Raw genomic sequence first — 72,089 nt, 5'->3', positions numbered from 1 at the left:
TCCAATCGACAGTCAGCTGAGTGGACTGCACGCGATGAACCGAACCCAAAGCGTGGAAAGTCTCATCAATCGGCCGGTAAGATTATGGCGTCTGTATTTTGGGATTCGCATGGTATAATTTTCATCGACTACCTTGAAAAGGGAAAAACCATCAACAGTGACTATTATATAGCGTTATTAGAGCGTTTGAAGGATGAAATTTAAAAAAAAACGGCCTCATTTGAAGAAGCAAAAAGTTTTGTTTCATCAAGACAATGCACCGTGTCACAAGTCGATGAAAACCATGCTGAAATTTAACGAATTGGGCTTCGAATTGCTCACTTATCCACCGTATTCTCCAGATTTGGCCCCCAGTGACATTTTCCTGTTCTCAGACCTCAAGAGAATGCTCGCTGGTAAAAAGTTTAGAAGAAATGAAGAGGTAATCGCTGAAACTGAGGACAAATCGTACTACAAAAATGGCATCCAAAAGTTGGAAGATCGCTATATTCGCTGTATCGCTTCTGATGGCAATTATGTTGAATAATAAAAACGAATTTTGGCAAAAAAAATGTGTGTTTCTATTAAACGATACGAACTTTTCAGCCGAACTGTTATTTATAGAACGATGTTTTAAATCTTCCTAACAAAAGGGTTCAAATATAAAACTGACCCAATTTGTCGAGAATACCATGAAAATTATGATTATTGTGAGATCTGAGATGGGACACTGATCATTCGCAATCTGAACATTAACGGAGTATTGCTCGATCGGGTTTCCGTCTAATTTATGTTTCACTACAAGAGTATTTCACTAAACAGGACAACTTCAAGAATTTTTTTCGGCCTTCCCTTCATTTCCAAGCAACGCAGGGTAATTCAGCTAATATATATATATATATATATATATATATATATATATATATATATATATATATATATATATATATATATATATATATATATATATATATATATATATATATATATATATATATATATATATATATATATATATATATATATATATATATGTATATATATATATATATATATATATATATATATATATATATATATATATATATATATATATATATATATATATATATATATATATATATATATATATATATATATATATATATATATATATATATACATACATACGTTACGGAAAATCCATCCAGTACCCTAACTCGATATCGCGACCACACCACAAAAACAGCTGACCAGCCAATATTCATAACCGACACGCGGACAGAAGATACCACGTACACCACGGACAAATCGATGACCCAACAAACCAATCAAGCTACCAGTAACCAACCGGATGAGGAATGCTGACACAACAGGATCGACAAACAAAACCATTTGGAATGAGCCAGTTTAGTCAGTTCTAGTGAAGAAGTCGTCTTGTGCATTTGTAAATCTTTTTATTGTGTTAAATAAAGTTTATATTTTTTTCAAACTCGGACCACCCGAATTATAACTTATATATATATATATATATATATATATATATATATATATATATATATATATATATATATATATATATATATATATATATATATATATATATATATATATATATATATATATATATATATATATTATATATACTACAGTAACTTAATCGATAATACTTCAAATTTTTATTTCGCAGGTTATATTCCCTCCTCTTTTTATGGGCTTGGGACCATCAGACGTAACTGAAACATTGATAGATTAAAGCACATTCATTATCGCCAAAAACGTTTAAGGAATAATTGAAACCACCAACCTCAATTCATCTCCAATAATTAATCCAATAATCCAATAATGAATTGCTTTATTCTACATAATTTCTGTTAGTTCTGGCAGAGTTAAATTTAACCACTTTTTTCTACAAGCTTATTTCCGTACATAGCATTGTGTCCGAAGACATTTACTCTTCAAGAGTTATCCAACAAATCTTTGTTGTTGATTGTTTATTTATATGATTGGATTGGTATCATGGAGTCAGATTTTACACAAAAGCAAAAAAAAAATGCATACAAAACTAACGTTACTTTGAACATGAACTCTTTAAAATATTCTTTAAACTAATAAATAAACATATGCATATACACTATATGAATCAAACGTTGAAAAACTATTTTAAGTATTTTTATAGAGAATGATGTGAAAAGAACTTGGCGAAAAAAATACACACAACGTAAACCTCTTATTTTGAGTAATAGTTTTTTCACCAGTTACGTTGAACCTTGAACACGAAGGAAAGGAAAAAAGAAAATACGCTTTTCGAGAATAGAATTTATTTTTCTACGTCTGATAATCTTCCACAGCCATGATAACCACTTCCTCTTTTTACTATGTACAGTATGCAGAACGTTTTATTTTCGTTGGAAAAGTTCAGTGAACGTAGTTATTTTTTTTTCATTTTTTGTAATTTAACTGTTTAGATTTTTGTATGTGGTTAATACTATGAGATTTTCAATTAATATTCCAACATTTTTCTACGATACACTTTGCAGAATGATTTGTTTTCTCAAAAAGGTTCAGTGAACATTTCTATTTTGTGCTATGTTAATTTATACACATTTCGCAAACAAATTTTTTGATTCTCCAATCTATTCTAGAATCTCTATTCACACATACTGTGTGATACCATCTGGTGCACGCGTCACAAGCGACCCAGTCTTGAGGGTTTGTGGTTTCAACCCTATTATCGCCACAATTGGGGCACAAGTTGGCAACGTTATCAGATCGCTCGATGAGAGTATTGAATATATACTTCCTGTATATAACTGGATCAAAGTTATTATCGTAAAGGGCTTCGCCTAAAAGATAACGTTCAATGTTGTTTATCACATTTGGACCACAATTATTTCCATCACGTTGAAGGTTTATTTTCATCTCTCCAATTTTCAAAGTTTTAAAATTATTAAAAATATTTATCAGTTGTTGATCTTTAAATCCAGTTTTTACTTTTTTTATTGTATCAAGTAACTTATGGTACATAAATTGAGGTGAATGGTTGAACTGTGAATCAAAGTAATGGAAATATTTGCTTTTTGAATCAACTATTGCAACAGTGAAATGATTATGATATAGGAGAGGTAATAAAACCAACGAATGGTTTAAATTCTTAATAATTATATCTTTCATATCTATTAGAGACATATTTTTACATTGATTTTGTATATTGACATCAACCATGGTGAATAATAAACTGGTTTGTACGTGTGATACAACTTTAGTTGCAGTACCATGGTGGATGCTTAAAAATTTGAGAACAAACTCAATTAGATAATTTGAAACCCAACTGGTCCAGTTGGATTCCCAAATTGTTTTGAAATCTCCGTGTTGGAGTTTGTATTTTCCTTTAAGCAAGATCCACAGATCATCACAGTTACTAGACCGCTCTCTAGTATAATATAATGGATCGGATATAAGATTATTTTCTAAAATGCTCTCAAATCCTTTGAATCCAGTGGAATGGAAACCTTTCAATTCATTATCGAAAGAAATTGTGCTTTTGTCGTAAATGGATTCTGTATGAGTATTTTCTGTATGGACATTGTTTTGCTCATATTTATCTATTGATTTGATAGATTCATTCTTTGAGATTTGTTGACTGCTCTCCTCAACTATTGTAGACAGTCTAGATCTTGTCGTTTCGTCGGACAACCTCTTTAATTGACAAGGAGATAGCTCGTTCCGTTTGTGAATAAGAGTGATTGGCGTTGACACGGCAATCGGACTTATTCCAGTTATGCCATAGTCAGATTTATTTGTAAAATTTTCTGATGTTACTTTTGCTTCTAGATATTTTTCCATATCTTTCGCTGCAAACAGATCACACCTATATTTAGTGCTTTTGTTTTTTGGACCATCTAATTCACTTTTCAGTGAACGTTTTCTAAAAGTTTCCCGTGTTTTTTTTATTTGCGAAACACGCATATTCGTTATTTTGTCATTACTCCAAGAGGATAATGAACAAGCGGAAGAAGACGAACGGGTAGAGCAATTTTCTGTGATATTACTCTGTTGGGAGTTCGGAGTTTCAATTTTCAGCATGGATTCGTTGGCATTGTTTTGGGACTCGCCTTTTTTGTTATTGTGTCTAATACGTTTAAATTTTGACTGCCGAACATTACGGGATGATCTATTCTTAGGAATTTGAAGTTTTATTGACATGATCTTTGGTTCGATCTCCTTTTTATATATAAACTCTATATAATCATCAATACGTATCGGCACTTTCCCAACTGCTTTCGACATTTTAATGTCTTCCTTCAGGTTTTTGTGGTGTGCTTCAATCACACCGTTATTTGCCCTATTCGCTGTTTTGTTATCTACATCACTCAACTCACTATATTTTTCATGCCAGAGAGTTGGAATAAGCATGGGTAAATATGTTACAATACGGCGAAGAAACGTAATTATAAAACTATACGTTTTCTGTTGTTTGAGACTGAATTCCAACACGCTCTCATATTTTTCTTCAATGATATTTTGGAATTCTTTGTAACCTCTCTTGTAGAATGGACTTTGAGAATATATTGTGCTGGAATTATTATCAGTTTCAGCTGCTGTGTTCTCTACAGCTTGAACTAAACCACTAAGGTTTTCGGAAGCTTCAGTCTCGCAACAGGTTTTAAAATAGCTCTCAAGTCTAGAATACATTTTTTTCTTTTCATCAACAGTATCTGCAATCAAATATCGCCACACATGTGAAAGGAGAACGAAAACTTCATTATGATCTTTGATGTCATGAATAGCAGATAAGAGACTTCTTAGATTAGTTCTATCTGGGTTAGTTTTATCGGTTATATAATTATCAATAAGTGTATATATAATTTTAGCTACATGTGATGTGCAAAGGCGAATTATAACTAGTTTTATTTCACCTTTATCAGAATTATTCTTTTCAATGTATTGAGAACAAGCATTTAAATATTGAACAATGTTCATAGAGTTAAACGACAAGCAAAGTGCGTTTATTCCAGCCATTGCGAAGTCAGACGTTACTGTACGTACTATTGTATATATATTTCTGCTTGTTTTCATTTTAATGCGATTTACAATTTTTTGCAAAAATATATTAATATTCCCAGTGGTATGTTCTGTTGTAAATACTTCCGCTATTGGAAACGTCATCGAATTATTGTCATTATCATGACACTTTATTCTGGTAATTAAACTGTACAAAAACACTGATTTGTTCTTGAAATCCTTCAAAGGATTTTTCCACGCTCCGCCTGTGGCATCGAAATAACAATCTAAAGCCTTCTTATTTCGATCTGTGGTATCCAAAATAACTTGAACTTGAGTTTCACTTATAAGGCCTGCATTGAACGGGCCGTAATCTAAGAACCCCAACCATTTGTTATCTGCATAAATTTTAGTTAGAGCAGTCCATTGGTCAGTGTCTCTCCTAAGTTCGTTCCGAATTTCTGAACCAACTTTTCTGACAACATCTTCAGATGTGCAGGTTTTAAGATCTTTATATTTTAAGAATTCGTGTGATCGTTTTCCAGCATTGTTTATTTCAGCACGAACTATATCTTTTGGGCGATCTACGAGTGTTCGTTGTTTAATACGGGCACGATCTTTCCCTCGTAGTTCATTACACATACGATGTGGATGATTAATATTCTCCATATCATGAAAGATTTCAAAAGTAATATCGCTATATCCTTTAGTCAGAAAGGTAGCTTTAAGTATGAATCTTTTGCACTGCATAAATTTACACACAGTGTAGATAAAAATGGTAGGTTCGAGTTTTGTTGCAGGTACTCGATCTTTTTTACACACAACATACATATGACATGGTGGAGAAACATGTCGTATAATGTCATGGTAACTGGTTATGACTGATTTCTCTTCCAATTTTGCTTTTTTTCTGGAAGTGTTAATTGAATTGTAATCAATTAATTTCTTTGAAATTGGATCAATCATTGCATTGAATTGATCTCTTCTGAGAGTAAATTTTTTACCAGAATTGTAAAAATCCTTTAAATAGAACTTTTGCCGACGATTATCACGTAAAGCTGTATCTTTCGGTTTGGCTAAATCACCCAGGGGAACAGAAGCAAGTGCGATGTCATAATCATCATTCAAAAGAGTATAAAAATTCGATATGTCAATCTGTTCTTTCTGGTCATTATCTAAATGATGTTTTAATTGATCTGTGGTATTTTTGTTGCAATTGCGTTCTTGTGTGAACTCATCATCGAAATCCTGTTCCAACAGAATTACAGAATGATGATCATGATTCCTATCATTAAGCAGACCACTACAGTTCATATCAGAAATATGAATATTTGGTACGATTGAAGTGGAGTTTTGTAATTTTAAAGTATTTTCAAATTTGTCGCTTGTTTCACTTTCATTACTTTCGTCGACATTATCAGTCGAGATATTTTCGAAAGTTTTATTATCTGAGGTGATATCATCACAATTCTGAATATAATTGTTTTTTGATAAAAGCGAAGCATTTTTTCTTAGTTTATTCGTCAAATTGAACACTTTGGTACGATTTTGACGATTAAATTTAATGCCAAGAATGTTGTATGCTTCAATATTATTTCTAAAATCAATATTCAACCATTGTTTTCCAAATTTCTTGGAAAAATGGTTTATAAAGTTTTGATTTTGGTCCTCTTTCAATTTACGTGACCTAGTCATCTTGATAAGTGCACGTAGATTCTAGAAACCTGAAAAAGAAAAGAAAAATTAAGAAAATATAACAATCGGGGAAAAACAACAGAATGTAGAGGTAAGAAGAATTTTCGGATGAACGGATAAACATTTTATATTATATTTACTTAGTATTTACAATTTGTCTAGAAATTCTTCTATCGTCCCCCATTTCCGAATCCGCAGCTCAGATACAGATTATAAACAATAATCGACGAAGAAAATATGGGAATTTTCATGAATACCCTTAACTTCTTAAATTCAGTATCAACACCTATTTTAATTTCTAGCGACAATTTGTAGAGGCAAAATGTTTCGAAGTTTGCGAAATCGGCATTTTTCGACAGGCACAGGTATTTAATAAAACTAAGAGATGATTGTAAAGATGTTTATACGCGTGAAAAGATAGCAAGTGTCTCTATTAAAGAAGCTCTCAGTCTAATTGTTCGTATATATCGGACTAATTCCATAACAACTCAATAAATTTAAGTAAAGTATTTTTTGCAATTCAGAGGTGATATTGGGAGTGATACTTTTTATTTTTCATGGCGAGATCAGATCGGCACTCTCTGACGAGCACAGATAATTTCTACACTACTTAGAGGGCAGAGAGCTGTAGTAAGTTCACCAACAAAAGGATTTCAATATAAAATTTATTCGACGAGAAATGATACTTCTGGACGAATGCAGATACTACTTCCACATCAAAATAGATTTAAAGATTATTCTGAGGAAGAGGGAGTATGACAAGTGCCCCAAACATGGAAAGTAAAGGGTGATTTTTTAAGAGCTTGAGAACTTTTTTAAACAATAAAACGCATAAAATTTGCAAAATCTCATCGGTTCTTTATTTTAAACGTTAGATTGGTACATGACATTTACTTTTTGAAGATAATTTCATTTAAATGTTGACCGCGGCTGCGTCTTAGGTGGTCCATTCGGAAAGTCCAATTTTGGGCAACTTTTTCGAGCATTTCGGCCGGAATAGCCCGAATTTCTTCGGAAATGTTGTCTTCCAAAGCTGGAATAGTTACTGGCTTATTTCTGTAGACTTTAGACTTGACGTAGCCCCACAAAAAATAGTCTAAAGGCGTCAAATCGCATGATCTTGGTGGCCAACTTACCGGTCCATTTCTTGAGATGAATTGTTCTCCGAAGTTTTCCCTCAAAATGGCCATGGAATCGCGAGCTGTGTGGCATGTAGCGCCATCTTGTTGAAACCAAGTTCAGTTCTTCCATTTTTGGCAACAAAAAGTTTGTTAGCATCGAACGATAGCGATCGCCATTCACTGTAACGTTGCGTCCAACAGCATCTTTGAAAAAATACGGTCCAATGATTCCACCAGCGTACAAACCACACCAAACAGTGCATTTTTCGGGATGCATGGGCAGTTCTTGAACGGCTTCTGGTTGCTCTTCACTCCAAATGCGGCAATTTTGCTTATTTACGTAGCCATTCAACCAGAAATGAGCCTCATCGCTGAACAAAATTTGTCGATAAAAAAGTGGACTTTCCGAATGGACCACCTAAGACGCAGCCGCGGTCAACATTTAAATGAAATTATCTTCAAAAAGTAAATGTCATGTACCAATCTAACGTTTAAAATAAAGAACCGATGAGATTTTGCAAATTTTATGCGTTTTATTGTTTAAAAAAGTTCTCAAGCTCTTAAAAAATCACCCACTAAAGGAATCCCCACCAAGTTTGGCACATGTACCAAAGGTGGGAATCGATTTTTTTTAAAACAGATCCTTTCTACACTACTCACGGTAATCATGGTGGATATCTGTAGTAGTTCACTGACATAAAGGAAATTAAATCAAAATAGATTATAAAGTTATTTTGAGGGAGAGGGAGTGTAGCAAGTGCCCCGAACATGGAAAGTGTAAGGGAGAATTGATCGGGTTTCCGTCTAAGTTATGTTTCACTACAAGATTATTTCACTAAGCAGGACAACTTCGAGAATTTTTTCGGCTTTCCCTTCACGAAACATTTCCGAGCAACGCCGGGTAATTCAGCTAGTTATTTTATAAAAAGATAAAAAAATCATGAGACTTTTTGCCTTTCTCTATAGAAAGGTATTAGAATTGCTGGAAAAACCGACTTTCGAACGGAGCCTCGGAGACCCATAGTGTTATATACCATTCGACTCAGCTCGACGAGATCGGAAAATGTCTGTGTGTGTGTGTGTGTATGTGTGTACATGTGTGTGTGTATGTGTGTGTGTATGTGTGTGCACTTTTCGAAGATATTTGAACGCGCTCAATTTTCTCAGAGATGGCTCAACCGATTTTAACAAACTTGGGCTCGTTTGAAAGCTACTATCGGGGCATTGATCAAGTTCGAAGATAAAATGGCTGTGACTTTTGGTTCCGGAGATATGATTGTATAAGTGACGTAACCGACAAAAAGCGTTGTATTTGAACGCGCTCAATTTTCTCAGAGATGGCTGATCCGATTTTAACAAACTTGGGCTCGTTTGAAAGCTACTGTCGGGCCGTTGATCAAGTTCGAAGATCAAATGGTTGTGACTTTTGGTTCCAGATATATGATGGTATAAGTGACGTAACCGACAAAACACGTTGATTTTTACCGCTCTTGTATATATAAGGGTGCCAAAATTTTGGGATCAACTCTATTTTCGTAAAGTTCTAGTGCTCAAAAGTTTAAGCACCTCGAAAAAAGCCTTCATGCAAAATTTGACCTAAATCGGACATGCTTAAGGGGTGCTGCCCGGTGGTAAAGGTTTGACAATTATCGATCTTGAAAAAGCACCATAGGGGGGAGTACATGAAATTTCCAAAATCGAAAATTTTTTTTGATGCCAAAACTCTTAAAACTGCATAAAACATCGAAATTTAGTGTCATCTCAAAAAATTTTTTTTTTGAAAAAATCAACTTTCTGGGACTTAGAAAAATTTTCATATTTTTTCTAAGTCCCAAAAAGTCGATTTTTTCAAAAAAAATTTTTTTCGAGATGACACTAAATCTCGACGTTTCATGCAATTCTAAGCCTTTTGGCATTAAAAATTTTTTTTCGATTTCGAAAATTTCATGTACTCCCCCCTATGGTGATTTTTAAGATATATGAAAACATCTTTAAGTGGACTAAGAAGGCTTTTTTTATTTTAGATTAGCATCACTGTTCTCATACAAATATTTTAGATTAGCATCACTGTTCTCATACAAATAGGCAACGCAAATGTCAAGCACTAGTTTGGAAAAATGATGCTGACTGTGTGACATAAACACTGAAGCATGCTTTTGTGAACTACTCGAATCAATCTGAATCAATTGGCGTCTAAAATTATTTAATAAATGTATGAAACATATTTTCATGAGACTGTTATGAAAGAAGAGAAAGGCATTATCACACCACTAGGTGGATTAAGAAGGGTTTTTTTTATGATTATTAAGAAGGGTTTTTTATTATTTTTTTTATTATTATTATTATTATTATCATTGACATCACTACACAACTGAAACGGTATTACTACACTATCGGCTGTGCAAATTGCATATTTTTTTAAATAAATTTGAATTCAATGACATTCGTTTATTCTTTCGGTCGTATTTATGATAGAATAGCTAGAATTTTTATCAACCGCAGCACCTTTTCTTCATAGAGTATACGAAATAGAACAAAGCACGCATCGTTCGTTTTGTGTTTTCTTATTCTTCCGGTGTGGTACATATTGTCATTCTATATGGCAATCTGAAAACTTTGATATTCATCGCTTTATGTCAGTGAACTACTACAGATATCCACCATGATTACCGTGAGTAGTGTAGAAAGTATCTGTTTAAAAAAAAATCGATTCCCACCTTTGGTACATGTGCCAAACTTGGTGGGGATTACTTTAGTTGTTTCGTAATTATGCTGAGACTTAAATACACTCGCGTTCATAGGCAGATAAAGTTTATTTTCCCTTAGTTCTTTGAATTCTCCGGCAAAGTGGAAAATTATTTAAAGAAAATTGCGTTGCATTCAAATTAACAACATCAATACTATCCACTACGACCTTGAAATTCTTGTTACTCTCTTGTTTTACAATAATTGGAGATGAGCATTTATTTTCAATAATCCTTCTTCTAGTCTAAATGTCGATTCTCTTCAAATTATATAAATTTCGTCATTGACTCTCTCCCCCCATGTTAAGGACACTTGCTACACTCTCTCCCCCCTGAAAATTCTCTAATGATCATCTCTGAAGAGCAAGAATTATCTGTGCCAAATTTGATAGCAATCCGTTCAGTAGTTTCGGAGTTATGCCGTTACATTGTCTTCAAAAATTATCGATTTTTATCAAATTTTATGAATTTTTTAATTACCCCCCTTTCAATGACACTTGCTACGCTTCCTCCCCTATAAAAATACCTTTGTGTCTATTTGTGAAGAGCAAGAAATGCCAAATTTTATAGCAATTCGTGCAGTACTTCCGGAGTTATGCCGTTACAAACATTACACTCCCTTCTTTGGAGGCACTTACTACACCCTCCCCCCACGAATATCCTAAGTTGTGCAAAAACTAGCTATGGGCTCCAAAAAGTATCGATTCTCGTCAAATTAGACAAATTTGTTCATGACACCCCCCTCCTCCCCTTTTAAGGACACTTACCACTCACTCTCTCCCCCATTAAAATACCCTTATGACCATCTCAGAAGAGCAAGAAGTCTCTGTGCAGTTTGGTTTTACATCTCATCCAAGTCAGTCGATAAAACAAAACCGCTTAGGTTCGGGACAGAAGAAACGAAGCACAGTATTGTGTAGTGAACAATAGAACGACCTCGACATGAGTGAACCAAACGAACAAAAGTTACCGCCGACACGAAAGAATACAATTGTTGTTGACTTCAGGCAGTGCAAAATTCGACCTTCGATACGAGAACTTGAAGGTTTGCTCAAGGAGCAAATGCATCTTGACATTAAACGTGTGCATTTACTTCAATGTAATAAGACGAATAATGTTGCAGTTTTATAGAGTTGGATGCAATTCAATTCGCAAAAGACAATAACAATGTGCACTATGTGGAGCACGAAAACATTAAGTACAACATTCCAGTATATATGGATGATAGTGCTATAGAAGTGCGTGTGCATGATCTTCACTCAAGCGTCACCGATTCTTATATTCGCAAAACTATGTCCCAATACGGAGAGATTCTCCCTATCGAAAAAGAAAAGTGGAAGAATTTTTTCCCCGGTATTCTAAATGGCTTACGTTTATTGCGCATACACTTGAGGAGGCCTATACCTTCTTATGTGATTTTCAGTCAAGATACAAGAATTCCGTGTACCTATGACAATCAGATGGCCACATGTCAATATTGCCAAAAAGCTGTTCACTACGATAAGCCATGTGCTAAACTGGACAAGGAGACAGCTACACCAAAGGACAACGGTACTTCCTTCACACTAACCCCAAGCAACCCCAGTACACCTGTGACAGCCACCAACAACTATGAAGCATCCCCTTCAACGAAACCATCAGTATCCTCTATAGAACAAAGTACACCGGCTGCAGTTAACAACTTACCCCCCAACCAACCAGCAATTGCACCCAATATACAACAAGGTGCATCTACAGCAACTAGCAACGAAAAGAAAACGGAAATCGACAACAATACCATCGATGCGACAATGGATGACGAGACGAACCACGAACGAAGTGCCCTTCAATCCTCGCAGGAGGAAAATGAAAGCTCCTCTCCCCCTAGAAAAAGGGTGACAACGAGATCCAACTCAAAAAAAAACTTTTTTAAAAAATCGGCTCAATCGGCCACGTAAAGCTTGTACGCAAATAGGCCTGAATAAAAAATATATCTTTAAATAAAAGAAGTCCCCGTGCCAAGTTTGGTGGCAATCCATTCAGTAGTTTCGGAATTATGCCACTTTAAACATTACACCCCCCTTTCTAAAGGCACTTGCTACATACACCCCCGTATAGTTATATCTAAGGTATGTGAAATGTTTCTATGATCTTTAAAACGTATCGATTTTCGTCAAGTTATATTAACTTTTTCATTACCCCCTTTTTAATGACACTTGCTACGCTCCCTCCCCTATAGAAATACACCTTAAGCCATCTCTGAAATGGTAGAAGTACCTGTGCCGAGTTTGGTGGCAAACCGTTCAGTAGTTCCGAAGTTGGCATTACAAACATACAAATCTACATCCATTTATATACATATATATATATATATATATATATATATATATATATATATATATATATATATATATATATATATATATATATATATATATATATATATATATATATATATATATATGTGTATATATATATATATATATATATATATATATATATATATATATATATATATATATATATATATATATTTATATATAGATTACATCAACTCAACACATGCAAAAAATAGATAATTCAGAAGTAAAATGAACTGAAACTAACATTTTTTTCGTGTGGCTAGACCAACATTTTGATTCTCATCAAACAGAGATTATTGATGTTGAAAAAAAAATTAATTTGAAACAATCTTATTGTAGCTTGAAATTATCATAAATCAAATTTAATAATCTTCTGCATAATTTTTCTGCATGTACTGTAATAATGGCTGTACTTATCAAAAAGGAATGACATTAGTTTAATATTAATCAAACGGCACTTACTACATCTTCCTCCCAATATTACTCTTATCTAAATGCAAGAAATATCAAATAACTAAGATAAAGAAAATTGATACACACCGCCCATTAAATTTTCACAACCTCTGAGGAACCTTGGTGGTATTCTTTTGAATTGATCCGTAGTTCGACGTGAACATTTCAAAAGGGCCTTAAAACAATTGACAGATTCTCTTTGTTTACTTTCTCTTTCGATTATATCTGCGTTATTACGCAATTGTTCGTTACATGTATGATATTATTACAAAGCTGGAGATATTTTCTTTCATTCTATATGCAAATTTGGTAAGTGAACGTGAAAATTTAGGTGCTATTAACAGAAGAGAAAGTAAACAAAGAGAATCTCTCATTGGTTTATGTGCCCTTATAAAATGTTCACGTCGAGTTATGTTGCAGCATATAAACAATTCAATCGTAAACCCTTATCGTGAATGCCAGTGATTAGCTCTCTCCTTATGATTATCATATATATTTTATCCAATTCCGCTTCTAGGTTACAGATTACAAGTTAATAATTAGATGACTACTGACCCTACATAATGGAAGGTTTAGAAAAATAATACTTCAAACATTTACGATAAATTCGAAAATACAGCATTGCCGCAAAAGCGAACTAAAATTTTGAACTCAAAATTTGTGGTTACTTCAAGACAGTAACAAGATTTTTAATGAATCTTAGAAAACCGTCAAATCAACATCTCAATCTGAAGATTTTCCGGAAAACCATCATGCATCAAGTTATCTAGTTTTGATAACGTTGGCATATCTTAAAATTTGATGACGTCACTATTGTCAATTAGTTTTAAAATCTAATGCTTAAATAGATGCAAAAAATCAACTTTACATTCTCTTCAATTGTAGTTCGTTTTTGAATACTTACCTATAATCAATATGCTGTTTGCCAGCCCTTTTAGCCAAAAATCTTCCAATAATTCGCGTTGAAGCACTTGAAATATTTAAAAATTTCTTTACAAAATATTTTCAATATGTTTGCACTTATAGATTTTTAAGCCAAGGGCAGTGATGCCAGGTCAGGAGCAGAAATTACAGAAAATTTCTTGTCATATTAAACACGGTAAAACATAGTCAAGTAATTGCTAACTCAATGAGCACGATTTAGTATAAAATACAGATTTGAGACGAGATATAATTCTTTGTACCATTGATTGTAATATCAATTAATGTAATATTATTGATTTGTGGTATTAAAAAGAATGATACAACATCTTTGCTCTGGCATCACTAACACGCCTTAATATTCGATATTGATTTTCCAAAACCGGACACTAGAGCGCGGATACGAAAACGTGAAAAAATCTCTGACAAAAAGCTCTGTGCGTGCCGCTATTCGTACACTCTTACCAGCCGCTACCTAATTTTAGGTCAAAACCTACCAAAATCAACTAAAGTGCATTTCCCCAATTTAAGGTAACAAGTGATGACCTCAAAATTTAGGTAAATGTAATGTCGTTATTGTTTTTAAATTGCACTACACCGGTGCAGTGAGGGCTACACTGAAACCGTTCGTTTTTACCAATTGCTCTACATCAGTGCTACACCTTTTCTGCATCGATATCACTAGTGTAGCACTTTTCAAAAGTTCAGTGTAGCTCTGTGCAGTGGAGTCGTTTATTGTAGTCAAGGGTTACTATGGACTTCCGGTGGAGCTCTCAACGTGTGAGGATGTTGTTTCGCACTAGTGCGATGAAATTTTGTGTATTTTCCGCGATTTTTTGCGTTCTAGAGTGGATCAGTGTTGCGACGCCGCGAAACTATCATCGGGAGTCACTGTAAAAGTCATTACAATCGAAATAAATAAAAGAATCGAAATTAAAACCACAATAGAAATATAACCTATAAAAATGAAAATTGACAAAAGACGGGTGGGTAATGTCAGAGACATAACTGGATGTCGTGAATACGAAAACAACTGACGTGTTCCTTAAAACTTCCGAATATCAATTAGGTCATCAATTGTATGAATTATACAAGCATTCCCCTTTTTCACATTTTTCGCAAAAACAAAGAAGGCTCCACTTGATCTCGATTACTGTGAATTTCACACAGCGAAAAGTGCACAAATCTATTATTTCATTTCGGATTTGCATAATTTATTGAAAGCAACTATCAATATGCTGTAGAGATTCGTGTCCAGTATTCAGAAGGGTCAAATTGCATAATTCTATACGACATTAAACTCTGGAACATTTTTCGAAGGCTTCACTTGATCTAGATTACTGTGAATTTCACACAGTTTTTTAGAAAACTTTCCTAATAGTTCTTTAGAAAACTTTTAGAGCCTGCTGATTTTGTGTAATGCTCTCCACCGTTGTTTTTTCACCAATGCTAGTGACTGGCAGTTGTGACGTAATCGCTCTTGTCGAAAGCGGAACTAGCTGTGGAGACGACACAAAACACATCTGCTCACAGTGGCGATAGAATCTAAACTGATTCAATTTTTGTTGGGAGGTTCTTTTTTATGTGGTTTCGTTTGTAGCTTTCTAGCTGAATGTATCAGAAACCTTTTCAGCAGTATGCCAGCTTGGGTATTTTTGGTGTCTCATATGTCGTTTCATCGAAATAATTTAGTATGTTTATACTTACCCATACTCTCCAGCATACTGCTCGACTCTGACCCTTTTCCCAGAGCAACCACTACACCTGAAGTTAGCTGAATGTATCAGAAACCTTTTCAGCAGTATGCCAGCTTGGGTATTTTTGGTGTCTCATATGTCGTTTCATCGAAATAATTTAGTATGTTTATACTTACCCATACTCTCCAGCATACTGCACGACTCTGACCCTTTTCCCAGAGCAACCACTACACCTGAAGATAGCTGAATGTATCAGAAACCTTTTCAGCAGTATGCCAGCTTGGGTATTTTTGGTGTCTCATATGTCGTTTCATCGAAATAATTTAGTATGTTTATACTTACCCATACTCTTTAGCATACTGCATGACTCTGACCCTTTTCCCAGAGCAACCACTACACCTGAAGATAGCTGAATGTATCAGAAACCTTTTCAGCAGTATGCCAGCTTGGGTATTTTTGGTGTCTCATATGTCGTTTCATCGAAATAATTTAGTATGTTTATACTTACCCATACTCTCCAGCATACTGCTCGACTCTGACCCTTTTCCCAGAGCAACCACTACACCTGAAGTTAGCTGAATGTATCAGAAACCTTTTCAGCAGTATGCCAGCTTGGGTATTTTTGGTGTCTCATATGTCGTTTCATCGAAATAATTTAGTATGTTTATACTTACCCATACTCTTTAGCATACTGCATGACTCTGACCCTTTTCCCAGAGCAACCACTACACCTGAAGATAGCTGAATGTATCAGAAACCTTTTCAGCAGTATGCCAGCTTGGGTATTTTTGGTGTCTCATATGTCGTTTCATCGAAATAATTTAGTATGTTTATACTTACCCATACTCTCCAGCATACTGCTCGACTCTGACCCTTTTCCCAGAGCAACCACTACACCTGAAGTTAGCTGAATGTATCAGAAACCTTTTCAGCAGTATGCCAGCTTGGGTATTTTTGGTGTCTCATATGTCGTTTCATCGAAATAATTTAGTATGTTTATACTTACCCATACTCTTTAGCATACTGCATGACTCTGACCCTTTTCCCAGAGCAACCACTACACCTGAAGATAGCTGAATGTATCAGAAACCTTTTCAGCAGTATGCCAGCTTGGGTATTTTTGGTGTCTCATATGTCGTTTCATCGAAATAATTTAGTATGTTTATACTTACCCATACTCTCCAGCATACTGCTCGACTCTGACCCTTTTCCCAGAGCAACCACTACACCTGAAGTTAGCTGAATGTATCAGAAACCTTTTCAGCAGTATGCCAGCTTGGGTATTTTTGGTGTCTCATATGTCGTTTCATCGAAATAATTTAGTATGTTTATACTTACCCATACTCTTTAGCATACTGCATGACTCTGACCCTTTTCCCAGAGCAACCACTACACCTGAAGATAGCTGAATGTATCAGAAACCTTTTCAGCAGTATGCCAGCTTGGGTATTTTTGGTGTCTCATATGTCGTTTCATCGAAATAATTTAGTATGTTTATACTTACCCATACTCTCCAGCATACTGCTCGACTCTGACCCTTTTCCCAGAGCAACCACTACACCTGAAGTTAGCTGAATGTATCAGAAACCTTTTCAGCAGTATGCCAGCTTGGGTATTTTTGGTGTCTCATATGTCGTTTCATCGAAATAATTTAGTATGTTTATACTTACCCATACTCTTTAGCATACTGCATGACTCTGACCCTTTTTCCAGAGCAACCACTACACCTGAAGATAGCTGAATGTATCAGAAACCTTTTCAGCAGTATGCCAGCTTGGGTATTTTTGGTGTCTCATATGTCGTTTCATCGAAATAATTTAGTATGTCTATACTTACCCATACTCTCCAGCATACTGCTCGACTCTGACCCTTTTCCCAGAGCAACCACTACACCTGAAGATAGCTGAATGTATCAGAAACCTTTTCAGCAGTATGCCAGCTTGGGTATTTTTGGTGTCTCATATGTCGTTTCATCGAAATAATTTAGTATGTCTATACTTACCCATACTCTTTAGCATACTGCTCGACTCTGACCCTTTTCCCAGAGCAACCACTACACCTGAAGAAAGCTGAATGTATCAGAAACCTTTTCAGCAGTATGCCAGCTTGGGTATTTTTGGTGTCTCATATGTCGTTTCATCGAAATAATTTAGTATGTTTATACTTACCCATACTCTCCAGCATACTGCACGACTCTGACCCTTTTCCCAGAGCAACCACTACACCTGAAGATAGCTGAATGTATCAGAAACCTTTTCAGCAGTATGCCAGCTTGGGTATTTTTGGTGTCTCATATGTCGTTTCATCGAAATAATTTAGTATGTTTATACTTACCCATACTCTCCAGCATACTGCACGACTCTGACCCTTTTCCCAGAGCAACCACTACACCTGAAGATAGCTGAATGTATCAGAAACCTTTTCAGCAGTATGCCAGCTTGGGTATTTTTGGTGTCTCATATGTCGTTTCATCGAAATAATTTAGTATGTCTATACTTACCCATACTCTCCAGCATACTGCTCGACTCTGACCCTTTTCCCAGAGCAACCACTACACCTGAAGATAGCTGAATGTATCAGAAACCTTTTCAGCAGTATGCCAGCTTGGGTATTTTTGGTGTCTCATATGTCGTTTCATCGAAATAATTTAGTATGTCTATACTTACCCATACTCTTTAGCATACTGCTCGACTCTGACCCTTTTCCCAGAGCAACCACTACACCTGAAGAAAGCTGAATGTATCAGAAACCTTTTCAGCAGTATGCCAGCTTGGGTATTTTTGGTGTCTCATATGTCGTTTCATCGAAATAATTTAGTATGTTTATACTTACCCATACTCTCCAGCATACTGCTCGACTCTGACCCTTTTCCCAGAGCAACCACTACACCTGAAGTTAGCTGAATGTATCAGAAACCTTTTCAGCAGTATGCCAGCTTGGGTATTTTTGGTGTCTCATATGTCGTTTCATCGAAATAATTTAGTATGTTTATACTTACCCATACTCTCCAGCATACTGCACGACTCTGACCCTTTTCCCAGAGCAACCACTACACCTGAAGATAGCTGAATGTATCAGAAACCTTTTCAGCAGTATGCCAGCTTGGGAATTTTTGGTGTCTCATATGTCGTTTCATCGAAATAATTTAGTATGTCTATACTTACCCATACTCTCCAGCATACTGCTCGACTCTGACCCTTTTCCCAGAGCAACCACTACACCTGAAGATAGCTGAATGTATCAGAAACCTTTTCAGCAGTATGCCAGCTTGGGTATTTTTGGTGTCTCATACGTCGTTTCATCGAAATAATTTAGTATGTCTATACTTACCCATACTCTTTAGCATACTGCTCGACTCTGACCCTTTTCCCAGAGCAACCACTACACCTGAAGAAAGCTGAATGTATCAGAAACCTTTTCAGCAGTATGCCAGCTTGGGTATTTTTGGTGTCTCATATGTCGTTTCATCGAAATAATTTAGTATGTTTATACTTACCCATACTCTCCAGCATACTGCTCGACTCTGACTCTTTTCCCAGAGCAACCACTACACCTGAAGTTAGCTGAATGTATCAGAAACCTTTTCAGCAGTATGCCAGCTTGGGTATTTTTGGTGTCTCATATGTCGTTTCATCGAAATAATTTAGTATGTTTATACTTACCCATACTCTCCAGCATACTGCACGACTCTGACCCTTTTCCCAGAGCAACCACTACACCTGAAGATATCTGAATGTATCAGAAACCTTTTCAGCAGTATGCCAGCTTGGGAATTTTTGGTGTCTCATATGTCGTTTCATCGAAATAATTTAGTATGTCTATACTTACCCATACTCTCCAGCATACTGCTCGACTCTGACCCTTTTCCCAGAGCAACCACTACACCTGAAGATAGCTGAATGTATCAGAAACCTTTTCAGCAGTATGCCAGCTTGGGTATTTTTGGTGTCTCATACGTCGTTTCATCGAAATAATTTAGTATGTCTATACTTACCCATACTCTTTAGCATACTGCTCGACTCTGACCCTTTTCCCAGAGCAACCACTACACCTGAAGTTAGCTGAATGTATCAGAAACCTTTTCAGCAGTATGCCAGCTTGGGTATTTTTGGTGTCTCATATGTCGTTTCATCGAAATAATTTAGTATGTTTATACTTACCCATACTCTCCAGCATACTGCACGACTCTGACCCTTTTCCCAGAGCAACCACTACACCTGAAGATAGCTGAATGTATCAGAAACCTTTTCAGCAGTATGCCAGCTTGGGTATTTTTGGTGTCTCATATGTCGTTTCATCGAAATAATTTAGTATGTTTATACTTACCCATACTCTTTAGCATACTGCATGACTCTGACCCTTTTCCCAGAGCAACCACTACACCTGAAGATAGCTGAATGTATCAGAAACCTTTTCAGCAGTATGCCAGCTTGGGTATTTTTGGTGTCTCATATGTCGTTTCATCGAAATAATTTAGTATGTTTATACTTACCCATACTCTCCAGCATACTGCTCGACTCTGACCCTTTTCCCAGAGCAACCACTACACCTGAAGTTAGCTGAATGTATCAGAAACCTTTTCAGCAGTATGCCAGCTTGGGTATTTTTGGTGTCTCATATGTCGTTTCATCGAAATAATTTAGTATGTTTATACTTACCCATACTCTTTAGCATACTGCATGACTCTGACCCTTTTCCCAGAGCAACCACTACACCTGAAGATAGCTGAATGTATCAGAAACCTTTTCAGCAGTATGCCAGCTTGGGTATTTTTGGTGTCTCATATGTCGTTTCATCGAAATAATTTAGTATGTTTATACTTACCCATACTCTCCAGCATACTGCTCGACTCTGACCCTTTTCCCAGAGCAACCACTACACCTGAAGTTAGCTGAATGTATCAGAAACCTTTTCAGCAGTATGCCAGCTTGGGTATTTTTGGTGTCTCATATGTCGTTTCATCGAAATAATTTAGTATGTTTATACTTACCCATACTCTCCAGCATACTGCACGACTCTGACCCTTTTCCCAGAGCAACCACTACACCTGAAGATAGCTGAATGTATCAGAAACCTTTTCAGCAGTATGCCAGCTTGGGTATTTTTGGTGTCTCATATGTCGTTTCATCGAAATAATTTAGTATGTCTATACTTACCCATACTCTCCAGCATACTGCTCGACTCTGACCCTTTTCCCAGAGCAACCACTACACCTGAAGTTAGCTGAATGTATCAGAAACCTTTTCAGCAGTATGCCAGCTTGGGTATTTTTGGTGTCTCATATGTCGTTTCATCGAAATAATTTAGTATGTTATACTTACCCATACTCTTTAGCATACTGCATGACTCTGACCCTTTTCCCAGAGCAACCACTACACCTGAAGATAGCTGAATGTATCAGAAACCTTTTCAGCAGTATGCCAGCTTGGGTATATTTGGTGTCTCATATGTCGTTTCATCGAAATAATTTAGTATGTTTATACTTACCCATACTCTTTAGCATACTGCATGACTCTGACCCTTTTCCCAGAGCAACCACTACACCTGAAGATAGCTGAATGTATCAGAAACCTTTTCAGCAGTATGCCAGCTTGGGTATTTTTGGTGTCTCATATGTCGTTTCATCGAAATAATTTAGTATGTTTATACTTACCCATACTCTTTAGCATACTGCATGACTCTGACCCTTTTCCCAGAGCAACCACTACACCTGAAGATAGCTGAATGTATCAGAAACCTTTTCAGCAGTATGCCAGCTTGGGTATTTTTGGTGTCTCATATGTCGTTTCATCGAAATAATTTAGTATGTTTATACTTACCCATACTCTCCAGCATACTGCTCGACTCTGACCCTTTTCCCAGAGCAACCACTACACCTGAAGTTAGCTGAATGTATCAGAAACCTTTTCAGCAGTATGCCAGCTTGGGTATTTTTGGTGTCTCATATGTCGTTTCATCGAAATAATTTAGTATGTTTATACTTACCCATACTCTCCAGCATACTGCACGACTCTGACCCTTTTCCCAGAGCAACCACTACACCTGAAGATAGCTGAATGTATCAGAAACCTTTTCAGCAGTATGCCAGCTTGGGTATTTTTGGTGTCTCATATGTCGTTTCATCGAAATAATTTAGTATGTTTATACTTACCCATACTCTCCAGCATACTGCACGACTCTGACCCTTTTCCCAGAGCAACCACTACACCTGAAGATAGCTGAATGTATCAGAAACCTTTTCAGCAGTATGCCAGCTTGGGTATTTTTGGTGTCTCATATGTCGTTTCATCGAAATAATTTAGTATGTCTATACTTACCCATACTCTCCAGCATACTGCTCGACTCTGACCCTTTTCCCAGAGCAACCACTACACCTGAAGATAGCTGAATGTATCAGAAACCTTTTCAGCAGTATGCCAGCTTGGGTATTTTTGGTGTCTCATATGTCGTTTCATCGAAATAATTTAGTATGTCTATACTTACCCATACTCTTTAGCATACTGCTCGACTCTGACCCTTTTCCCAGAGCAACCACTACACCTGAAGAAAGCTGAATGTATCAGAAACCTTTTCAGCAGTATGCCAGCTTGGGTATTTTTGGTGTCTCATATGTCGTTTCATCGAAATAATTTAGTATGTTTATACTTACCCATACTCTCCAGCATACTGCTCGACTCTGACCCTTTTCCCAGAGCAACCACTACACCTGAAGTTAGCTGAATGTATCAGAAACCTTTTCAGCAGTATGCCAGCTTGGGTATTTTTGGTGTCTCATATGTCGTTTCATCGAAATAATTTAGTATGTTTATACTTACCCATACTCTCCAGCATACTGCACGACTCTGACCCTTTTCCCAGAGCAACCACTACACCTGAAGATAGCTGAATGTATCAGAAACCTTTTCAGCAGTATGCCAGCTTGGGAATTTTTGGTGTCTCATATGTCGTTTCATCGAAATAATTTAGTATGTCTATACTTACCCATACTCTCCAGCATACTGCTCGACTCTGACCCTTTTCCCAGAGCAACCACTACACCTGAAGATAGCTGAATGTATCAGAAACCTTTTCAGCAGTATGCCAGCTTGGGTATTTTTGGTGTCTCATACGTCGTTTCATCGAAATAATTTAGTATGTCTATACTTACCCATACTCTTTAGCATACTGCTCGACTCTGACCCTTTTCCCAGAGCAACCACTACACCTGAAGAAAGCTGAATGTATCAGAAACCTTTTCAGCAGTATGCCAGCTTGGGTATTTTTGGTGTCTCATATGTCGTTTCATCGAAATAATTTAGTATGTTTATACTTACCCATACTCTCCAGCATACTGCTCGACTCTGACCCTTTTCCCAGAGCAACCACTACACCTGAAGTTAGCTGAATGTATCAGAAACCTTTTCAGCAGTATGCCAGCTTGGGTATTTTTGGTGTCTCATATGTCGTTTCATCGAAATAATTTAGTATGTTTATACTTACCCATACTCTCCAGCATACTGCACGACTCTGACCCTTTTCCCAGAGCAACCACTACACCTGAAGATAGCTGAATGTATCAGAAACCTTTTCAGCAGTATGCCAGCTTGGGAATTTTTGGTGTCTCATATGTCGTTTCATCGAAATAATTTAGTATGTCTATACTTACCCATACTCTCCAGCATACTGCTCGACTCTGACCCTTTTCCCAGAGCAACCACTACACCTGAAGATAGCTGAATGTATCAGAAACCTTTTCAGCAGTATGCCAGCTTGGGTATTTTTGGTGTCTCATACGTCGTTTCATCGAAATAATTTAGTATGTCTATACTTACCCATACTCTTTAGCATACTGCTCGACTCTGACCCTTTTCCCAGAGCAACCACTACACCTGAAGTTAGCTGAATGTATCAGAAACCTTTTCAGCAGTATGCCAGCTTGGGTATTTTTGGTGTCTCATATGTCGTTTCATCGAAATAATTTAGTATGTTTATACTTACCCATACTCTCCAGCATACTGCACGACTCTGACCCTTTTCCCAGAGCAACCACTACACCTGAAGATAGCTGAATGTATCAGAAACCTTTTCAGCAGTATGCCAGCTTGGGTATTTTTGGTGTCTCATATGTCGTTTCATCGAAATAATTTAGTATGTTTATACTTACCCATACTCTTTAGCATACTGCATGACTCTGACCCTTTTCCCAGAGCAACCACTACACCTGAAGATAGCTGAATGTATCAGAAACCTTTTCAGCAGTATGCCAGCTTGGGTATTTTTGGTGTCTCATATGTCGTTTCATCGAAATAATTTAGTATGTTTATACTTACCCATACTCTCCAGCATACTGCTCGACTCTGACCCTTTTCCCAGAGCAACCACTACACCTGAAGTTAGCTGAATGTATCAGAAACCTTTTCAGCAGTATGCCAGCTTGGGTATTTTTGGTGTCTCATATGTCGTTTCATCGAAATAATTTAGTATGTTTATACTTACCCATACTCTTTAGCATACTGCATGACTCTGACCCTTTTCCCAGAGCAACCACTACACCTGAAGATAGCTGAATGTATCAGAAACCTTTTCAGCAGTATGCCAGCTTGGGTATTTTTGGTGTCTCATATGTCGTTTCATCGAAATAATTTAGTATGTTTATACTTACCCATACTCTCCAGCATACTGCTCGACTCTGACCCTTTTCCCAGAGCAACCACTACACCTGAAGTTAGCTGAATGTATCAGAAACCTTTTCAGCAGTATGCCAGCTTGGGTATTTTTGGTGTCTCATATGTCGTTTCATCGAAATAATTTAGTATGTTTATACTTACCCATACTCTCCAGCATACTGCACGACTCTGACCCTTTTCCCAGAGCAACCACTACACCTGAAGATAGCTGAATGTATCAGAAACCTTTTCAGCAGTATGCCAGCTTGGGTATTTTTGGTGTCTCATATGTCGTTTCATCGAAATAATTTAGTATGTCTATACTTACCCATACTCTCCAGCATACTGCTCGACTCTGACCCTTTTCCCAGAGCAACCACTACACCTGAAGTTAGCTGAATGTATCAGAAACCTTTTCAGCAGTATGCCAGCTTGGGTATTTTTGGTGTCTCATATGTCGTTTCATCGAAATAATTTAGTATGTTATACTTACCCATACTCTTTAGCATACTGCATGACTCTGACCCTTTTCCCAGAGCAACCACTACACCTGAAGATAGCTGAATGTATCAGAAACCTTTTCAGCAGTATGCCAGCTTGGGTATTTTTGGTGTCTCATATGTCGTTTCATCGAAATAATTTAGTATGTTTATACTTACCCATACTCTCCAGCATACTGCACGACTCTGACCCTTTTCCCAGAGCAACCACTACACCTGAAGTTAGCTGAATGTATCAGAAACCTTTTCAGCAGTATGCCAGCTTGGGTATTTTTGGTGTCTCATATGTCGTTTCATCGAAATAATTTAGTATGTTTATACTTACCCATACTCTCCAGCATACTGCACGACTCTGACCCTTTTCCCAGAGCAACCACTACACCTGAAGTTAGCTGAATGTATCAGAAACCTTTTCAGCAGTATGCCAGCTTGGGTATTTTTGGTGTCTCATATGTCGTTTCATCGAAATAATTTAGTATGTTTATACTTACCCATACTCTTTAGCATACTGCATGACTCTGACCCTTTTCCCAGAGCAACCACTACACCTGAAGTTAGCTGAATGTATCAGAAACCTTTTCAGCAGTATGCCAGCTTGGGTATTTTTGGTGTCTCATATGTCGTTTCATCGAAATAATTTAGTATGTTTATACTTACCCATACTCTTTAGCATACTGCATGACTCTGACCCTTTTCCCAGAGCAACCACTACACCTGAAGATAGCTGAATGTATCAGAAACCTTTTCAGCAGTATGCCAGCTTGGGTATTTTTGGTGTCTCATATGTCGTTTCATCGAAATAATTTAGTATGTTTATACTTACCCATACTCTCCAGCATACTGCACGACTCTGACCCTTTTCCCAGAGCAACCACTACACCTGAAGTTAGCTGAATGTATCAGAAACCTTTTCAGCAGTATGCCAGCTTGGGTATTTTTGGTGTCTCATATGTCGTTTCATCGAAATAATTTAGTATGTCTATACTTACCCATACTCTCCAGCATACTGCTCGACTCTGACCCTTTTCCCAGAGCAACCACTACACCTGAAGTTAGCTGAATGTATCAGAAACCTTTTCAGCAGTATGCCAGCTTGGGTATTTTTGGTGTCTCATATGTCGTTTCATCGAAATAATTTAGTATGTTTATACTTACCCATACTCTTTAGCATACTGCATGACTCTGACCCTTTTCCCAGAGCAACCACTACACCTGAAGATAGCTGAATGTATCAGAAACCTTTTCAGCAGTATGCCAGCTTGGGTATTTTTGGTGTCTCATATGTCGTTTCATCGAAATAATTTAGTATGTTTATACTTACCCATACTCTCCAGCATACTGCACGACTCTGACCCTTTTCCCAGAGCAACCACTACACCTGAAGTTAGCTGAATGTATCAGAAACCTTTTCAGCAGTATGCCAGCTTGGGTATTTTTGGTGTCTCATATGTCGTTTCATCGAAATAATTTAGTATGTTTATACTTACCCATACTCTCCAGCATACTGCACGACTCTGACCCTTTTCCCAGAGCAACCACTACACCTGAAGTTAGCTGAATGTATCAGAAACCTTTTCAGCAGTATGCCAGCTTGGGTATTTTTGGTGTCTCATATGTCGTTTCATCGAAATAATTTAGTATGTTTATACTTACCCATACTCTCCAGCATACTGCACGACTCTGACCCTTTTCCCAGAGCAACCACTACACCTGAAGATAGCTGAATGTATCAGAAACCTTTTCAGCAGTATGCCAGCTTGGGTATTTTTGGTGTCTCATATGTCGTTTCATCGAAATAATTTAGTATGTTTATACTTACCCATACTCTCCAGCATACTGCACGACTCTGACCCTTTTCCCAGAGCAACCACTACACCTGAAGATAGCTGAATGTATCAGAAACCTTTTCAGCAGTATGCCAGCTTGGGTATTTTTGGTGTCTCATATGTCGTTTCATCGAAATAATTTAGTATGTCTATACTTACCCATACTCTCCAGCATACTGCTCGACTCTGACCCTTTTCCCAGAGCAACCACTACACCTGAAGATAGCTGAATGTATCAGAAACCTTTTCAGCAGTATGCCAGCTTGGGTATTTTTGGTGTCTCATATGTCGTTTCATCGAAATAATTTAGTATGTCTATACTTACCCATACTCTTTAGCATACTGCTCGACTCTGACCCTTTTCCCAGAGCAACCACTACACCTGAAGAAAGCTGAATGTATCAGAAACCTTTTCAGCAGTATGCCAGCTTGGGTATTTTTGGTGTCTCATATGTCGTTTCATCGAAATAATTTAGTATGTTTATACTTACCCATACTCTCCAGCATACTGCTCGACTCTGACCCTTTTCCCAGAGCAACCACTACACCTGAAGTTAGCTGAATGTATCAGAAACCTTTTCAGCAGTATGCCAGCTTGGGTATTTTTGGTGTCTCATATGTCGTTTCATCGAAATAATTTAGTATGTTTATACTTACCCATACTCTCCAGCATACTGCACGACTCTGACCCTTTTCCCAGAGCAACCACTACACCTGAAGATAGCTGAATGTATCAGAAACCTTTTTAGCAGTATGCCAGCTTGGGAATTTTTGGTGTCTCATATGTCGTTTCATCGAAATAATTTAGTATGTCTATACTTACCCATACTCTCCAGCATACTGCTCGACTCTGACCCTTTTCCCAGAGCAACCACTACACCTGAAGATAGCTGAATGTATCAGAAACCTTTTCAGCAGTATGCCAGCTTGGGTATTTTTGGTGTCTCATATGTCGTTTCATCGAAATAATTTAGTATGTTTATACTTACCCATACTCTCCAGCATACTGCACGACTCTGACCCTTTTCCCAGAGCAACCACTACACCTGAAGATAGCTGAATGTATCAGAAACCTTTTCAGCAGTATGCCAGCTTGGGTATTTTTGGTGTCTCATATGTCGTTTCATCGAAATAATTTAGTATGTCTATACTTACCCATACTCTCCAGCATACTGCTCGACTCTGACCCTTTTCCCAGAGCAACCACTACACCTGAAGTTAGCTGAATGTATCAGAAACCTTTTCAGCAGTATGCCAGCTTGGGTATTTTTGGTGTCTCATATGTCGTTTCATCGAAATAATTTAGTATGTTTATACTTACCCATACTCTTTAGCATACTGCATGACTCTGACCCTTTTCCCAGAGCAACCACTACACCTGAAGATAGCTGAATGTATCAGAAACCTTTTCAGCAGTATGCCAGCTTGGGTATTTTTGGTGTCTCATATGTCGTTTCATCGAAATAATTTAGTATGTTTATACTTACCCATACTCTCCAGCATACTGCACGACTCTGACCCTTTTCCCAGAGCAACCACTACACCTGAAGTTAGCTGAATGTATCAGAAACCTTTTCAGCAGTATGCCAGCTTGGGTATTTTTGGTGTCTCATATGTCGTTTCATCGAAATAATTTAGTATGTTTATACTTACCCATACTCTCCAGCATACTGCACGACTCTGACCCTTTTCCCAGAGCAACCACTACACCTGAAGTTAGCTGAATGTATCAGAAACCTTTTCAGCAGTATGCCAGCTTGGGTATTTTTGGTGTCTCATATGTCGTTTCATCGAAATAATTTAGTATGTTTATACTTACCCATACTCTTTAGCATACTGCATGACTCTGACCCTTTTCCCAGAGCAACCACTACACCTGAAGATAGCTGAATGTATCAGAAACCTTTTCAGCAGTATGCCAGCTTGGGTATTTTTGGTGTCTCATATGTCGTTTCATCGAAATAATTTAGTATGTTTATACTTACCCATACTCTCCAGCATACTGCACGACTCTGACCCTTTTCCCAGAGCAACCACTACACCTGAAGTTAGCTGAATGTATCAGAAACCTTTTCAGCAGTATGCCAGCTTGGGTATTTTTGGTGTCTTACATAGTATGTTTCTAAAATATGTGACGCCTACCTATGATCTTCAACTGGATTAAAATATTTGAAATTTAAAATATAATTCAGGTATAAAAACATAACTAAATTTCTTTCTAGTTTAAATGAAAATACTTGGTATCATGCTATAGATTACTTTATTTTCAAAAATAATGCTTTTAATTGAATTTCCGTTTTGGTCGTTGATTTCCAGTTTTTACGATTCCCACCACTAGGGTGCGTGGCTCTGCATTGGGTATATTTCTTATAGGGATTTATTTGAGATGAGCTTTTTCCCACTGAGCATTTTTCTGAGAGAGAGTTTTTTAAAGATGAGAATTTTGGTCGGTGAGCTTTTTGGTCGGTGAGCTTTTTAGTCGGTAACTTCACAGAAGTCCATGTTGTGTTTTTATTTTTGTCGTGTTCACAACAAAATTCTCGAGTTTATCTTGTAATGTGTTATATTTTACAAAATTTTGAGTTATGAAATTCGCATATAAGGTACATTCAAATATAATCAGCTAAGTAGTGATGCTTCAGATGCATACATTATGCTCAATTATTTTAGTTCAGTAATCTGCTTGGATCGGTGTATCGGAAAGGAAAACTCATTTTCACTCCCGATGGAAACTCCGTCATCAGTCCTGTTGGCAACCGCATCACCATTTTTGACCTAAAGAAGTAAATAAACTATTTTGCTATAAATGTATGAGCTCTCTATTTGATCTTGCCCTATATTTTAGCAACAAATCTCAAACACTATCTCTGGAAAGTGAATATAGTTACTGCGCACTGGATCTTTCCCCCAATGGGTGCATACTAGTAGCCGTAAACGAGGTTGGTGATGCTCAAATGATAAGCATGATTTCTCACACGGTGATACATCGGTACAAGTTCAAGAGTGAGGTCAAACATCTCCGATTCAGTCCGGACGGTAAATTTTTTGCGGCGTGCGTAGGCAACGCCGTGCTTGTATTCCGAGCGCCCGGCGAATTGAGTGGAACCTACAACTCATTTGTGGTACAACGGGCTTTCGAAATAGCTTACGATGAAACAGTTTTCATCGATTGGGCATGCAACTCAAAGATTCTTGCCGTAGGATCTAAAGACAATTCCGTTAGAGTCCAGGGTGTAGAGTATTTGAATAATTTTCGTCCGTTCATTCTGGGTGGCCATAGAGATTCGATCGTGGGTTGCTTTTTCGAGGAAAAAACACTGGATGTGAATACAGTTAGTAAGGATGGTCTGCTGATGCTATGGGAATGCAGCACCGATGTGGATGATATTTCGGTTGGATATAAAAAAGTAGGAAAAGAAGAGCCGGCATTCAAAAAACCACGCGAGAGTGACGATGAACAAGAAGATGATGTAATTGCTGATCACGATTTTGAAAAATCGGACAAAGAAAAACATACTAGCATTGAGCATATTCAAGGTAAAAATTATATACTTCGATAAACTATCATTTTAATTCCACTTTTTGCAGGTGAATTCAATAAAGATGAAGCCCGTGACGGCTTGGGTAGAGTGGTTTTGAAGAAACCCAAGCAGCATTTCACTTACAAACGATTAGCTCGTCACTACCTAGCGGATGAAGCACGCAAAGAAAATCCGAAAGCAATCGTTACGGCAACTGCATATCACAAACAGCTGAAAATTTTGATTACAGCGTACTCCAGTGGAGTATTTTACCTTCATGAGCTTCCGGATGTAACAATGATTCATTCGCTAAGTATATCCGACTTTCGAATAGAAACTGTTACGTTTAATAACACTGGCGATTGGTTAGCTCTTGGTGTTCCGGAAGTTGGTCAATTATTGGTTTGGGAATGGCAGAGCGAGCAGTATGTTATGAAGCAGCAGGGTCACTCGACTGGATTGAATTGTGTTACGTATTCTCCCGATGGGCAGCTATTGGCGACTGGTGGTTTGGACGGGAAGGTCAAACTGTGGAACATTAATAACGGATTTTGCTTCGTTACATTCAGCGAACATTCCAGTTCGGTAAGTTCTGTAGAATTCAGTGGGAATAAAAAGTTTTTCGTGAGTGCTTCGCTCGATGGAACTGTGCGGGCTTACGACATTGTGAGATACAGAAACTTTCGCACATTTACCTCACCTGAACCGGTGCAATTCGCTTCAGTTGCCGTGGATCAATCAGGTGAACTGGTAGCCGCTGGAGGTCAGGACGTATTTGAAGTCTTTCTATGGTCGATGAAACTTGGCAGATTGCTGGAGGTACTCAGTGGACATGAGGGTCCGGTTGTAACTTTAGCTTTCTCTCCTGTTGCCACATCGTCAACGATGGTATCCGGTTCTTGGGATAAATCAATTCGTGTTTGGGACTGCCTAGAATCGTCTGGTGCTCACGAAAACATCGATGTTGGTTCGGACGTCGTTTGTGTGGCGTTCAGACCAAACGGAGAAGAGGTGGCCGTTTCATCATTGAACGGTCAGATCACAGTATTTCATGTAAAAACAGCCCAGCAAGTGGCTTCCATTGAAGGAAGGAATGATATGGGCGGTAGTGTGACGAATACTGATCTGAACACAGCCGAAAAAAATCTTCAGGGAAGGTGAGTTTCTTTATTGTAGTAAGTTCGAATGAAAAATATTGAACGTATCTTGTCAGGGCTTTCACATCCATTTGTTATTCAGCTGATGGAGAATGTATCCTTGCTGGGGGCAAGTCGAAGTACGTTTGCATTTACAACGTACAAGAAGCGATTCTATTGAAAAAATTTCAAATCACTCAAAATCGAAGTCTAGATGGAATTTATGTAAGATTAAACTAACGTCATTTAACGTAACATAAGTAAACTGTATGTTTTCAAGGAATTCTTGAACCGAAGAAACATAACCGAATTCGGAAACATTGCCCTGATAGAAGAACGAGAACAACTGGAGGGTGGTAACGTATCTATCAAACTACCTGGAGTAAAGCGTGGTGATCTGGCTGCGCGAAATATCAAACCCGAAGTTAATGTTTTTGCGGTTCGCTTCTCGCCAAATGGTCAATCATGGGCGGCAGCCTCCACCGAAGGTCTCCTGATGTATTCACTTAACAAAGGAATTGTGTTCGATCCGTACCAGCTCTCGGTTGAAATAACACCCAAAGCTACTCGTGAGCTACTGAAAAATCAGGAGTACTCTGCTGCGTTGATTATGGCCTTAAAACTCAATGAGAACAATCTAATCCATGAGATTATAGAGCAGATTCCTCACATCGATGGTAACGTCAAATGATCAGAATTTGTAATTTAATTGCATTTGTATATCACGTAATATTGTTTCCAGCGGAGTTGATCATTCAATCGCTACCGGATGAATTTGCACATCGTAGCTTAAAGTTTGTAGCCAAAATGGTCGCCTCTAGTCCTCATGTTGAGTTTTATCTCCGGTGGTCCAATTTACTGTTGACTCGATTGGGACAACGTGAGAATGTCCTCACCCAACAGACGCTGGTGTTACTTCATCAGAATCTTAATCGGAAATACGAGGCACTGAATAAAATGTAAGCTAACGTCATAAACGGCTAAATTAACTAGTGATATTTGAATTGTTTTATTACAGTTGTGATTTCAACAAGTACACAATTCAAGTGCTGAAAAATATCAACGTAACGAACGAAGTTGACGGTGAAAATTTTGAAGAAGGAACCCGAAACGGAGAAGCACTGGAAAACGCTGACTATAGTGACTTAATGTTAATCGATCAAAGTATGTCAATGAATGGACAGCATACTGATGACGATTCTGAATAAAAAATATTTTATCGGAAGCAAAATACAAAGTGTTGATAGCATCCGCTAGAAAAATCCGAAATAAGTCCATACAAATTTCTCGTAGCACATTTTGTAATTGTAATTGTAATTTATCAGCCCACAACCTGGCAGACCGTGTCCGCCCATCTGCTTGAGTGAGGTTCACTACAAGCTGGTTGTGAGCCTACTAAAGCCTGACCGTTGATATGCACTAGACCGTATAGCACACCGGCTTCCTCCACCAGCAGGCGCTGCTCTGAGTCCCACTGGTTTCAGATACATTAGGTTAGGGATAGTGGAGATGAATAGGGAAATTTAGCATTTAGAAGTTTACTAACTACTACTAACTACTGTGTTTATGGCTGAAAATAAAGCGTACGGAACTATATTAATAATAAAAAATAACAGTTAGTTGGTTTGTTGAATTATATAATGTAAGGTAAGGATGCGAATTCAACACTAGATTGTCCAGGGAAGTCACAGTCGCCCCTACTCTGAACAACGACGCATCGATTCTTCGATCGAATGTGATTCGGTCGAATCCTAGTTACCTTTGATTTTGCTAGCGTTATTAGGAATACGAATGAAACACGGTCGAAAAAACGACACGTCGCCATTCAGAACAACGGCGAATGCCCTCGCCTCTGGCCGAATCAGTTTCGCCGTCAATGCAATTTGTATAAGTACCGATATCGAACCGGATCGGAAAGTGCAAAAGTTCACGAATGCAAAAGTTCAAACTCTGTAACTCGATCGAAGGTGCTTTTGTATGGAAAATTCGGACTCGATCGAGCACAGAACACAAAATGCCTCCCTCGTTCGAAACAATCCGATACGAACGACATACTGAACCGGGATGAACACTCATCTCAATTGGATCAAGATAATTCAAATTGGTGACCAATTCCAGGCATAAGAATGCCTGAAACCACCCAATGGCCTATTGTCAATTTCAAGCAGTACTAGTCATGTCAACTTCGTGATCAATCCAGATGACATAATCGCCCTTATTCTGAATAACAAGCGAAGATACGCGCCCTGTAGTTCATCATCCAAAGCTTAGGGCAATAGGATAGTTACTAGTAATAATATAAAATTTATGAACGTGTTGCACACTTCCCACGTTAAGAGTATTAGTAAGAGTCACAAAGTGGGTTGATAATCGAGACATCTATAGTAATATGGTAGCTCCCTATCAACAGTTGCACTCTGTCCCACCGCTTGCTAATACTCCGCACCTCCTCATTCTGCTAAAAACAGGAGTCACCAGTCATCATTTGACACCGGGTAGGTATGAGGTGGGAGCTTGTGACGACCAGAGCTAAGTCAATCAAACTGCCGATACAAACAGTATGATATGATATTTGTCGCTCTTTCCAGGATGTCGTGCACCTTTGACCCCCTAATTTCTCGTAGCACATTTTGGCAAGAAAAGGTTCTAATCAGCATTTTCGTCCTTCCTAACCATATATTTGCAATGTAAATGCAGCTTTACTTACTTTATTTCACGGTACACGAACTGTATATTACCAGGATATTCGATCTTGGACCGCCGTTCTCCAGTCACTTTGTACTCCCGCTGCACGCGCATACTCCTCGATTGCACACACCCAACGAGTACGAGGTCCCGATACTGTTATGCGCCACCCGTCACATGGGGAACAGACGATCGTTATCTGATTCATTTGTGTCTGATCTCTCGAATAAGCACCTCACCAAGAGCCTGTTACTGTTTGAAGAAAATTGGTTGGCTCTTAGTTGGCACTTCGTTACCGAGTAAGGGATGGTGGGGCAAGAGTACCATACAAAACTTTTTCGTGCTTGTACAAAAAATCAAGCGTTAGATTTTGAGAATTGCTAACAAATAACCTATACCCAATTTTTAACTAATGTTGAACTGAATGATATACCAACGATCTGACATTATAATAAAACCCTAAAAAATTTATAAACTTTTATTTTGTAAGATCTCGTTCTTATACTATCTGTGTGCGAACTAGTTTGGATTGCACGACTAAATAAATAAGTGGTAAAAATAAATGCAATATGAAATAATATCGTGGACAGTTGAGTATACCCAAATATTTATATAGGTAACAAATGTTCATTCTATGCGAAAATGATGGGGACGACACACTTCCCCCCTCTGGTTGTCTTTCCCCCTACCTAATGCGTCACGCCTTGCAAACGATTGAACAGAGCTCTCAATTTTGTGTTTTAACGTCGCGTCCAAAATAACCTCAGAACCACCTCAAATACTTTTGAAACTACTTCAATAAACAGAGGAAGAAATCGGGACTACCGACGCATACGTTACACGATAGCGTTGTTTCGATTGCATTTTAGTGATGTTTGCACCGGAGAAAACCTTACTGATCAACAAATATAATAAGGAGTGTATCGAAAATAAGCTATCCACATACATTTGTGTTGTACGCATGTATTTGTGATGGTTTTTTATGCTCAGATCACAGCATGCTGTGCGTTTGGCTGTCAGCTTTCGTTTGTTTATTTGTTTGTGCGGTTGAAATTCAGCGTTTTTGAAATGTCGCGTATTGAAAAGGAAGTGAAAATTAAGGTTCTGGACACATGGTTAAGTGAGAAGGATAATACTATGCGAAAATTGGCGAAGCGGTTTGGAATTCATCATGCCAGTGTTAAAACCATCATTAATAAGTTTAGGGAACACTATTCATTTGATGAGCTATAATGAAGAAGTAGAAAACCAGGTTCTTCCACCCCGAAACTGGACCAGAAAGTGGTATCTCTGATCATGAAGAACAAATCAATGTCAATACGTGATTTGGCCAAAAAAGCAGGAACGAGTGTCGGAATGATCCAACGTATCAAGAGGCGAAATCACCTGAAGACCTACAAGAAGCAGAAAATCTTGAAACAAAGTGTAGAACAGAAGAAGCGAGCAGCAACAAGGGCCCGGAAATTGTATTCTCGTCTTTTGCAGTGTCCGGATGCATGCGTTTCGATGGACGATGAGACTTATGTAAAGCAGGACTCAAAAACCCTTCCAGGTCCACAATACTTTACTGTCGTCGTTGGGGAGGATGTGAGCGATGCGGACAGGTCGATTCAAGTGGAGGAATTCGGTCGAAAGGTACTGGTATGGCAAGAAATATGTTCCTGTGGTTTGAAGTCAACCATTTTTTACACTACCGGAACAATAAATGCAGAAATCTATCAATCTGAGTGTCTCCAGAAGAGATTGCTGCCTTTATATAAGAAGCACCTTCACTGTTTTGGCCGGATTTAGCGTCGGCTCACTATGCCAAAACTACTCTCAATCGGCTTGCGGAAAAGGGTATTAATTGCGTTGAGAAAAATATCAATCCACCAAATTGCCCTCAGCTACGACCCATCGAACGTTACTGGGCAATCGTGAAGAGGGTCTTCAAGAAGACTGGTAAGGCAGCTGGGAACATGCAGGAGTTCAAAAAAAAATGTCCGCTCAAGCGTCTAAAAAATTGTAGCATGGACAATATCTACTTTATTGATCACATTATGTGTATTATTGCCTCTTCTTGTCAAACATTACCCATGGCACCATTAGTGTGCATCCTTCTCCATTGAGTAAGGATACAGACAAGCCCTGGGACCGTGACAGCATCATTCAATCTGGCCCTTATTATGAGTATCACTACACGGTGAAAACCACACACTTAGAAAATTTCGCAGAATTCGGTAATTTTGTGAAGTGAAGTAATTTTGTGAAGTGAAGTCTTTATCACGAAATTCGCTTCATAGAAAAAAGTAATTACTTAGACGAGCTTGTTGTTATTACGAACATCAAATCACTAAAATTTTGTTGGAGAAAATGATTTTTTTCACTACAGTGATTACTTCGCTGAGCGTGATACCGATAATAGGTAAAATCAAGTGAAGTGATATGTGAGTGAAGTGAAAGTGGAAGTGAGAACGGTAATAAGGGCCTCTGTCTCAAGGTTGTGCTAACGCCCAGGGATGCAAAATAACATAAGCTTTTCACACTCATACCCAAGGCTGCCTCAATTACACTTCATCTTCCATTATCAGATTTTTCACAGCATCGATGTTTTCTGGTAAAACAACTGATTTTGGGCGACGTTCTTTGAATTCATCGGCAAGCGAACTACGACCACGATTGAACTCGTTATACCAGTTTTTTATACAGTCGCATAGAATGGTGCTACACTGCCAAAAGTCGAACTAAGTTGATTGAAGCACTCTTGAAACTCTTTCAAACGGATCTAATTTACACGGATCTCTCGGTAGCTTTCGATAAAATCAATCACGCTATCACGATCGCCAAACTGGATAGGCTAGGTTTCGGATCCAGTATTCTTCGATGGATGCAATCCTATCTCTACAATCGACGGCTGGCGATTAAAATCAATGACAAGAGTTATTTGCTTTTTCCGGAATACCTCAAGGTAGCCATCTCGGTAGCTGATGACTGAAAGTTAGGCCGAATAATCAAGAGTGCAGATGACGTTTCATTCCTTCAGCGTCAACTAACCATTTTTTCGAGGTGGTGCGAGATCAACCATATGACTTTGAACATTAGCAAATGCTCTATTATTACGCTCACTCGTAAGAAAGACCATTCGTGGTGTAATCAAGCAAGTATCCATGATGCAGCGATTGAAAGAGTCACTTGTGTTGACGATCTTGAAGTTTATCTAGACGAACAAATGAATTAAAAGTAGCATATTTGTACATAGTTGCGAAGGCTTCCCGTTGTTTGGGATTTTTATGAAAACTGCTAAGCACTCCATAGATATACTACCCTGATCAAAAAGTTTCCGGAATCAAATTTTGTGTTAAAAACGGTTTCAATGGTATGACGACATTGAAAATGTTAGAAGAGTTGTTTCGGCAACGATACTCTAAAAAAAAATATTCGTTATCAGTGGCATGAACGTTTCAGAAGTCTGTGAATGATGATGAGAGAAGCGGTAGGCCATCGACATCGAAAACCGACGAAAACATCAACAAAATCAAGAGATGGCAGAGAAGTTGGACATTGCTTTTGGTTCCGTACAAGACATTTTGGTTAATGATTTGGGCTCAGACGTGTCGCTGAAAAGCTGGTTCCGAAAGACCTCAATTTTAATTCATCGTTATCTGTGAACATTTGGCTAAAAACGAAACATATACCATTCAGCAACCACCGAATTCACCTGATTTGGCTCCCTGCGATTTTCCCTATTCAATCGACTTGAGATATCGCTCTGTGGAAAGCGATTCAGCACCCGGGATGAGATTATGGAAAAAATCGCAGATGACTCTGAAGGCCATACCAAAAACGGAATATAAAAAATGTTTCGAGGATTGGATCAAGCGCTGGCATAAGTGTGTTGCAGTCGATGGGGAGTACTTTGAAGGGAACAATATCGAATTCGATGAATAATCTTGTATTTTTCAATTTTCGAATAAATTCCGGCAACTGTTTGATCAAGGTCGTTTGAAGTCGCTCTACGCTTGTACGCTCAACACTCGAATAGTGCCCGATGATATGGAACCAGAATCAGTCAATTCAACGCCGTTTCTTCCGTTATGCTCTTCGCCAATTGCTCTGGAATAACCCTCATCAGCTGCCTAGTTATGAAAGCCGTGGAATGCTTATCGGTTTCGATATTTTGCAAGTGCATCGTGATCTGTTCCGTGCAATTCTGATTTGATTTTTGGTGCAAATCACACTGTAATTCTGGAACCGTAAGTTGTATTCAAATTAAATGCAGGAACTTTATATGGGACTGTATGCTGTCACATCCTAATAAAATTCAGGCATGGGATCATCAGACCTTCCAACCCTGCAGGTTTCGGTCCAGAAGTCGATGATTGCATCTATATTAAAAAGAGTTTTCTTTCTTGATAGGTTACTAAGAGGTAAGAATTATTTTCATTTAAATTTATTGAATTCATCAGATGTTATGTTCAAATGTCATTTCGGTAGATTTTTCACTTTGTTTTTATGGTTTTTTTGTTTTTATCGTTCAACTTATCGATAATATTCTAAGTTCCTAAAGCTTCCTCACAACAAAACAGGAATATTCAAGATGTTGGCAAATATTTATCCAGTTGTTTTTGTTCTTGTGTTGGTTGGTTGATTAGTGGATGTATCCATCGGTTGATAGTGGTGGTAGCTGTGGTGGTCTTCTCCAACAATAATTCAATTTGATTACATTTTTTCTCGTTATCAACCAAATGCATTCAGGAAAGATAGCTTAATGATGCAAGTCCCCGAACAAAGTTTCAGTTCACCGACCAAAAGATGTTGAATTTTTACAGGAAGCCAGAGGCCGAATATTTTGAACGGGAAAATACACGGACATCCACCACATACGGTTGTGCGTTTGTTCGTGTCACACGACCTCCACGTTACAGCATCCAAACGTGTCGGATCGAGTGCAGGATTCGCCCTTAATATGGGTGGCACCGCAAAGCTATCCTTGCATGCATTTGTTTTCTGTTGTCCATTCATTCTTTGAATGCTGTTGATGAACTGAGATGTTATTTCATCAACAAAAGTGTGTGTCGTTTTATATCGGTGTGTGTGTCTTTTCTGTCTTTTTCTTAATTTTTCGCGAGCTCAGATGTTTTTGAGCGACTCTCTAAGCTCAATCGGTACTTTCTTTTTGATTTGTTCGAATCATCAGTAATTACGCTCTCTTGATTCTTAATGGTCTTTTGATCTTCTCTAGTCAGTAGCTATTATACAGATAATACAAAGTCGTTGATCATCCTAACGCAACCTACGCCACGAAAGAAAGAATGTTTTACACGAACATGGATGCTAACGATATGGAACAGGTTCAATTAATTTGTGTGTAGCTCTTGTTTTATGCATATATCAACTTTTCACTTTTAGGAATAACTATAAACGCTTATGTGTAACGAACTCAAAACTAAACTGCTCTTGATTGATCACATTGACTGACATTCAATAATATGCCATGTGGAAGTAGATCGTTCCGGGACGTAAAACAAAACACTGAACTCTCACCCTTATTCAGAATAACGACGTATTGATTTATAATCGAATATGGTTCGATCGAATCCTAGCTACCTTTGATTTTGCTAGCGTTATTGGGAATACAAATGAAATACAGTCGTAAAATCGATACGACGTTATTCAGAATAAGGGCGTTTGAATAGAATGTTGGAGCACTCGAAACTCATTTCCTCGAGGGTGATTTTTCATTTGACAGTTGGAATTCGGTTGAGTTTAAGGGAATGGTTTCGTCATTGCGTGTGTGTTCAATAGTGCCTATTTGTGATGGAAGCTTATATCACAGACTCAACCTAACAAAAATGATAAAAAAAGATAACAATAGTCATTGTCATTCTCTCTTGCATTTGTTTTTCAAACTTGATGATCTTACATTGGCTAGAGAGAATCCCCATTGCATGTTGTTGGTTATAGGGGGTACAAAAGTTTATTGCAATCAAACCATAATTATTATTGCAGAACATCCGAAAAACCAGAAAATATTCTATGGAAAATAAATTTGCCTCCGAGATGTGCGCCAGAAAGTTGCGACGATTTACAGGTTATACTGAAGTCATAAAGAACTGCATCACTTCGTCCAATATGGGCGATAAACGTGAGGGTGCATTGACATTATCTAGATTAATAGCATTGGCTTTGTACAGTCAGTTACTAATGTTTAGCTCTCAAAACTTCCCAAAATAACCTATGAACGACGTTCGTGCGCTTCTTCCTGCGACGACTCGTACTAAACATTTTAATTCGTGACAGGGGGGCTTAGGTTAGGTTTACAATTAAATACAATATTTTACATAAATACATAGTCTTTTGTTTTAGTTCCGGAAGGACAGGCATCTGATGTTTCAGTTCTTGTTTGACACCTTTCTTTTTTCTTTTGTTAGGTATATCAATGTGGACTTTAAGCTTTCTTTGCTAGGAATTGGAAAATGTTCGCTTCTCGACGTGGTAAATATTGTCACTGCTGCTGTTTATCGCAGTTTTACGATGATCTTCTGCTACTAGTCTGTTTACCTTTTTTCTCTTCCCTTCTGATGATGACGATCGATGATGATGATGATAGGATGATGATGCTGGTGATAACAATGGTTACTGGCGATGATTGTGATTGTTGATGACGATAAGCAGCGAACCATCTCTTTTTCGCACCAACTGCTTATTTCGTGTACAGGTAGATAGCGACGATCAGACCGTACAGACCCAAGACTTCAGCGAAAATGAGGATCAAAATCATACCGACGAACAGTCTCGGTTGCTGTGCAGTACCGCGGACACCGGCATCACCGACGATACCGATGGCGAAACCGGCAGCCAAACCGGAGAAACCTACTGACAGGCCAGCACCAAGATGAATGAAGCCCCTGTTTGGAAAAAAGAAGAAGACAAAATGTTTAGTAAGTACGATTGATTTGTTAATATCGTTAATTAAAGACTCAATAAATGTAAATTGACAAACCGCTCGCACGCCGCTTGCACGCACCTAGTGTAGGAAGTGGAAAATGTTTGACAGTGTTTTGTTTTGATTTCTGTGGAGAACAACCGGTGCAAATTTGATCACTGCCATCGATCGGATTCAGAAATAACGTTCAATGAAAAACAGAATTTTGTGCACAAACACCTAGAAAACGAAGAGTGGTCCGATTCCAAGCTAGCTAGTGTCAGACCCTGTCAGCTCGGAGCGAAATCAGTCTTCAGTTCAGCAACTTTGAACATATCATGTCAATTGTATGAGTGCACAGTGCTGCTATTTTGGTGCGCACGAATTTGACTTTTCTTTCAACTACTTGCATGCAGAGATGGCATTTCACCAGAGTTATACACGCTAGATTCAGATTTTTGACACACCGAGGATGAAAAAAACGAAGCACCGCACAAAGAGGAAAGCGCACTTCTTCTTAGTGTCGAATAGACAGCATTTGAGTGTGTGCTTGTGGTTAAAGCAGCTGGCGCGAGTGAAACACATTCTCTTCGCATGAATCGCTCACACGCGCTCTCGTCTAAATACACCCAAGTGACCACTGGCGCGTGATGGTGAGCGAACACTTCTGTGAACTTCAATTAATAGAGAGTAGATCTGGCCTTGCTATGAAAAATTTGCAAGGAAAACCGAAAATTTTACGATAAATTGTTTTATTTTGCTGATTTTGCGTGTCCACGCTTCATCTACGAAAACCATACAGCAGAGTGCTCACCGGCGTGTACACCTCTGTGAAAGTATCTGCATCCTCCTCATAGAATTTATTAGCTAATGCTCTAGCACTTTGGTGCGATTCAGTGGAAGAGGTAAAAGGAAATAAACAAACGCACTCATGATGCGTGCACACTTACACAACAGTGGTGTATAAATGTGAAAGAGAAGAGCTCTCGTTGAAGTTGTCAGTGCGAGGGGAGAAATTTTGCTTGCTCTTCGTCACACAGAGGAGATAGACATCTCTGCTTGCATGTACAAGATTCGATGCGGACTCGCCTGAGAGCGCCATGTTGGCAAAACAGAATGTTGCCAATGATTTGTTCGTGAAATGTGATAATTAGTTATCTTGTTAATATGATGTCTTTGCTAGGGTGCTGAAGACCCTGAAAACAACAGTTTATCGAATGCTCAAAATCTACAGCAGGGTGGCAAGTGGCAAGCAGGTATCTTCTTGGAAATACGTTTAAAAATCTCATCCACAGTTTGCCCAAACGTTCAGCTTCTGAGCTGACAGTACAACACAGCTCAATGTATTCCACCTTTACTCCGCCAGTGACGTCGATGTAACAAAAGGATTAAAACAAGAAACATATCTGGCCAACGGAAGTGAACAGTCTTGCATTTCACTAGGGAATGAAGCATCAAAATTCTCAACACCAAAGTTGCAATTTGTCAGTCATGGCAAATGATCTTGACAGACTGATTAAAATCATCGTCAACTGTAATCGGTACGGTGAAAGTGACTGTCAAATGAGATACTCGATAGTTCTATGACAAAGTAGAAATATACTCAGTCAAAGACAGACTATATTTCTACTTTGTCATGTCTCTCTCATTCTCCTATTTCCTGTTGAAGTAAAAAATTCAATGAGTATTAACATAAACATAAATTGATAAAGTTCATTGTTCTTTGCAAAAAGTCATCGAACTTCGGAGTTTATTGGTGTAAATGAATATAATTCAATGTTTATGCTGTTTGATTAATATTTAGTCAAATCGTAATCAAGCAGGGACCGGAGAAATGAAGATAATATCAATCGCATCGACAATCAATCTCTTGGTAATTGAACTGACCGGGACGAGTTTAATTACCAAGAGAATTTAAGTTCTGACAGACCGGCTCTCAGACACTCAATATATGTTGGTTTGTGGAGCCTGGTTGGCAGCAGTCCAGTGAACTAAGCTTTCCAATCTTCATCGTGCAAAGTTGCTAGTTGATAGTGACATCCCACATTATCAGATCCGAATGGATTCCGAGTCAATTCCGAATCGGCGAGAAATTTTCATTCGGAATTTCATGTGGAAATCATAATGGATTCCAAATCAATTCCAACTCCAGTGCAACAACCGATTTTGAATGAACCGGTTCGCCTACAACCGGTTGATTCGGAAATCATTCGGAATTGAGTGAGAAGATGCGGACTGAATTGTCAATTCGTCTTCTTCTTCTTCTTTCCTGATTTTGCACGTTTTCGTGCTGATTTTCAGTTTATTTTTAAACGAAAACATTATATAACTGAATATACAAATTTAAATCTTCATGTTTTTCGGATATACAGAACTAGTAAATAACCAGCTTAGAATCCCAACATAAACTATTGAAATTCGCTGGAAATTAACAAAACGGCCTACCTTAGTCAGCATCATCCATTCCTCTAGCTGGAGTGTAGTGAAATGGCTTGTCGCTTAAATTTCACACTAACACATTCATAAAATGAGCGAATATTCAATGACATTTATAATGTCACTGTCAATAGCGGCCCTTACACGAGTCATTAAAAATGTCATTAGTAAAAAAAAATATCATTTTAATGAACGTGTAGTGGTGTACTAATGACGAAATTTCTAACAAATTTGAATTATATCATTAGTTAGTCATCATTTAAAATGACATTTTTAATACTCGTGTAAGGGCCGCTAATCAGGTTGATCGAGCAGCCAACTCAGGCGAAAATTCTAGCACTGAACCGATCGAGCACTAAAAAATCATGCAGTCGAATAAGAATTCATTGCTCATTCTGTCATTTCGATAATGTGGGATATAGCAGCTCTGCTCAACACACATTTTTCAAATCAACACATTTTGTTCAGACTTCATGCTTTTTCTAATAGGGATGGTGGGGCAAGTGTGCCATGCTAAGAATTTTCGTGTGTCTACAATAAATTAACGCTTGATGATACTATCAGGAGTACCCTCGATGACCCAAAAAACATGATTGATAAACAAAACAATTCCGTAATCAATACATGTAATTGTCGGAGGCGTGTTGAGCAGCTCAATATTTCCAGTGCGGGGTATAAGTGCCATCTATGTATGGCAGAACCGCCACTCAAACAATAATTACATTTTCGTAATTTAGTTAGATTTCCCCTACTGCACTGCTTTCTTAAACACAATCAATGAGATTTACGATTATTTTAGATATTACATGTATTAAAAAATTATTTGTTTGATTTTTGCCTTTCTCTATAGAAAGGTATTAGAATTGCTGGAGAAACCGACTTTTGAACGGAGCCTCGGAGACCCATAGTGTTATATACCATTCGACGAGATCGGAAAATGTCTGTGTGCGTGTTTGTGTGTGTGTGTGTGTGTGTGTGTGTGTGTGTGTGTGTGTGTGTGTGTGTGTGTGTGTGTGTGTGTGTGTGTGCACTTTTCGAAGATAGTTTTACCGCAATTTTCTCAGAGATGGCTGAACCGATTTTAACAAATTTAGGCTTTTTTGAAAACTACTGTCAGGCCATTGTTCAAGTTCGTAAATCAAATGGCTGTGACTTTGGTTCCGGAATTATGATGGTATAAATGACGTAACCGACAAAACGTGTTGTTTTTTTACCGCGCAAGTTTCTCGCAGATGGCTGAACCGATTTTAACAAGTCTAGGCCCGTTTGAAAGCTATTGTTAGGGTATTGATCAAGTTCGATTATTAAACGACTGTGACTTTTTGTTCCGAAGATATGATGGTATAAGTGACGTAACCGACAAAACGTGTTGTTTTTTTACCGCGCAAGTTTCTTGGAGATGGCTGAACCGATTTCAACAAGCTTAGGCTCGTTTGAAAGCTACTATTAAACCATTGACCAAGTTCAAAGATCAAATGATCGTGACTTTGGGTTCTGAAGATATGATGGTATAAGTGACGTAATCGACAAAACGCGTTGATTTTTTACCGCGCAAGATTCTCGGAGATGTCTTAACCGATTTTAACAAGCTTAGACTCGTTTTAAAGCTACTATTGGGCCATTGATCAAGTTCGAATATCAAATGGCTGTGACATTTGGTTTCGGAGATATAATGGTATAAGTGACGTAACCACTTTCAACTGTCAAAGAAGAAAATCAAATACTTCTTGAAAACTGTGGATAAGGTGAAAGCCGACAGCTTTGTCGATTTTGTGAATCCTATTGAAATCAATACCAAGGTTACAAAACAAAATTTAATATAAATGCAGTAGAAGCATATACATTATCCCTATTTTCCAACTAAGAAAACGCTCTTATTGATTTAAAATTGCTGTCAAACCCATACAAAAACCGTTGAATGAGACATGGGGTGTTGTTTCCAATGGATTGTGCCTCATTGAACCTGTGTGGGGCAATAAGCTGTTTCAAAACTTGTACAGAACTTAACGTTCAAACACAAAATTGAGTATTGCCTTCAACTTTTCATTTGTTGTATCAGAAAAATCGTTACTAAGATTAGGGCTAGTAAATTTTTCCCGGATCTGAACTAAGATTCCCAACTTTTTCTCGGGTTTTATTGGTGAGATCAAATTCCCGAAATTATTCTGGTTTTCCCGGCCAGGGATACGCTGAATGCGGAATCAGCGGACCTACGAAAAAACTGGAATCAGAGATCAAACTCGATCAACTCAAACCCAAACTCGACTTTAAGTAGCATTACATCGCAACTAGATGTAAGAATGTGCCGGAAAATTGAACTTTTTGTTCACGAAGAAAACCGTGATTTGCCCAGCGAGTTGCAGTTGTGGCATGCTAAAGGAATCATCCGTAACAATCTTAACGATGATATCCCAAGTTTATACAAAAGAATGCCCGAAAAAGAGCATTTTGCTCCTCCGTTTGGTATAAGGTTTTTGGAATAATACCGTTTAGCCTAGCGCCGTTTGGCATAATGGTTATTTGACATGATGATCAATTGGCATGAAGTTTACAAGTCTTTGATACTGCGATGGTCGTTTGGTATAACACAATTTGTGACTGTATTGTCATTGAAGATCCCGAATATGTGTGCATGGAAGATTTTCGGCACACTTGATGATGATTGTATCATCAGCTAAAATCAAGCATATGAGTAATAGTAAGTACACATCTGAAAAATTTATTTCGAATCACTTTGACTGTACTAATAATAGTGAAGTCTCAAAGAAAGATTCCGCAACCTGAGTCACGATCATATTTGTTTCAGCAAAGCATTCGGTATTTTATTCAGAACCGGCCTTACACTGAAATAAAAAATGTTATTTATATTCATTAGACTTGTCATATGAACCGCATGCATCGTATAATTTATAGATGTCATATGAAAAGTTATAGTCTTTATTAACGATATATAGTCGTTATTCAAATGTACGTGAAGGTTGAATCAACGTAACCAAAGAACATTATATACAATTTATAGGAAAACATGATAGAACTTATTCCATCACATAGTTCTACCCATTCTACCCAAAAAAATATAACAAAATTATGAAGAATTTTTTATTTTATATTTAACGATAGATAAAAATAAATACGAAGAGAAAATCGTAATAAAACGAAAAAATTTTTGTAATATACAACAAAATAAAGAAAAAGTAAGTCCCAAAATCATCAGTTATTTTGATTTTGATCCCTACAATACTGCTATTGCCTAACAATAATTTTCTTCGGTGTACGTGTTAATATTTTGCATTATTTTCACTCTTTTGGTGTCATTATTCTGGTTCAATATTCTTCGCATTTTACTGGAAGAACAAGACTCATACGCCTCATATTAGTGAAGTGAATAATTGTGATATTTCCAAATTATTTTTATATTTGTCAAATGATCTTTATGTCAAACGACCGTAGACAAATTGCCTTTATGTCAATTAACCGTATGCGGGTGTACGTTATTTGGCCGAATTTTGTTTGGCATAAATTTGATTGGCATAACTTTTGATTGGCATAAATTTGTTTGGCAAGTATTTCCGATTAGTGCTCGATTCTTCCATTCGATTTTTTAAGTGAATATATTGTTATGTGCCTATCAATGTGGCGCAGCCACATAAACGAAGCCAAGGAGGCTCGGTGGCACTAAGCCACCGAGGCGACGCCGGCTGATTCGGCCGCCGACCCGCCGACGGAAACGGCGGCCCCCACACACAAACCTGTAATCCACTCGTTTGCCCGGTCTATTTAAAGCTAGGAGCTATCCCTTGGCCTCGCATTAAAAAACTGCAAGGCGGCGAAGCCGCCTTCAGAATTTATTTTCTAGTTTTAGTCCTCAAAGAGGACGCAGTCCGAGTCGTCCAATCACTAATCGGAAAACCTATAATGCAAGTGTTATCAGGCCGTTATGTATTTCAACCTTTTAAATTACTCCCAGAACATGCGAGCTGTTGGCGAACCTGCGCTCAGACAAAAGCAGTTTTACCAGATTTTAATCTGAAAATGTCAAAATGTCTACCGTCTACAAGCATCATTGCAGTACTCTGGTTAGAGCTTTAACTGGACATTGAAAACCCAACGATACATATCATCTGGTTTATTATTGTCCCGCATTGACAGACACAACTGCGTATCCGGAATTTTCGTTCTCTATACATGATAGAATACATGGCGAACAAAAATTGAATGATATTCTATCGTTTCTCACCCAATGTGAAAGGAAGCTACAGTCAGAGGGGTTCATTGTTATTCCTGAAGTGAATGAATCCTTTCTGTACTGACTCTGACAGGTTTTAGCATATTGTTTGGCAATCTTTATGGACGATATTACAAATTGTTCTCCATTCTTCCGGAAACGCAGAAAAGTGTCGCTTTTATAGAATCTCTAAATCCTTTCGGGGGTTGGGAGTGTTATTTCATGTACATTTTGGTACATGCAGATCGTTCAGCACCCTTTCGGGGTTACAGAACGATTTGTTTTTGTATGTTTTGTGCTGTTTTCTCACCCTATCCACAACACAATTTCTCTTCATGTTCCTCTTATCCTTCCCTTCTCATCAGGAAAATGTGGCAAGACACAAATCTTCAAATAACCAGGGGAAGGTGCTATCTAAGCCAAATTGTTCTGGTTCATGATTCCTGAGCATATGAATGAATATCGGACAACTTTGTCGTTCATCGATATAGGTCAAGGCACAAATCTCTAAATAGAAAATAAGATCGAAAATTCTACACAGTAATCCATAACTCACGGAATGACCACTTATGACAATGTAAATGTTTAATAAATTATAAGGGTTATTGTCGTGTACAAATTGGACAGCGTTGTACAAATAGCTTCTTGCCTTATGAAGCAACGCCACCAATGTTAGTTAGTGAGCGAGTCACCTCTCGTTTTCTTTAGAAACATTAACAGAGACATTTCGCTACGGTACAATCATAAGATAGTATAATTCCAATAGAACTCAATTTTGATTCCTAAGGAATAAAATTAAAGTTCATGAAAGTTGTTTTTGTCCCTAAATTATCAAATAATCACAATCTATGGTTGATTAAATTTCGTTGCTTTCATCACAAATACAGAATTGCAATTAAAAGATACAGTTCTAATTAAGTAATTAGCTGCGTACATGTTTGTTCTAGGTAATGGTCGGAATGCTTCAATTACAGGCGGATCGTTAGTCATGTAATCCCTACAACCTAAACTGAATTCAGGTGTGCATAACGCAAGTGAAAGCAGATGTACTTAAATGTAGTCAAATTACCGATGGAGAGATAACTTTACAATAATCTTTAAAATCTCCACGCTTATTCATCTCGATAAACCTGTGTCAATCAGCTGAAAGGCATAATCATGTCACTCAGAGAACCGATTTTCTTTGTGCGCATACTCCACTGTAGTGTGCTCACCGGTTTGTAGCAATCAATGGAATACTCTCCCGTATATCGTAGGTATAGTTTGCTGCAAGGCATTGCAACCGATCCATTTGAATTGTCTTGTTTTCCCGCTTTTGCGTAATACTGCATTGGCATTTTGTTTAGCAGTTCACGGTGACGGATAATTGCATCTACTATCTACAATTCCTAGTGTGTGAGCAAACTTACTTGTATAACGGGTATTTTGATGGCTCCTCTAGCGAACCGGCGATAAGTACTGCGACGACCAGACCGTAGATAGCAATAATACCCGCCATGACAACGGGAATGATGGACTTCATGATCAGTTCAGGTCTCATCACCGACATAGCGGCAATACCAGTGCCGGACTTCGCCGTGCCATAGGCGGCTCCGAGGGCTGCAAATAAAAGAAACAAACGGAGTCGATACCGGGGTTAGTTATTTTTCACATCCAACACTTCGAAATACGTCATTTTGACGGCCGGCGAGTCACATGAAAATTTTTTTCAATCTGTAGATAAGATTTTATAACGACACGAGCGAATCAGTGTTATCGTGCAATATTGAGTTGTCGTTGAGTAAATACTTTTTGTTATACGATTGCGCCCGCATTATCATGACAATTGAGTTCAAATAATAGAAGCAATCGAAAGGTAGCTGGAGTAATGTGATAATAATCAATTTCATTTATTTTTACATGTTTTACTACTTAGTAATAAAACTTCTTCGCTTTTTGAAGAAATTTCCTAAATCAATTCATTGCCGTTTTTATGTAAGACTACACTAAATTGGGATCTTTCGAAAATTTCACGGAACGTTACCAAAATACTTCAGATTTAATCCATATTTCTTAACTTGTTCGATTATTAGCTATAATTGTTTTAATAATCAAAAGGAAAATATTTCAAGTTTGTTTCCAATATCACGTTTATTGCATATTTATTTACTTTACTTAAAAAGTGATAAATAGGTCCAAACACGAAAAGCAACCGCAATCTATGAATACAACCTCTTGTGTTTGCTGGCACCGACAACGCTAGACTACAAAGGGTTTCGGGTCTAAGCCACTGACTGGAAGAACAATTTTACAGCCTGGATACGAAACCCACAGCTCCTATGCATTCAATATCATAGTATAAAATATCGGCGCAGTCTTTAGTACTCAAATGGATCTATTCAGGAGCACCAGACATCTTTTAACCCGAGGAGTAACGGAAGTAATGTTTTTAAAATATCAACTGGATTTAAATCAAAAGATACATTTAAAATTAAGTAAATAACTGTCTAGGGTAACGGTAAAGTGTGTTCAATATTGTACACCGTCACTTAAACCGGCGAAATAAAAACCGTAACAAAATTACTAAACTGGACTCAAAACCGTTATTCCCAATCTTAGGGTCAAATGAAAGGTCTTATGGTCCTACACAATATTACTGCATATTTTCGTATACAACAAAAATTCGACTCGTCGTTTAGAGTACAATGCCAATATCGTAGAAAATCTTCAAAATTTGAATAAAAACTAGTAGAGTTTGTACGGTATGTTAGTTAGTGGCAGTTACGAACCGACTTCGATTATACCGGTTCTCGGGTTCCTCTGCTGGAAGTACATATAATAGTGAACCCACTTCGTTTTCTAATGGATGGCCTAACCGATCAGAGAACTGTTTCATTCCCTATGTTATGTTTCTTTCAAAAATCGACGAGAAACATTTTGAATAGAATACAGTATCATATATGGAAAATGCATCATTACACCACTAGGTGGATTGAAACTGGTTTTTTTCTATTGTATCTGTTAGTCAATAAACAATAGTTACACCCGTTATGTCATCCCAATTTTGAAATGCAGCATGTTTACGATTTCAATGCGTTGATAAGCAAATAAATCAAATGATAGTTGTTAAAATGCACAATATATCGATTTTTTTCCTAATAAGATTCTAAATGCTCGTAGAGTAATCAGAAAAATAATCAGAAAGTACGAGTTCTTCATGATGAAATCTCCACTGGTTTTGAAAAAAACAGTTTTATTTTTAACAGCCTAACTAAATTATCTTCTATGAGAAATCATGCTGCAATTGATCTGAATCTAGCAGATCAATCAATAACATTCAGGGTTTCAAATTAAGCAAAGATTAGTTCAATTAGTTGTATGTTCTACCAGCTTGGAACTTATCGGCTAGAATACAGATCTCATATCGAAAGAAATGTAAATCCTGAAATTATGTAGGTAAATATCGATATAGCCGTACATAATTTAAATCATTACATTGTTGAAGTTCCAAAAGCTCAAACTAAATTAAATTCTTCAGTTTAGTTTTTGTGATCCTACTATGGAATAGTTGAGGACCTGTAAAAAAAATAAACACAGATTCATTGAACAAATCAAAATCTTTCTAGGATTCTATACTGGTCATCAGAAACCAGTTTCAGCTCTCAATAAAGAAACACAAATACATCCTGCAAACGGCGAATAAGATCAAAGTCAGGCATCTCATACAATTATAAGCATAACACAAGTATTGTCTCAAGATGACATTACTGAGACAAATTACGATGAAACAAGTGCAATCATTAGCAGACTTAAAAACATGAAGGCTCCTAAAAATGTTGAAAAAAATGTTTATTGAAATTTTTCTCTATGTTACCTTGAGATTTTGCCATAAATTTTGCAAGTGTGTTTAATACTTATTCCAAAACTTAATAAAAATCCAACAACAGCATCATTTTTCAAAATGAGCTATCATTATGCTGGTATGGGTAACAACTAAAAAAAAAAATTCTGGTGATTTCTGTTTAATTTAAAACTGCCTGCAAGCCTCTAAAAATAGTTGAACGAGACATGGGGTGTTGGGAAATAAGTTGTTTCAACACTTGTACTGAACATTTCGCTCAAACGCAAAATCATTGAAAAAAAAAATCATTATGCTAATAACTGTTACTCATAGCTAGTAATATTTTTCCCTGTTTTTCACTAAAATTCCCGACTTTTTGCCGGTTTTTCCCGGTCACTTGCCACCGTGCATAATACACCAATTGAACAAAGTATTTTAATAACTGTGATGACTTAAAAGAACTTTTGTAATAGCGCTGCTAACATGACATCTTAGCACAGTGGACGGCAATCTACATATTCAAAATAGGCGATCATTTTTTTCCCGAGCCAAGCAATGATAGACGTAGATAAATAGCAGATGAAACACAAAGAGGAATACAAGCACATTACATGTTACTGAAAAATACATGAGCGCTGCTATTATTGTGAACAGCACTGTATATCAGCCTCCCCCAGCTTCTCTCTCGGGTTCTTTTATTTATACCATATGGGAAATGAAGATGAAAATGAATTTTCCAAATATACTACATATATTTATGAGTAGGATTCGTGGTGTAGACCAAAGTTGATCCTGAAATTATGATCATGTTTATCAAACAAAACATTGTAACAACGAAATCAATTCATTTCAGCGAGAAAATAACAAGCCAAAGTCCGTAGACTTTGGTTTTTTTTTTCGATCGAAATCCGAATCGCGTTCGATAGAAATAATAATCGCTTTCATTTCGCGCATTTAGTAAGATTTCTTGAAAATAGTGGTTTGTAAGCTCACAGATAATATTGTATTTATTCTAGAGAAACTTTGCGTTTAGAATGAAACGCTTAATGTTTCTAAACGATCTCGAATGCAAATATTTTTTTTCTTAAAATCTGTACTGCTTGTGTATACGCGCACGGTTTTGAAAGCGAACGTGTGCTTGTGAACTGGACTTCTCCCTCAGCCATGAGATGAATTACCTTCAAACTCTACACACTGAGCAGAATTTGATGCTAGCGGAATAAGTATTACTTTTTTGATTTATTATGCCCACAATTCACATACTTGAGAAAACACTTTTTTGTTAGTTTACTGGATTACCTTTCATCAAAGACATCATATTAACAAGATATCCAGCTCTCACATTTCCCGAACAAATTATTGGAAACATTTTTTTTGCGAGCATGGCGCCCTCAAGCGAGTCCGCATCGAATCACGTACACAGAAGTAGGGGAGAGAAATGTCAAGTTCGTGCGCGCCAAAATAGCAGCACTGCGCACCTATACAATTGACATAATAAGTTGAATGTGACACCGTGAGATGGCGTTGCTGAACTGAAGATTGATTTCGCTCCAAGCAGGGTCTGCTTTCATTCTTCTTTTCCTTCTAGAGAAACATGAAACTACAAAAATATAGAATTGGGATAGACAAAGCAACTTACGCTTCATTAACTTTTCGTTTGAGTGTTTGAACAGAATGATTTTACAAGGATAATTTTTTTTAAATATTACCATTTAATTCTGTTATAAGTATATCACGTCACTATACAAATTCACTATGTATCTCACGACACTATAAATCTTGTATAATAAACGTCACATCACATATGCACATTTCGAATACAATTTATATTCATCTTCAGTGTGATAGTTTTGTTTAGTTATTGAAAGAATGCTGCAATGTTGTTCCTATTACATGAAACGGAAGTAGGTAGACTCCTACAACAGGTATAAACACCTCGAAAAATTATCTAATTTGTTTAGGGTAGGGAGAGATTAAGTGTTTTCTATGTTTGTCTGTCCCCTGTGTGTAGGTAGTAACTTAAAGAGCCAGGAAGACCTATTTCCTTGGTCTCTGTTTAGTAAAGAAGTGGAATTATGTTTGAAAATTTCCAGAATTTCTGCCGAATCTAATTTCCACGGGTTGGAAATTTGTCTTAAAATTTTTATGTCATTTGTAGTGAAATCATGGTTTTCGGAAAAGGCATGCTCAGCTACTTTCGACTTGAAATGGTGTGATAAACCCCGTTCCAGATCCTTGGATGCTTTCCCTATTTCCGCTATGTGTTTCTTGAAACGGATATCTAATGATCTCTTTGTTTGTCCAATGTATAACTTATCACAATGAGAACATGAAATTTTGTATACCCCCGATTTTTTCAATTTGTCAGTAGGATCTTTAGTAGATCCTAGTAAAGTTTTCAACTGGTAGTTAGTACTACTGAACACTAAATCCAAGCCAAAGGGTTTTAATTTCGATTTAAGTGAATATGCCATGTTAGAGTTGAAGTCTACGATATTCTTTTCAAGGTTTCTGATAGGGGAGTCAAAGTTGTAAGTGATAATTTTTTCAATGATCTTAATTTCTTATCGAGGATTGTTTGGATTGAGCGCTCCGGATATCCATTACGCTTGACAAATAAGAAAGCACGAAGTATTTTAGACTCGTTAGAAATACATTTAGGAGACTATGTCAATGTTGGAGAAAAATTGGAGAGTACCTCAAAAGGACAAAATACATAAGGCAGAATCACAAAAAAAACCGAAACACAAAAGGCCGAAAACTACAAAAGGCCGAACATCACAAAAAGCCGAAGCACAAAATGCCGGATGCTACGAAAGGCCGAAAACACATGGATAACAGGTTTCTCCTTGCTAGAGACAATCGTTTTCGATTAGTGATTGGACGACTCGGACTGCGCTACCTTGTCATCGACGTTATATAAAAAATAGAAAATAAAACATGCGGCCTTCTAATGCGACGTCAAGGGATAGCCCCTAGCTTTGGATAGACCGGACAAACGGGTGGATTACAGGTTTGTGTGCGGGGGCCGCCGTTTCCGACAGTGGAACAATTTTATTGCTGACGAATCGTCATATTAGAAAAAAGAGACAAAGGATGCAGAAAAATTGGCTCACCATCTAGACGGCTTAGAAAGTGCGTTAGAAAAGTAAAATCAAAATTAAGGTTAGTAAAAGAATAGTGTGAAATAAAAAAAAAACTACCAACAACTAAGCGGAACACAACCTATAATTATGAAGAATGAAAGAAATGAAAGAGAAAATACTTCTTCCATATTAGACTATTTTTAAAAGCTCGTATTCAAGGAAAATGTCAACATCGTTGAATCTTTAAAAAAAAGATCGATTCTTTTTTGGACCAATTAATTATTATTAATTGGTCCAAGAGAGAATCAACCTTTTTTTTAAACATTCAGGTCTAAAGTCTGACTCAAATCTTTCCGGTCCGCTTCAGTGTCGGGACAGTACCGTGTTCGGGAGCCAATATTCTTCCGCAAGGTTCAGCACGGTGTGTATTAACATATGCCCGGCACAGTTTCGTGTCGGAACTGAGCCGAACAAGTATGAATACACGCATTGAAACGTGTGGAGCTGTTTTGGCACATTGTAATACATTGAAATGTATTTTACTCAAACAGAATTATATATATATATATATATATATATATATATATATATATATATATATATATATATATATATATATATATATATATATATATATATATATATATATATATTATACATAATTTTTGAATAGAATAATAAAAGCTTTCAGTAAGTCATAAAAATACTAACGATCACATTCGACTTAAAAATTTGATCATTGAATATTGTAATCAGTATTTGATCAAATCACATCATTCATCATCTAGCAATGTCACTTTTCTTTACAGACCTATTCTCGTCCCCACATGACCGGTATCAAATGCAAAAGCGACATATCACATCACCACACAATTCAACTATAAATTACAGGTAGATGCAACAGCTTAACGTCAGCAAATATGCGGCACATGATCAGTCAAATGCCTGCATGTGTTAGTTATTTGGATAAATAACGGAATCATGGAACAGGGTCAGGTGACCTGATGTGTCGCCGACTTTTCGTATTGATAAAAGACGGCGAGATAATCAAAATTAACAGTCGACATGAGTCCAAGGCGATTCACGTCAATTCAAAATCCCACAGATACCAATTCCTCACATGACCCGAAGCAACGAGTTTGCCGCTATCTATCCAAGTCATTTGATCACGATACTCTTCAGGCAGGAAGGACGTTGGAAAGATAACGGATTAGAATGAGAAAAACTGAACTAACGTGACTTCAAGTAAATGTATTCACAATAAGCTACCAGTGGATTGAGGTCTAATAGCTCACTGTTGCAAGTTTTAACAGTTGGAGCAAAAAGATAGCTCATTCCATTCATGGTTGTTTTTAGCATTTACTTCGAACACATTATTCTAAGCCATGGCAAGTGCTTATTAAAGCATTACTAACACAGTACACAACGAATGCAAAGTAATAGTGAAATACAGCGCTGCCAATTCTAGGCGTTGATCAGTAAGTTTTTTTACGATTAGTTGCCTGATATTTTTAAAATCATACCGTGCGAACGACTAAAACAAGCCTGCACAAAGTGGAACTTTATTCGAAAGAGTCATGATTTATGATCGTCCTAAACAAACAAACCAGTTGTGTAACATCGAAATACCTCAATACAAAATTTCTGTGATTAGCAATTTGAAAAGCAACAATCGAATGAACGATGTTTCCAATAAAGCCTCGGCGAATCCTACGTACCCAGTAATAGCAACTGACTTTTTGTTATTTTCGAATCCCTGCAATGTTTTACCTCATTCGCTAGATGGCCACGCTGGTCGTGTGATCTGTCACATGAACGTAGCGATATTGTCACACATACAATGCAACAGCTGACCACCCCATAACGCAAATGTGCTGAAGTCCAACAAATACATCCCCAAAGAAGACCTTCGATAAGGAACTGGTAAGGAATAGAAACGAAGTCAATTGTTAAATGAATAATGACGTCACATGACAAGTTTTTCCTACCTCCAACCAAACCATCGCAGTAAAAATTGGAAGAGCGCAAATCAAAACCGCTACGAAATGGGGATCTGCAGAATCAAAAATACATCAAAACATTGAACAACACAATCGCACTCGACAATTGCTGAGGCTAATTTGAATGTAGGAAATTTTTTCAAAGATCACAGAAAAATCGATAATTTCTCTATGATGTGCTTTGCCTACTACACCCACTTTTACTCTCGGACAAGAGAGAAAAAGTACGAGGTGAAAAAGATGTGTGAAGAAGCATCTTAAATCAATAAATTTTTATTTATGATTACGCCCCATTGAACTACTTTTCAACAAAAACAATGGACAAGTTCTTATTCTAAAATAACGCAAAAACAGTACAAATTAAAGGCTAAGGTGGTCACGGGACCAGAAAAAAACATCATAAACACATACAACACTTGTCATTGGAAATTCCCCCTACATGAAAGATCCCGTGACCGGAACTTTTGGGCGTAGGCACATTCCCGAAATCTACATGCACAAGTAGAATAGTTTGAACAAGTTAGTTCAACCTAACGAAAGTAAGAAGACTTGGAATTCTTGGCAGTGTACGATTCTCGGCGAATATCCAGCCCACGGCCCTAAAATCAATAATAATCAACTACGGTGCTATCCGATCGGTACTCTCATTTACACTCTCACGCACACATCGATATTCACATTCTCTTGTCATTTTCGCAACATATCACTAACACTACTCAAACGTGAAACGTGAAAAAGTAGGCGAATAAACTTTAAAACACGAAAAATTTCTCTTTTCCTGCAGGCTAGAACATATTAGATGCTAAGAATTAATTCCACAACACGATGACCTTCAAACCTAAATGGGTCCTATTAACTTCACATGAACACCTGAGACAGACACATGACCATAAAAATGTTGTAATCTAGTCGAGGCCCCATGATGGGGGCATGTAAAAATCAAAGGCTCCAACTTACCGCTAAAGATGATAGCAGCAGCTGCTCCCATAACTCCAAAGAAGGGAGAATATACGGGATATTCCTCAGATAATGCCATCGTTGTTTCGTTTGTCGGCTAGTTTCTGGGTTGCTGAGATGAGTGTTGTAGAGTTTGTCCCGCTGGAACTTCTGCTTTTCTGAAGGCTGCTGGTTATGGTGCTACACCAAGGAGAGCGAGAGGTCTCGGAGAAAGATGACTTACTCGACACACTCACTGTACAAAACTGAATGAATCGAATCGACTTGATGACGGTGTCTAGCAAATATGGTGGCCTACTGTTTCACTGCCTGATATGCTTTTGCTGGTGTTTGAGCTGCTACTGCGCTAGATTTGCGGTAATCGTAGTAATCTGGTGAATCAGTGTTTGCTTTCTGCTGTGTACGGATACGTAGACCGGCAAAAGTATTAGTGATTTTACACGATAGTGGTCACATGATCTGAGTATTAAGCGCTACGAGCTTGATACAACGGCACTGCTGATTGGTTGATTTTTCTGTGAAGGCTTCACATAACCGAGCGAGCAAGAAAATTGCGTATACGATTTCGACTTGCAAGCAATACGTGTTAAGTTTAATAAAAAGAGAAAATATTCCGCAGATCCACACACTGAGAAAGCGGTTGAATATTGTTGGGTGTTGTGCGTTTGTTATAATAATATTCGTTCAGTTTGTTGGAACGGTTTGTTGTTATTTTATTTCCCAGCAGTACTGCTTTTCAATGACAGCCGAAACGAAATAGCATGAACTGTCTGAGCGCAAAGTCGAAAGCCCAGTCTACAGTATGTGTGAAGCATATGCCGAACTGTAATGGCAACAGCGCTCGCATGCCTACATGAATGCTGTCACTGAGACAGGTTATACTCACCAGTTTGATGAGAGTATTCTATCCGAAGTGTAGTCAAATCAAACGGGCTGTTTGTTTCCTGTTTCTTTATGTTCGCTCAATCGCATAAACTGTTACAGTGACAGCGACGACATGACCTGCCACTCGTCTATTAAAACTGTATCGCAAATTTAACTACCCCTCAGTAATTGGTAATGTCAAAACGAAATTCCTGGAAACAATTTTGAAACTGGCAACACATGTTGATAAATTATTTATTTTAAATAACAGTTACCATAACCTTGGTTACTGCTTAGTGAAGACTTGGAAAATAAAACAAAACAAATGGCAAAACGCGTATTTCATAACTCAGCTGTTTTTCAAAGAAGGACGTATCTTACAAAAGTAAACAAATCGAGGTTCTCTCTCCTACCAATAAATGCTTCAAAATCCTACAATTTTGTCTAAAAATTCGTATTCTACAAAAATCCCAATCTTAGTAACACAAAGAACTATAAAAGGCGAAACTGTCATTCCATCTGTTTACGCAAGTTTCGCCCTCCGTGTTCCATGCCAACAAACAGGGCGATACTTCAATTGCTAGTAAGGAAGGGCGAAACTATTTATTTTCTTTATTTTAGATGGTTACCGAACCTTTTATTACTGGAAATAGTAAAAGAGACAATAAAACTACTCACAGATTTGTCTTAGTAGCGAAAACCAGCCAATTTCATGAAAAATGCGCAAGGGCGTATCTTTATAATTCACACAGCAAGTATAAAAGTAAACAAATCGAAAAAGGGCGAAACTCTTTTTATGTTGATTTATTCAGTGGATATAGAAGGAAAGTGGTAACATTTGCGTGCCTTTTGAAGATAAACTAACAATTCATCGACTAATCATAAATTGATCAGAGAATATACGATAATTTCTAAACACGATTTGAAACCAAAGTCGAAACATTCATCGATGATTTTCTCCATTTGCTGTCAATGTTAGATTCGCCGTTCTTTGAAAAACAGCTGAACTAAAAAATAAAAAGCCTCCATTGGAAGATCTCTTTTGTGCAGTAAGTTGCAAGTACTAACGAGATGATACATTAAATGATGATACATTAAAATAAGTCTATTTGTAGGAAAAAGACATACAAAAAACAACTGATCTAGAAATTATCGAATATACTGCCCTGCAAAAGCTCACTAGAGAATTAGTCACTATACATATCGTTCTCCTCCAGTATGAAATAAACGATTTCTTTAAATTCCCGTTTATTCATTGTTTCGAAATACACTGTATAATGTTACAAGCTAACACTTTCAAACTTTCAACACCAGATATAAGCCCCTTCGAACTTTTATGGGAGGAACTTGATCGAAACATGTTAAGCCCAGGTGGGTAATTCCACGCAAAACGGAACAACCTACTATTACGAAGTATTCCAGTCGGTCTAGAATTTATGGAATCATCGTCGAACCGAGACCTATTATTGATGAGAATCGAGTATGATTATTCGTTTTTTCTACAAACGCATTTATTCGACTCATTCACTTTTACCGGAAAGCTGGGTTGGGGTGTGGCTGTAGTTAGATTTGCTGCTGTTGTAGTATGGAACGAGCAGTAGCGACATTTGGACAGCACACGCTTCGTAACGACGCGGGAAAGCCGCATTGGGCATAGTTATTCTTGTGTCCAGCTTACGTAGAAGTACATTTGTTCTGGTGAAAAATTTTCTAGGAAATCATTTTTCTGGAAGTTACTTCATTTTGGGATATGATTTCCTGAGGGTTAGTTTATTCGGATAGATGATTTTTTGGTAGGAGATCTGTTCTGGACAATATTATATCTGGGATTGAATTCTGGTAAATGATTTCCTAGGGAACAGTAAACAACCCTTGTTGGATGTTCATGTCCAACTCTAAGAGCATTTCTGAAGACAGCGAACTGCAAAAAATAGAACTTGTGTTAGCGAAATGAAAAAATGCAGTATCAAAAACATTTCTATGTTCATAGCTCACAAATCAGGCAATGAGGACACGAAATTAGAATTATTTGAACTGTTCCACAACTTCCTCAAATAGTTTGTTCATTTATCCTGGCTCCTTGGTTACTAGTTCGTCGCAACTTAGCCAGTGTTGCTAGAGAAGATTACTTTTATCGTTTTCAAGGGGCTGCTATATTTTTGGTAACTGGCGGTAAATCGCTCACAGACACTTTTCATTTAAATTTTTCTTCGGAGTGTCTGGTCGTGTCGTCGGTGACAGCCTTTGAAAATCGATGACATCCTTTGATTTCTAGGGAAACACTGTTACGAATGGCTGTCGCGAGCCGGCTGTCTCATCAATGTCTCTTGAAACAATAAACCGGCTGTTTCTGGGGACGAGCTGTGGTTCAAAGTGCGCTCGCACTATTTCGGCTGCCTCAATGGAACGGTACTAGTACATATGATTGCATTGTTGGGATTACCTTTGCAGAAAACATTATGGTTTCATTACACATTATCATTGTGAAATAAAAAAATTGTTTTAGATTTATATATACTGTCGGCGAAGGCAATGAATTTCAATAACTAGCTAATTTTATAATATAAACACTGAGTTTTGAATAACGTGTTATATATCTGAATTTCTAAAGTATTGATCCTTATCCTCCTCTTATTACTTAAGAAACAGATTCGCTACCATTCATTGATAATACTCCGAAAATGTCTTATGCACCCTTATTTTGAATAACGACGTTTTGATTTTTCGATCGAATCGTAGCTACCTTTCACAACTATTTAATTATTTAATGTATTTAACGTCACTCCACCAATTGTCGGCACACTTTGGTACCGGTGCCTCACCGATTTCGCTGAAATTATAGAATATGATAATCTGAACCAAAATAAGATGTTTCGTAAACTTTGAATATTTTTCGACCATAAAAAACTTTTACAATGTGAACAAGTGCTTTCAGCTATGGAGCTGTCTGTGAACAAGTGCTTTCAGCTGTCCTGTGAACAAGTGCTTTCAGCTTTTCGATAAGTGTTTTAAAAAGAAAAATATCATGAAAACATTGTTCCAAAAAACATCAAATTTTTTGGTTTTCCCCAAACTTTGTTACAAATTTAGTATTCTCAATCTCGTTCTTTTTCACATAAGAATTGACAATTAATAGCTTAAATTTATTTAAAATAGCTTAAATTTTGTTGTTTATTTAACATTAACATAGTTTTTGCCGGCAGTTGAAGGAATGAGAATATGAAAACGTTGAGTTCTTAATTTGTTGCTGTGATATTCTCCATTACGCAGATATCCACTTATATTCTACACTCTTAAAAATAGTTACTCAAAAATGAGTAAGATCTCACTCATCTACAGAAAAAGTGGAACAACTCTAATTTAGAGTAACTCCGAAGTTACTCAAATTTGAGTTCTTCCACTGGAAACGATATTTGGGTAAAATCTACTCATTTACTGAGTAATACTTTATTTGTACCAAAAATAGAGTAACTATCACTCAAATTTTGAGTGAAATTTTATTTCACATACACAAAATTTGCAAAAAAATTGCTCCTTTTCTGAGTGTATTGTATTAAAATATTAAGTAATTGAACTCAATACTATATCAAGTGGTAGTCGCTTGGAGTAGTGTGTCAATCGCAAATTAACATACATGTCAGGCACCAATCATACACTTATTCCTCATAAATGACATTTGAGCATGCTCGTTTCCATTCTAAAGCACAACACGGAGTTTATCATTCCGGTTTTTGCAGACACAACACCGTTTGTGTTGAGCGACTCACCCTCGAAATACGCGATCTCTCTAACAAAAAATACAACCTGTTGCTACAAATGGTTATTACAACTTTTAGACTGATCTTGCGAACAGTAACAAAAAAACGAGTTCTTGCGTTAAACTCAAATTTAGAGTAGGAGTTACTCAATATCATTCATGATAACTACTCAATTTTTGACGTTTCCATGTATCATTTGAAAATGAGTAACTAGTACTCAAACTCTGAGTAACTTTTTCTAAGCGTGTAATTAGGCTCTCTGACAGCTCACTTACAACCACAAATGCAAATGAGATTGGTTTGTTTTCATCAGGAAACGCATGCATTAAACACGATTCAGACGATCAATCAACTTCCGTCGACGTCCAGATTATTTTTATTAATTTTTTTAGCTGAATATTGCTCATGTATCCGACGTTAAAATTTTCCGTGAACTTGACGTAGTGTCCTTTCATATGAATTGCTTACAATTAATGTTGTTGTTCCGTAATCGTTCCATGCAGGCGATAGTCGCCTGATGCTGCGTGTGAATCGCTTTTACATATTGTTTTGTTTTCATCAGGAAACGTGTAGGCCATCCATTTTTCAGTGGGGCCGCCGTTCATTTTTCACCGGGCATAGAAACCTCAATTCTGTATAAAATGTTCATTACGACCTAAGTAACCAAGGTAAACAAACCGAGATTTTTATTGCCTTTTGTTAGGAATGTCCTAATACACGCACTACCCGAACACCGTTTCTCGATTCACTAAAAAATCTGTCAACACATTTGACGTATGTCGAAATCAATGAAAAATAATCATTAATGCTACTTTCGTCAATTGGCAATGTTTTGACCAAGGTACCGAAGCATAAACAAAAGTGTATGCGCGGACTTATGACAAAATAGTTTTTCACGAAAAAGCAGATCATGTGTGATATTATGAAAGTGAGACTTGCTGTAGAGTTGGAGATATTTATTGGGATCGAGTTGCTATTAAGCTTGTTGAAAAATACGCTGATTAATTTGGAAAGAAACTGTTTTGTTTCCAATCGTAGAAACCGTTATGAATACTTCGTCAAACAAAAGCGAAAATTATCAAAACACACTAAAAACGAGTCGAATGTCTTTTTTTTCCACTTGATATGCAAAACTAGCTTTTGTTTTCGAGCAAAACTGGCTTTCACACAAGTGCGAGTAACAAAACGAGGAATGAACACTGTGACTTTCGCAAAACGACGTAACTAACAGAATCAAAACGACTTATGTGTCAAGTCAACCAGAATAAAACGACCTATCATACTGTCCAATGTACATGATCAAATTACAAAACGACGTAAGTGTTGTTTTTGCCTAGAAGTTATCTTTGTAGTTGAAAATTGTGAATTAGTCACTATGATACGTTGCACGCATACAAATTGGACGATTTAGTGAAGAGATGAAGTTGTTTCAATTCCTTTTTGCCTTTCTCATATAGAAAGGTTATGCAATCACTTGAAAAACCGACTAGTGAAAATTGGCCCGGAGGGCCAAGTGTCATATACCATTCGACTCAGTTCATCGAGCTGAGCAATGTCTGTGTGTGTGTGTGTGTGTGTGTGTGTGTGTGTGTGTGTGTGTGTGTGTGTGTGTGTGTGTGTGTGTGTGTGTGTGTGTGTGTGTGTGTGTGTGTATGTATGTGTGTGTGTATGTGTCAAATAATCTCACTAGGTTTTCTCGGAGATGGCTGAACCGATTTTGACAAACTAGGATTCAAATGAAAGGTCTCGTGGTCCCATACGGAATTCCTGAAATCCATCCGGATCTGACTTCCGGTTCCGAAATTATAGGGTAAAGTGTGTTCAATATTGTACACCGTCACTTAAACCGGCGAAGCAAAAAACGTGAAAATTTTTCTAAACTGGTCTCAAAACTACACAAATCGATAGTCATTATCATTAGGCAACTAAACAAACCGATTCCGGCTATCCTGGTTCCCGGTATCCGGTTCCGGAAGTACCGGAAATAGTGGTCATATATACCAAAATGGTTCTCACTCACTTTTCTCAGCGATGGTTTGACCGATTTTCACAAACTTAGATTCAAATGAAAGGTCTTCTGGTTCCATACGGAATTCCTGAATTTCATCCGGATCCGACTTCCGGTTCCGGAATTATAGGGTAAAGTGTGTTCAATATTGTACACCGTCACTTAAACCGGCGAAGCAAAAAACGTGAAAATTTTCCTAAACTGGTCTCAAAACTACACAAATCGATAGTCATTATCAGTAGGCAACTAAACAAACCGATTCCGGCTATCCTGGTTCCCGGTATCCGGTTCCGGAAGTACCGGAAATAGTGGTCATATATACCAAAATGGATCTCACTCACTTTTCTCAGCGATGGTTTGACCGATTTCCACAAACTTAGATTCAAATGAAAGGTCTCCCGGTCCCATACGGAATTCCTGAATTTCATCCGGATCTGACTTCCGGTTCCGAAATTATAGGGTAAAGTGTGGTCAATATTGTACACCGTCACTTAAACCGGCGAAGCAAAAAACGTGAAAATTTTTCTAAACTGGTCTCAAAACTACACAAATCGATAGTCATTATCATTAGGCAACTAAACAAACCGATTTCGGCTATCCTGGTTCCCGGTATCCGGTTCCGGAAGTACCGGAAATAGTGGTCATATATACCAAAATGGCTCTCACTCACTTTTCTCAGCGATGGTTTGACCGATTTCCACAAACTTAGATTCAAGTGAAAGGTCTCCCGGTCCCATACGGAATTCCTGAATTTCATCCCGATCCGACTTCCGGTTCCGGAATTATAGGGTAAAGTGTGTTCAATATTGTACACCATCACTTAAACCGGCGAAGCAAAAAACGTGAAAATTTTTCTAAACTGGTCTCAAAACTACACAAATCGATAGTCATTATCATTAGGCAACTAAACAAACCGATTCCGGCTATCCTGGTTCCCGGTATCCGTTTCCGGAAGTACCGGAAATAGTGGTCATATATACCAAAATGGATCTCACTCACTTTTCTCAGCGATGGTATGACCGTTTGCCACAAACTAGGATTCAAATGAAAGGTCTTCCGGTCCCATACGGAATTCCTGAATTTCATCCGAATCCGACTTCCGGTTCCGGAATTATAGGGTAAAGTGTGTTCAATATTGTACACCGTCACTTAAACCGGCGAAGCAAAAAACGTGAAAATTTTTCTAAACTGGTCTCAAAACTACACAAATCGATAGTCATTATCAGTAGGCAACTAAACAAACCGATTCCGGCTATCCTGGTTCCCGGTATCCGGTTCGGGAAGTACCGGAAATAGTGGTCATATATACCAAAATGGATCTCACTCACTTTTCTTAGCGATGGTTTGACCGATTGCCACAAACTAGGATTCAAATGAAAGGTCTTCCGGTCCCATATGGAATTCCTGAATTTCATCCGGATCCGACTTCCGGTTCCGGAATTATAGGGTAAAGTGTGTTCAATATTGTACACCGTCACTTAAACCGGCGAAGCAAAAAACGTGAAAATTTTTCTAAACTGGTCTCAAAACTACACAAATCGATAGTCATTATCAGTAGGCAACTAAACAAACCGATTCCGGCTATCCTGGTTCCCGGTATCCGGTTCCGGAAGTACCGGAAATAGTGGTCATATATACCAAAATGGTTCTCACTCACTTTTCTCAGCGATGGTTAGACCGATTTCCACAAACTAATATGCAAATGAAAGGTCTTCTGGTCCCATACGGAATTCCTGAATTTCATCCGGATCCGACTTCCGAATCCGGAGTTATAGAGTGCGTACTAGAAGAGTTTGTGTGTCATGTTAGTTGGTGGCCGTACGAACAGACTTTGAGTATACCGGTTCTCGGGTTCCGGTGCCGGAAGTGCATATAATAGTGAACCCATTTCGTTCTCTTAAGAATGGCTTACGCAATCAAAGCACTGTTTTATTCTGTATGTTATGCATAAACAATCACTTGGTTTCTTTCAAAAATCGAAGAGAAAATTTTTGAATAGAATACCACAATATAATATGTACATGAGAAAGGCATCATTACACCACTAGGTGGATTAAGACAGGTTATTTTAAATATGATTTAAAATTGTGCGATTATTTTCAACATCGCTTTTCTCGGTTCAGCTGAAATGTAACATACGTCGTTTTGAACATTTTATGCAGAATTGCTCTACACGTTTACAATCCCTTGGTTTCTTTCAAAAATCGAAGAGAAACATTTTGAATAGAATACCTTAGTATTAAATATGAGAAAGGCGTCATTACACCACTAGGTGGATTAAAACAGTTTTTTATTGCAGTTTCAAATTCGAAATTTTTCGTGGGACACCCTTTATAAAGAATCAGAATATAAAGACTTAGGAGACACGATTATGATTTTCCATTTCGGAAATTGTTTACATTTTCAAAATTCTAGAAAACCATGATTTGGTTGGCCCATTGACCGACTAAAATGATGAAACAATAGAAGTGGAATAACATGAATGCCGCTTTCTCATTTATCTTCGTCACTATATTTTTGCGAACCAATTTCGTCACATTGGAAAAGATAGATACTATTGGATGTGAATGTGAAATTGTGTTTGAGAAATTTCAGAAAACCGTAAAATGAGTTTGTTCAATATGCTTTATTTGCTCGGTTAATCTAGCCTACGCATGGTCCCAGTCTTGTTGCACGATATATCTCGATGAATTGTCTAGTAGGATTGGTTAAGTTTTGTATCATCCATGTGATAAACGTAAACATCCTTGAAGTACATGTTCTTTGTGAAGAAGTAGCTGTAGTTAATATCACGATCGAAGGGGAATCCGAATGGCAGATCATCGATGTATTTCGAACCAGATCCAACGCCACAGCTGTAAGTGTAATCGTAGGTGGAGTACTGTTCTACCTTTGGAGTGTAGTACGGAGTAATGATGAAGTAGAATGTTAGCTCATAACCTCCTGGGAGACCCTTGGGCAACAGTAGACGATCGGGCCAGCCACAGTGAGCTTCCGACATGTCAAGGACAAATTTGTCTCCACCCTTGTATGCTGTCATAATTTTCTTGTACAATTCGGTGTATGTAGTACGATCACGAACACTCCAGTAATAATCTCGGGAGTTTTTGACGATCGAATTCTTACCGGCAACGAAGTCGTACACGTATTGATCTACCTCAACGAAGTATTTCTTCAAATACTGCAATTCCTTCACGTCGTAGAACTTTGGTCCCATGAACATGCGGACAACACCTTTGCCCGCATTTTCCGAGTAGACATCCAATGTGTAGGAGAAGGGCTTATGATTGATACGTTTCTGACGAGCGTACACTGAGAAGTCCCAGTACTGTTCTGTAGAGAAGCCCATCGGAATGGCATTGCTTATGTCAGCATCAAAGTAATCGAAGTAAGTCACCAACTTGTCAAATACAACATTCTTGATTTCCATACCCTTGTAGTACAGTTCTTCGTATTTGTAGTATGGAAGATAACTCTTGAATTGCCAGTAATAACTGAGAATCTTGTAGTACAATTGGTAGAAGAAGGGATCGCGCATCGATGTTTCAAAATGCATCAAAGCGCTTGGGAATACCTTCGATTCAGTGGCGAAATAATCTCCACCGCTGTACAATAGGCGAGCGTAGTAAGCGATATTTTTGTAATACTCGTTGTCGTAACTGTCTGGATTAGCGTTAATCAGATTTCCAAGATAGTCAATCGATTCGGGTTTACGGAAATCTACCTTGGTTCCATCTTCAAGGTAAAGGAATCCTTGATCAATAACTTGCCAAATTCTAGACTCGTAGTCCTTGATTAGATCAACCTTGAAATAGTTGTACTTTGGAACAGTGTAGTAATCGCTGCGTCCAGTGAATGGCATTCCATTCCAATAACTGAGTTTTGGCCAGTATCCTGTTTTGAGTGGGTATTGCCAGTTGAATTCTGGAATTGGTCCCATATAATTACTTTGGCGCTCCAAATAGTAACGGGCAATAAGCTGTTGATGAATATACAGATACCACTCTCCACGACGGTCTTTGTACAAGTTGAATTTATCTCCGCCAACGAAGAATGGATAGTCCATCATGAAGTAATAGTAGTACGAGTTTAGGCCAACGTCTTCGGTGAAGTAGCTCAGTTTGTCTTCGCCATAATAATTCCATGGATAAATGGCAGTGTAGTTTGAATATACTACGTTGTACTTTCCATTGCTAGCAAACCCGAACTTCGGTTCGTACAGTTTCTTGTAGAAAGCTTTGTGAATCGCGTCAGTGTTGAAGAAATAGTACGGATAGATTTCGTAGACTGCTGGTAGCACGATGCCCTTTAGTTCAGGATGTTGGAAGGTAACCATTGTCAATGCATATATGAACATAACTTCGTTAACGTTCTCACGAGCCCAGATAACATTCTTATAGAATGTATCCCAACTGGCTGAATTGTAGAAGAAGTTGAATAGAAGGTAAGTCTGCTTCATATATTCTTCGTTGTAAACTGAGTACATCTCGCCTTTCGGTAGGAACCAAACCTTGTAGTACGCGAAGAATTCCGCGACTTGCTTGAAATCCTGTGAAAGAAAAAATCGTTTGTTAGAAAAGCCGTAAAAGATTAGCACTAACTCGACGTCCGCATACCGTATATTTAGACTCATCGGTAACCCAGGTCTTGGTGTAAGGCAGGTACTCGTCGTAGGTGAGTGGAAGATGGATGTTGCGGAACACTTCAAAGAAGAATTTTTGCTTCACGAGAAATTCCTTATCAGCTGAAAAAAATAGTTTAGTAAGTATTGAGTTAATATAGGTTTCGAAATTCGCCAACGTGTGGTTGTCTAAATCTTTACGATTCTTACCATATTTGACAGCTGTTTCTTTATGTTCTACCGGGACGTATGCTGCACTGGTCAGCGCGACCAGGCAGAGGGTAATCGCTGCTACTGTCAGTCTCATCTTGTTCTCTCCTGTCTGAGCACTGCTCCGAGTATGTTCTGTCGTTTGAAACATCGGCATCTTTTATAGTGCTTTCACCAGAGCATTATCAATTTTTTTGGTTATTTATTGTTATGCTTTGTAATTTTAATTTCGAATACGGTGCAACGATAACAATTCGTTGCTATTGATGATAAGCACCTGTCATTAGTGAATAAGGCAAACAATTACCTTCAACGTTTTTCGAAAATATGTTAAGAGTTTGTAAATAATTTCATATGCATATGTTTGATAACGCACAAACAAATTGTAATGTTTACATGAAAAGCTCACTCGGTAGGATATTATTTTCTTATTAACTTCAATATTTTCACTATGATTCCATTAGGACTACACCACATGAATTGTGAATAATGAAAAATAAACCATGATTTAGATATAGTTTATCACGAACACTATCAGAAAGAATGTAACGTAGAAATGAGTTACCTGTGATTCGTTTCAGGTTTCGTCAATGAAAACGGCATTATAGAAAACAAAAATTAGGTCTGTTTAGGTTGAAGTTTTTGTGATTGTACCCGATAGTTTCATGAATTCGTAGCTCTCGTACTTGAAGAAGCGATGTATTAAATCTAATTCTGACAAAACATTTTGTCAACGAGAGAGCAACGTTAGTGTTTGGTCCAAATAGTGCAATATTTTATTAACATGTGTTTTAACTTTAACCTTTCCTCAAAACAATTGCATATTGCGGCTGAAGTATTTCATCAAACAAGTGGATCACTTACGCATCTTTAATTCAATTTCGGTATTGGAAGTACTAGAATTTATTGTAGCTTTTTACATATTGTGTTGGAGTATTATTAGTGTATTGGATGTATTTTTAGAATACATGTTAATCTGACCTCCAGTGACTACGGGTTATTTGCTGATCTCTGTTTTTTGTATGAGTTATATTGTTCATTATCTCCGTTTTTTAATATGTTGTTAGCAATATTGTCATTGAATACAATGAATCTTGCTATATGTTAACGATATATGCAAGATTAATCTCTCTGGTACTCCAAGGTTATTTGCGGATGATACGGCCTTGTTTTATCCGAATGCCAATACAAGTTCTATTATAACAAACATGAATAACGACTTGCTGATTTTAAAAGAATACTTCTCTAAAAATCTCTCTTTGAATCTACAAAAAACAAAATGTGTAATGTTCCGATCACCTAGGAAAGTTCTTCCCATTCTTCCCAACTTAATTATGAAAGGAAATGTTATAGAAAGAGTGGAAGTTTTTAAATATTTGGGAATCCATCTGGACTCTACGTTGTCTTGGGAACATCACATAAAGGAAATCGAAAAAAAAATCTCATCATTGTGCGGAATTTTAAAACGTGTAAGCCATTTTCTACCACGGAAGACACTTATTCTGTTCTATTTCGCTCATATTCATCCTCGCTTGAGTTACCTCATCGTTGTCTGGGGTAGAGCCTGCAAGTCAAAATTGAAGAGATTGCAAATATTGCAAAATCGTTGTATCAGAATAATATTCGATCTACCCTTTCTATTTCCTACAGTTCAGCTTTATACAGATCTTCCTCATAAAATCTTACCCATTCTAGCTATCTACGATGAACAAACATTAATCTTAATCCACAACATAATACATAATCCGGAGACTTTTCACAATATAACAATAAATACAACACCTCGAATTCACAACACAAGACAAGTTAATCATCTTTCGCAATCTCGTGCATTTTCAAATTTTGGTCAGAAACGAATTACATTCATTGGTCCAGCAATATATAATAAACTGCCCAGAGAAATACAGAACATTACACATCGTCACTTGTTCAAATCCAGCATCAAAAACTACTTAAGAACTCGTATACGCCAATTACTAATCTAAGTTATTAATTATGTATTTGTGTCTTTTATTCCTATGTGTTATATGTAAACCGTCTACAAACAGCTAAATGTAATTATTAATTCAACGCGTTAGAATCACCTAAATTGTAACTATTCTTGTTAATATATGTGCTTCTTTAAAAGGACAAATAATCCACTAGAAGCACACTTTTCGTTTTTGTCATATTTAGTATATCTCTCTAATCATTAATGTTACTTCAAGAAATTTAATATTTTCAGCCATTTTAGATATAGTATAGTAGTAATTCAATATTTGTTTTATAATTGTTGTTGCCAATGGCTGAAAATGGTGCCCATTACCAGGGGGCTCAAATGCGAGCCTTTTGGTGTGGGGGAGAGTGGAGGGTTAATAAAAAAAAATATGCTTTTAAACTCTTATTGTGCTATTGATTTTTCTTCAAAAGCTTATGTTATGACGTATTTAACGAATGACAATGATACTATTGTAAGGGAACACGAGGAGACGACAGTCAAGCACACATTCATTAAAAATCAAACGAGTGGGACTTTTAGTTATAATAGGCTCTGGTTTAGTGTGAAATTTTGTTATAAATATTAGAGAACTATCGGTTACTGATGGTACCGGGTATTGAACTGACATTTTATTCTTTCATGGAGTGATTATTGATCATTTAATATTTTGTGTCAGGGATCATCTACTTGGTTCGATCTACAATTTCAAGCACTAAATAAATCCTCGTAAAAGGGAAAACAATATTGTGTTTTCGATAATGTAGGAAAGGAAATAACATTTCATTGTGAAATTAACCTCACCAGCAAGCAGTTTTCATTGCTTTGCTTTTACGTTTTTCCACAAGGGCTATTTTCCAGAGTTTGTAAATTTACTCCTAATGAGCACTTACACGCTATACTATAGAATTTGATATACAGTTCTAAACTAGATTCAAATATTGTATAAAAATGAAAGAGTTCTAAATTTGACATTA

At 37.4% G+C, this 72,089-nt stretch overlaps 3 protein-coding genes and 1 long non-coding RNA gene across 4 annotated transcripts; 1 reads left to right on the top strand and 3 right to left on the bottom strand.

The window, feature by feature from the left end:
- Window positions 1–29,392: 29,392 nt before the first annotated feature.
- Window positions 29,393–32,794, top strand: LOC131439007 (periodic tryptophan protein 2 homolog). Its single transcript, XM_058609478.1, has 8 exons — window positions 29,393–29,509; window positions 29,577–29,689; window positions 29,752–30,443; window positions 30,495–31,584; window positions 31,641–31,788; window positions 31,844–32,240; window positions 32,306–32,522; window positions 32,582–32,794. The coding sequence occupies exons 1-8, from the start codon at window positions 29,492–29,494 to the stop codon at window positions 32,769–32,771; spliced, it is 2,865 nt and encodes a 954-aa protein (XP_058465461.1). The 5' UTR covers window positions 29,393–29,491; the 3' UTR covers window positions 32,772–32,794.
- A 5,867-nt stretch (window positions 32,795–38,661) lies between these two features.
- LOC131439009 (V-type proton ATPase 16 kDa proteolipid subunit c) lies at window positions 38,662–58,015 on the bottom strand. The gene is made up of 3 exons (XM_058609480.1): window positions 57,677–58,015; window positions 49,223–49,412; window positions 38,662–41,135 (listed from the first exon to the last, which is right to left on the bottom strand). Exons 1-3 carry the CDS (start codon window positions 57,753–57,755, stop codon window positions 40,931–40,933), a joined length of 474 nt encoding a protein of 157 aa, XP_058465463.1. The 5' UTR covers window positions 57,756–58,015; the 3' UTR covers window positions 38,662–40,930.
- Window positions 58,016–59,792: 1,777 nt separating this feature from the next.
- Window positions 59,793–60,609, bottom strand: LOC131439001 (uncharacterized). Its single transcript, XR_009231037.1, has 3 exons — window positions 60,536–60,609; window positions 60,075–60,461; window positions 59,793–60,000 (listed from the first exon to the last, which is right to left on the bottom strand). It is a non-coding gene; the product is annotated as an uncharacterized LOC131439001 (long non-coding RNA).
- A 6,304-nt stretch (window positions 60,610–66,913) lies between these two features.
- On the bottom strand, window positions 66,914–69,272 carry LOC131436544 (hexamerin-1.1-like). The gene is made up of 3 exons (XM_058605306.1): window positions 69,138–69,272; window positions 68,923–69,050; window positions 66,914–68,855 (listed from the first exon to the last, which is right to left on the bottom strand). Exons 1-3 carry the CDS (start codon window positions 69,232–69,234, stop codon window positions 67,002–67,004), a joined length of 2,079 nt encoding a protein of 692 aa, XP_058461289.1. The 5' UTR covers window positions 69,235–69,272; the 3' UTR covers window positions 66,914–67,001.
- Between the last annotated feature and the right edge of the window lie 2,817 nt (window positions 69,273–72,089).

This window comes from Malaya genurostris, chromosome 3, assembly GCF_030247185.1.
Source record: "Malaya genurostris strain Urasoe2022 chromosome 3, Malgen_1.1, whole genome shotgun sequence".
In the NCBI taxonomy this organism is placed as follows: Eukaryota; Metazoa; Arthropoda; class Insecta; order Diptera; family Culicidae; genus Malaya; species Malaya genurostris.
Note: the sequence above shows the minus strand (reverse complement) of the source record. Positions and strands in the feature narration are given on the sequence as shown.

Coding starts and splice junctions, on each gene's coding strand:
- LOC131439007 (XM_058609478.1), top strand. Junction 30,444..30,494: donor TAGCATTGAGCATATTCAAG/GTAAAAATTATA, acceptor CACTTTTTGCAG/GTGAATTCAATAAAGATGAA. Junction 32,523..32,581: donor TACGAGGCACTGAATAAAAT/GTAAGCTAACGT, acceptor GTTTTATTACAG/TTGTGATTTCAACAAGTACA.
- LOC131439009 (XM_058609480.1), bottom strand. CDS start 57,755: ATGGCATTATCTGAGGAATATCCCGTATATTCTCCCTTCTTTGGAGTT. Junction 49,413..57,676: donor TGCTGCTATCATCTTTAGCG/GTAAGTTGGAGC, acceptor TTTTATTTGCAG/CCCTCGGAGCCGCCTATGGC. Junction 41,136..49,222: donor TCAAAATACCCGTTATACAA/GTAAGTTTGCTC, acceptor TTTTCCAAACAG/GGGCTTCATTCATCTTGGTG.
- LOC131436544 (XM_058605306.1), bottom strand. CDS start 69,234: ATGAGACTGACAGTAGCAGCGATTACCCTCTGCCTGGTCGCGCTGACC. Junction 69,051..69,137: donor AGAAACAGCTGTCAAATATG/GTAAGAATCGTA, acceptor TATTTTTTTCAG/CTGATAAGGAATTTCTCGTG. Junction 68,856..68,922: donor CCGATGAGTCTAAATATACG/GTATGCGGACGT, acceptor TTTCTTTCACAG/GATTTCAAGCAAGTCGCGGA.